Source organism: Opisthocomus hoazin, chromosome 1 (assembly GCF_030867145.1).
Source record: "Opisthocomus hoazin isolate bOpiHoa1 chromosome 1, bOpiHoa1.hap1, whole genome shotgun sequence".
In the NCBI taxonomy this organism is placed as follows: domain Eukaryota; kingdom Metazoa; phylum Chordata; class Aves; order Opisthocomiformes; family Opisthocomidae; genus Opisthocomus; species Opisthocomus hoazin.
In genome coordinates, this window is record NC_134414.1 from 30,798,272 (window position 1) to 30,859,219 (window position 60,948).

Here is a 60,948-nt window from a genome sequence, read left to right on the forward strand (position 1 = left end):
GCTGTATGCACACAGTACAAAGACAGCATGCTTGTCTAGAAAATGTTATTCGTGTTCCTAAACACACAAGTCTTAACATCAGCCTGAGAAAGGGGAGAAGAAATAGCTTCTTAGGCACAGATTCGTTATTTTCTGAGGATCAAGCCATGCTTCAGTCCTGTAGAGTGCTAATGCCTCTCCCTCTCCCCTGCAAAAATGAGTCCCTTCTGATCTCTGATCGTCTGAACCTGATCATGCTGAAGTCCCTGTACATGAACTCCCTTTGTACCTGTATTTGCCAAGCATTTCAAAAGAGAACAGGAATAAGATCTTGAGAAGAATACAACAAATGCATTAAAAAGCCATGAATTTGACTGCTTTTTCCCTGACTTTCTACAAAGATGAAGAGTGGGCTAGCAAAGCATGTAAATGAGGAGCCTACAAATCTTATTTACTGATCGTTCTTAACATGCAATTTCATAAACCAGGGCATGTTGACTTTCCTGTGTCAGGAACATTCTACGCTTCTGCCCTTCCCTTTCTCCAAGAATGGGTGCTCTCTCCCTTGCTCCAGTACAAAAAAGACAAGGGGATTGTGATCATCTTACTTTCTAAAGAATGGTGTCTTAAACAGAAAAAATCAAAACAAAAATCCCCGACTTCATATTGAAAAACAAACCTAGAAAAACCGCTGACTGTGTAGAAGAATTGGCAAAATTACTATTTCAGGGTTTCAACAAAATGATAGAAAAGTGTGCAAAAATAACTCCTGTTCAAGAAACAAATTCGTGTTAATGGGTCAGTGCCACCCTCATCCATGAAGGGGACTCTCCAGCATGAAATACATCTTTCAGAAAAACTAGACACTTTTGATAACACTTATATGTGAGAAATGTGTGGCATTAAGTCAAAACCAGAAAATATCAATTTTGCTGTCCAGATAACAGAAGTAAATCTTCCAACTTTAGCTTGAAATGACATGAAAAACCTACTTACGGGAACTACACGGGAAATATGTCACTGCTTGATTAAAGTGAGAAAAGACTACTCAGAACACAACCTGTGTAAGTAACTCTACAGTAGGAGTAACCCCAAGGCATGACTCCTTTGGATCACGAAAGAATGTCAACACTAAGGTCAAAAAACGCACACAGCTTTACCAAATGTTGTAAGAAAGAAAGGAAAAGATGCTGATGTTCAGATGCAGGTATGTGTTGCTTGCATTTGGCAGTCACAGATGTTAGCAACGGACCGAGCAGCTCATCTAACACATTTCCCTGCCAACAGAGGATTGCTTCCCTTACCTAGAGCTTTGCTTCCATCTAGTTTTAACTTTCTTAATAAGAGAGACTCTCCCTATTTCTACTGGATGAGAATATTTCATAGTCTAAAACTGAGATCATTACATTTTCTTTTTTTATTATTTTTGTAAATTTATCCCATTATTTATTTTTATTGCTTCATTAAGCAGAGTGACTACACCTACTTTTGCTACAGTAGGCAATTTTCCTCTCTCTTATTCACGCTTTCTTGGCTATAAAGAGAGAGATCTTCTGGCATGTTATTTTAAAGTAGGCTTGAATCGAATGATTTAGATTGAGAAGGAATCAATCTGTGAAACAGTAATAACTAGAATTAGCAGCTACTGACCTCTGCCAAGGTGATAAGTGTTCCATACCACAAAGGTTTATTTCATGACTCACACAGAACAGGAGAGATCTCAGGACAAATTCAAGGATGCCGGCTCTGCACGGGGGGAGAACACTCAGAATGACACCGATCCTGCTCAGGTGCTGAAAGCTATGACCACCCATCCATTCACTGTGCATGGAAACCACCTAGACTAATAAGGTGGGCTCCAGATAAGGTGCACTTCAGCAACTGAAAAGAGCATCAAAGAAACACTGTTCTGAGATTTAGAAGTGTCCTAGTAATAAAAGCTGTTGAGATCACAGGGGCTAATAAATGTCCAATGTGAGGTTCAAGGCATATTCTAACTCCTGTCCTGCACACTTCTATTCAGCTCTATTTTTGATTGGTTTTATTATATCGTGGATGCTATTTTTATTTATAAGCCAGTTAATTTATGTCTAATTAAATGTAAGTAAATGAAAGGGGAGACTTACTTTCAGCAGACTTATTTATCTGTTGTCATGGGACAAAGGTAACCATGGAAAATGAGAAGGACCTGGGAAATAAACCATTTCTGATGGCCATTTCATCTCATACATAAAAAGCAGAACACATCTCTACAATGCAAACCAAATTTCTGTTTATTTAGAGTATTTTATTTCCATGATTTGCAAAAATAAATTTGTCTGTAATTCATAAAGTCCTTCCTACTATTGTTGGGAATCAGAAACACTTGAATAGTGTAAAAAGGGATGTTTATAAGATTTGATAAACTAGGCATCAAACTTTTGTACACTTATCTGAAAACCAAGTTTTCACGAACTGACTACAGTAGCTTACAGACATTTGCTTTGCTATGCACGGTAAGACTTCAGCACTTCTTGTCACCTGGAAATTCGTATGAGTGAGCATAGTGATCACTCTGCACTTTGCCTTCCTCTGAGGGGAGACCTGTTCTGAGGCTGCTGAGATTTTGAACCTTTCCATGACTGTATCACTGTGTAATTTGACTTGAGCCCCAAGAGCAGGCAGGAGGAATAAATGGGGAGATTGCTAAGCAGTAAGAGGTACAATAAAGTAGAAAAATCTCTCTTCACTATATATTTGCATTTTGATTCCCTCATCAAATAATGTGTTTCTAAAGAGATGTGCTTTAAAAATTATTAGTTCTCAGCTTCCTCCAGCAGTCTCCATTCCCTTGTAATTTTCAGGTAAATTTCACAGCTGTTTTAAAAACCCAGATGCTCTCTTTGACTCCATCTTTTTGTTTTATAACAGAGCAAGAAGGTTACAAGATAATTTGCATTTAGATTATGTTTTCTTTGTAGGGATATAACAACACTGGATGTATGAATTTCATAATCCTGCTTCTCACAGAAGTTCTTAGTATGGCCTGTGCTCTTAAAACACATGATAAAGGCAAATGCACTTCCACGTAAAAGATAGGTGGGTAGGTAGGTAGGCAGATAGATAGAGAGAGAGAGCGAGAGAGAGAGAGAGAGAGAGAGAGAGAGAGATTGATAGATATTGAGTGGACAGAATTCATACCATCACTCATAGGCAAATGCTGAAATAACTTTCACAATTTAAAAATATTACTGCAGCTATAATTAGTACTGTCTTGGTCTGTAAGTAGGACAGATCAGCCTCTCCAACAATGATTACCTTCCTGAATCTTATCCTGTATCTGTTTTTTTAACACATGTAATTTCCCAAGACAATTAAGAACTGGATATTAAGAACTGGCACAGAAATCTAGAATATTAAAATGAACTATTTCACAAACACAAATGAAAGCAGAAAATTACAGAATCTATTTAAACAACCAGCTGTCAGCCTAAGAACAAATGAACTTATTAGATTTCAATAATCACATCTGGCATCTCCTCTTAATTACACCTGGGAGGGCAAAACATGATGCAGCTGCTCCTGGCTGGATGGCAAAGATGTACAGACTAGTGACAAAATTTTCCAAACATGACATTCCTTCCCCAAGAGCTGGATTGCTAGAAGTGCAGCCCAAGGAAACTAGTACTTCACTTGATTTCTTTTCCACCACAACATTTCTCTTTTCTGAGCAAACCAGGCAGGAAAAAAATAAAGCATCGATGGCAGCTATTTAAGAAGGGCTTAATTTGTTAGCTGCCACTAATTTAATTCCTGTTTATGTTTCTATGCCCTCAAGCAAGCAGATGATCACAGAATCACAGAATCACAGAATTGTAGGGGTTGGAAGGGACCTCTGTGGATCATCTAGTCCAACCCCCGAAGATGATAATGTCCTGGGGTAAAAAGAATTGGTCAATACTTCACATTGCAGTCTACTAACAGGCTCATTAAATATCAAATCAATTTGCTAATTAATTAACCCTGTCAATATCTTTGTAAGGTATTGATAGTTCTCTGGGGTTTTTTGTTGTTCTTTTTTCCTCAGATGAGGAAAATGAGAACTAAGGAGCTGCAGTATGCTTCCAGACACCCTCTCCAATGAGATCACAGAATAGATCTCATGTGTTACGGTGGCAGAGGTAGAATCCAACTGATTCAAAGAGAGTGGGAGTTTTCAGCAGAGCATTTGATTGGAAAACTTCACTCCAGAAATAATTTTCTCGTTTTGCCCTGAAGGGCTTCAATGTACTGGTGTGACTGGCCCATGCCAAACCTGGCTGTCTCAGTGGGACTTCAGAGGCTGGGGAAGGGCACAAGCAACTCTTCTTCCTGAGATTTAAAGGGTATCAGATTCCCAATTCTTATTTGCATTTTAATTAGTTATAGTGTGGATATGTGCAGGGAGCGTGGCTGGAGAAAAATCCCGTTGTTTTTGATTCATCATTACTTTTGATTTTATTTCCGTTAATGCCAGGGACACTTAGAATTTTAAGTAGGCATTCTTTCCAGATGCATTTAAAGCAAAAGAAATAAACTAAAATAATTTCAATGGAACTACAATGTGAAAAAAATGCAAACATTTACTGACAACCTCTGCCTCAAGGATCTCACATCTAAAGAGCTAAGCGGCAGGAGGACAACGAAGCTAGATGTAATTTTTAGACGTTTCCCTACTGGCACAGATCCAGGCCTGAGTCCTGAAGAGAGGGTCCTGTGAGTCGTCCCCCCATGGCTGTAGCAGAGACGAAAAGGTTCTGAGGCAGGTGTGGGGAAAGTAAGTCTCCACTGACAGAAAAGAAATAGCCTGGAATTCCAGTTTAAACAGTGGAGCTGGGAGTCATCTCTCCCATGTTAGGGGTAACTGGTGGGTCAAAGGTGATGAGGACGCAGCTACTCAGTTCACTGTGATTTGTCTAGGACTCTACCATGTCACCAGCTGTTTTGACAAGTGGGGGAGAACTGTATGACATGGTCAAGGGTGAAACCGAACGGCTACAACCGTAAACAGCATAATTGCTTACCTTAACAGCAGGAAAAGGGAACTGCGGTGACTGTCAGGGAACAAATGGGGTCGGCACTGTTTCTTCAATATGGGATGAATCGACGTGTGCAATGAGAAAGGCAAGAACCCACAGAGGGTAAAGAGGTAAGAAAAATGAAGGGGGGCAAACAGCAGGTGATCAAGGAGATGGAGGTCAGTGGGACTTCTCTGAAGGAGAGAGCAAAATTCAGAGCCTGTGACACAGGAGGAGGAAGTAGAAGCAAAACCGAAGGAAGGCGTGACAGTTTCATTGATTCTTGGAATAAAATGTAAGACCTTTGCAAAAGAAAAAAGGACTACAGCAAAAAAATGGCTAACATTACAGGCACAGCATTCATTTACATTGCAGAATAAAGATGTTTACTTAGGAATAATCTATTTGTAATGGCACATATGGGGTGAAGATGGTCTTAGCTGCCCAGATGAACCTTCTAATAGCGAAAAAGCATCCAAAGAGCCATGTAGAAGTAAGCCAACGAGAGAATTGATACCCAAATGAAGGAAAGAAAGGGCAAGGAGCAGCAAGCTGAAAGCAGCGGGCTGCAGGCCATAAAAAGGCAAAGTGGGAGAAGAAGCCAAACTGCACTCCTGTGTCCCCACTCTCCAGCTGGCAGTGGCAGAGGACAGAAGCACAGCCCAGGGGTGGTGCTTGTGAAGATCAGTGGCTGGACAGGTTGGATTCAGACAGCCATCATGATACCTTGGTGACGTACACTCAGACATATTTTAATAAGGCAAACTAATAGTTAAGAATAAGGTTACAATTCAAGGAGAGTTACTAACTCATGAAAAAGTATTTGAATGGCAGCCTGTGTTCCAGATAAGGAACATCTCCTGGTTACAGACTTCCTCAACCAAACCAAGGACATGCATCCACTGCCAGACTGTGAAACAAGGAGCTGGCAAGAAAAATAAGGACTCTGGTGTCCTCTGACGACACACGACAACAAAAAGGACCAAATGAGTAGGGGTCTTCCTCCCCCAAGTGACCACCAGAGACCCTCTGGGACCCCTGCGCGGGCATAGATGATTTTGCTGGCTCATCACAATCCCCGCGCAAGCGCAGACGACCCTACTTGTGCAACACAATGAATATGCATTAGATAGGTGGAATAATTGTATTAGTTAGGTGGAGCTTTTTGCAACTTTTGTGTATAACTATCCGATGATGAATGCCAGTAGGTTTTCTTGATTTATATGGCCATCAGGAGTAGGGAGGTGATCGTGCCCCTGTACTCGGCACTGGTGAGGCCGCACCTGGAGTACTGTGTTCAGTTTTTGTCCCCTCACCACAAGAAGGACATTGAGGTGCTGGAGTGTGTCCAGAGCAGGGTAACGAGGCTGCTGAGGGGTCTAGAAAACAAGTCTTATGAGGAGCGGCTGAGGGAGCTGGGGCTGTTTGGTCTGGAGAAGAGGAGGCTGAAAGGCGACCTCACTGCTCTCTACAACTGCCTGAAAGGAGGTTGTAGTGAGGCAGGTGTTGGTCTCTTCTCCCAGGTAATAGGCAATAGGACAAGGAGAAACGGCCTCAAGTTGCACCACGGGAGGTTTAGATTGGATATTGGGAAAAATCTCTTTACTCGGAAGAGTGGTCAGCCATTGGAACAGGCTGCCCAGGGAAGTGGTGGAGTCACCATCCCTGGAGGTGTTCAAAAACCGTGTAGATGTGGCGTTTTGGGACATGGTTTAGCAGGCATGGTGGTGTTGGGGTGATGGTTGGACTCGATGATCTTAGGGGTCTTTTCTAACCTTAATGATTCAATGATTGCACAAACTCTTCCACCTCACACCCCGTGCAGAATGAAAGCAACGTCTCCTCTCTAACCACACTTGGTGTGTTTGGGGAGTTATTTTCAACTCCAGGTAACAATCACGGGGCCGCAGGAGGCCGGGAGGCTGAACAGGCTGACAGGGCCAAACCACCCCGGCGGCTGTGGCACGGCCACACGGGGCTTCTCTGCACTCGGAGGACACGAATGCTCCCCGCCACTCGAGCTGGCATCGCCGCAAGGCAAAACCCCACCAAGCCGCCTAGCAGGCCGCGCCGCGATCGCACGGCCCCGCACCCTCCCCTTCCTCTCAGCGCCACCGCCCCGCCACCAGCGGGACCAGGGCGCGTGCGCGGCCCAACGGCACATGCGCGGTGGGCGGGGCGCGGCGGCGCCGGCGCGCCTGTAGGCGGGGGGGGTGGGAATCGGCGGGCTGAGGCGGCGGGGCCGTGGCGGGCTCGGGTACCGGCGCACTGCGGGCCAGCCCCGCCGCCGCTGCCTCCTCCTCGCCGCCGCCGCAGCTGGCGCTGCTCGTGATGCAGCCGTGCGGCGGCGAGGAGGCGGCGGCGGCGGCAGGGGTGGCGGGGGGGGTGCTGCCGCTCCCGGGTGCCGACCAGCCGCTGGCGCCCGCCGGGAGCGGCGGCCTCATGTTGTTCTACGAGCTGGGGGGCCCCGGCGACGGCGAGGCCGAGGCGGGGGAGGAGGCGGCGGGCGGCGAGAGCACGGCCAGCCCGGAGGAGCTGGAGGAGGAGGAGGCGGCGGCAGCGGCGGCGGCTCCGAGCGGCGAAGCGGCGGCGGGCGGCGGCTGCAAGAGCTGCACCTACCAGGGCTGCAGCGAGACCACCACGCAGGTGGTGAAGCAGCGCAAGCCCTGGATGTGCAAGCGCCACCGCAACAAGATCTACAAGGACAAGTACAAGCGCAAGAAGAGCGACCAGGCCCAGGGGGGCGGCGGGGCGGCCGCGGCGGGGGGCGGCCCGCGGGCCGAGGTGAGCGGCCGGAAGGGGGGGAGGGGGGGTGTCGGTGGGCGGCCCGGCGCTGCCCTGGGGGCAGGGGCTTCCCGTGGGCGGGCGGGCTGTGTCGGGCCGGGTGGGACGCGTCCGTGCGCGGAGGAGAGGGGGGAGAGCTCCGGTGTCGGCGGCGAAGGGCAGTCCGACAGCTCGCGCTGCTGCAAGAGCGAACCCCCCCCCTTTTTTTTTTCTTTTCTGATATAAACTGCAGCAACTTACAGCTGTGCCAGAAGATTCCGGGAAGAAAATTCCTGCTAAGAGATAGCTTCGCTGCGCGGCGCGTGTTTTATTTCACAGGAGGAAAGAGGAAGGCGTAGATCTAAGACAGATGTCAGTCTTGCCCAGTTGGTACTGAAATGTGGGGTTTTAAAGTAACAGAGACCATTGGGCATCAGATCATATTGTATATTATATATACTATATATATAGTGTATATATATCATATAGTGTATATCAATATGTAGTGTATATATATCAGTATATAGTGTATATCTTGATACATATTAAAATCAATTGTGTAGGTTCTTCAAGATGCTCATTGATTTTTTTGTATTAAATGGCAGTGAAATATGTAGACCACTAATAGTTCATACTTACTTTCATAAATTTATGTGTATTGATGGGGAAATAGTGGGAGAACTGATGCTAACATTCAACTTAGGGTTGTTTTTTTTTTTCGCTACAGTTTGTTGACTCAGCCAGGATAACATAGTTTCTGGTGGTTGCTTTTACCAAGTTAGCATTGAAGACCTTGCGTTTAGAGGAGCTAGAAAGAGGGAAGTGGTTTTACTTTTGAAGGTGCTGCCTAGTTTGGGCTTGAAGGGACAAGTATAAAATAGTGGTTGCCAGAAGGAAAAAAAAAAAATCTTACCTGGCACTCCTGCTAAAAGCAACCCTTTTTTGTCAGCACAGCTGTCTCTGAAGTTGTGTGACTGGGAACTGATCTAACTGCAAACTAGTCATCCAGAAACTTTCATTTTTATGGTTTTATTTATATAAAATATAGTAGTAACCATACTGAGTGTCACACCAAATAGTCTTTATTTGTTTAGCTGTAAGAGCTGTCATGAAGCAGGTACATAAGAAAAAAGTAAGTGTATGTGATGCTGCTAGGGAATATTCTCCCAGCTTCTTTCTCTTTCAGCTCGGAGGACTTTCTGAGAGACATGTGGGTTTTCTCACTCTTAGGTGATGTCTGGTCCATGTATTTTGGGGATATTTGTTGAACCCTTGTAACTCTCAGGATCCATTATATACTGATAGTTTCTTCAGGTCTGCTACCTGGTTTGAATGATCTCCTCCTTGTTTTTGAACCTGGCTGCTGTTAGCTTAATTTATCAGTTAGTGTTTACATTAGAAGATGTAGCAAATGACTGATTCCTGTTCTGTTTGTGATGCTTACTTGGTAGGCTTGCCTCTAAGTTGTTCCCTTCCCACAGTCAAAAGGCGTAGCGTGCTTGCTTCTGAGTAAAAAGTTGTGTACTGTTACCATCCTTGTTGCCATTCTGTGAACCTTCTGTAGTTCTAGTAGCTGCTTCTCTTTCACATGAGAGAACAGAAACTGCACACGGTATTCAAGATGTGGGTGAATTCTAGATTTATATACTGGCGGGATTTCATCTGTTCTCTCTGCCTTTCCTAGTAATTCATCCTGCTCAGTTCATGATGTGTCTACACAAATACTTGTGCTAGTTCAGAAAAGGGGACAGTAGGGGAGAAGGGTACAATTGCTGCATTTCATGTAGTGATGGGTTAAGACTTTTTGATCTGTAACATGAAATAGTGACTACAGTGTGCTGGAAGAGAGCGGGCTTGCTTCCAGTTTCTGCAAGTGCAGGTTGGTTTGAATGTTAATGAAGTTAAGGCCTGAACTTGCAGAAGAAAGCAGGATATTTAGTGCTAAACTTAATATGCTTTTTTTGCAGTGGTGTCTGTTCATGCCCCACAAAATACAGTGAGGTCAGAGTTAGATTCCTAATACAAGTTTCATTTTTCACTTATGTGGACAGGATTGAAGTGAAAGGTACTGGGATACTTTGCTGTTGTTCTTGCTTGAAGCCTTCCAGGTAAATGTCAGTAAGTTATGACTTCAGTACCCATAGGATTCAACACTGGTTGAAATTTTCCAAACTATGAGTGTTTTCTCTGCAGCAGATTGTAGAAGCCACGTTCTGTAGAAGGAAGTCTAATTCATACGACTGGTGATTGTACAAGGAACAGAATAAACTTACAAAGGAAAAACCGTGTGGATTTTACTGTCTCTTGCCTGTGGTTTTGACGAGTTCATAATAGTATTCTGAAGTATGTTTTATTCTGCTATTAGAAGTATTATTGTCATTCCTACCCAATTGCAAATGTTAAATATGGTTCACTTCCACAAGCTGGAGGTTGAGCTGTTGTGAATGACTTCATTTTTAAGAATGCAATCAAATAAATTCAAGCCATTCACTAGCCATAGTAACTTGGTTAATTTTGCAGTTTTATTACAAGACTAACTCAGCTGCATTACTTCACTGTCACTGGTGAAATAGTGACAATAATGTGGAAAGAAGAGAACAGTTCTTGAGCAGATCTGTTTCCATTCTGGTGCTGTTATTTTCCTGTGCAGATTGAGGCAAGCATTCTTTAGTCTTGGGACTTTCCTGTGGTGAAAAGTAAATGTGTCATTATTTCACGGTTTAGAGTCTCACTTTTTTTTTTTTTTTTTCTTTCTTTCTTTAATGTGCAGGATGGTGTTGAAGGTTCAGTTTCTGTTACAAAACAGAGAACAGGATCCATTGGAGATCGTCCAGCAAGACCTACTCTTCTAGAACAAGTATTGAACAAGAAGAGGCTGGTAAGTTTTGTTTTCTCAGAGGATTTGAACTCAAATAAATAAAGACAGTGTAACGATGTTTAGCTGTCACCCTTGTGAAAGACGAAAATCAGTTCAATGATCCTACACTTCATGTGCATATTTTCAAATTTGAAATACGGTGCAGAGCAAATGTGTGCCTTAGCTTCTGTGTGAATAATACTAAGATGACTAAATGTAATGATCACTGCCATGCTCACTGAAATTGAGTATTTGGTAGTACTAAATCAACGTGGTCATTTCTTTAGGGTAAATAGCGCTTACAGTATAACTGAGATGTTTTTAACTTGTTGAATTAACTTTTCTGTAAGGCTTTAGATTGGACAATGCATGGAGTTTTGGTCTGCTGTATGCTTTAATTACTGTAGTGTTTTAAAAGTTGTAGACCTATCATATCACACTTAAAATTGAGTATGTATTTGTTGATAAAGCAAACAGTGCAAGCAAACACAACGATATGCAATATTTGTAGACTGCATGAATGCCTTGTAAGTTTTGAAACACTTTTGTTGCTCCTGTAAGTATATTTAAAGAATTAAGGCAAATGAAGAGAAATAAGTCAGTACTTGCTCTTCCTTGGACTTCTTCATTACTTTCTACATTATTGTTTTTACAGCCTCCTTTCTCCAAAATTTAATAGGACTGTTTGCCTGTTCTCCGTTAGCTATGCAAAGAAATTTAAGAGTCATAAATGTCGTAAAACAGCAGCAGATAAAGAACTACTTACTGCAGAACGACCCTGTGCAGTGAAGTGGCTCGATAAAGCTAATGTAGAGTAAGGAAAAGGTGGTTGCACATCTGTGCAGCGAGCCTGTTTGTTATCCGTAGCTGCTTTCAGTGGCTGATTCACCTTACCTTACCTGTTCAGTGCTGCTGTAGGTGTGAGTTGTATGCAGACTGTTTGTTTTCAGTTATGATCTCTGCAGAATTGCCCCTAATAGCATAAAGTTGTAGACCCTGCCCTGGAAGTTGCTGGTCCTTTTGAACGTAAGTCTGGATTACAGAGTTGTACCTCTTTGGCTGCATCAGCGGAGTGACCATGCATAACGAGCAAGTAGTCTAGGGAATTAATTCAGCTGAAAAATACCCTTTTTCCTGTGTTAATTTTCGGAAGGTTCCATTCCCAGCCTGATTTGCCATTTGACCTTACACACTGTTTTGCTGCCACCATGCAGGGATGAGAGTGATCAGCTGGAGCTGGATCACAGACTGCAGCTGTTCAGGCCAGGAGCCAGGTGCAAATAGCGTTAGATACTTGTGTCTTTTGACAGAAGGCAGAGGGGTTTTTAACTCATCCCTTGTGGCTGTACTGCTGTTGGGGAATTGAACACTCGGGGAACATGGAATCATAAGAGTATTTTGAGTTGGAAGGGACCCATAAGAATCATTAAGTCCAACTCCCTGCTTCTCACAAGACTTACCTAAAACTAAACTGTGTGACTAAAGAGCATCATCCGGACGCGTGAATTCTGACAGGCATGTGAGCTTTGCTGTAGAATTACAGTATGTTTGAGCTGTCTGCAGGGGGAGATGCAGAAATTGGCTCAAAACTGAAGCACAATTGAAAAGTGTTTTCAGTATGTCAGTAGATTACTCCTGTTTGCTTGCTGTTTTTTGCGATATTGTATACTCTTTGTGTTCTGAATCTGCTTTCAGGATGTGTGTTAATGCTGCTTCTGGTTAGCTGCTGATGTCCTGAAACAGTTTCTAGATGGTTTTTGTGAGCATGTTTTGTTAATTGTTCAGTATTTAATTCAACTCTTGTTCTGTATGTATGTTCTCAGTTTTTTAACTGAGATAGTTAATTTTCTTCATAGTAGCTTGTATGGGACTATGTTTTGGGTTTGTGATGAAAATAGTTTTGGTAACAGAGTGATGTTTTGGTTATTGCTGAACAGTGCTTCGTCCCACTGCAGGGGGCAATGACCAAGAGGCTGTGATGCTCAGTTACCTTCTGGGGTTAAACCACAGCAATGGGTAATGTGCAAATTGATTTAATGGAAAAATATTGTAATAATAATCAGTATGGTAGTTAGTTAATGTGAGTTCTTTGAAGTAAAGTCTACTTTCTCTTTCTTGCAGTCCCTACTCAGAAGTCCAGAAGTAGTGCAGTTTCTGCAGAAACAGCAGCAACTGTTAAGTCAGCAGGCTTTGGAACAAAGGCAGCAACAGTTTCAAGGAGCACCTGGGTAATCGGAACAGATCAATGACATGCTGATTAGTCTGGTGCTGAAGGAGGAAGAGGATGTCTATTTTATATAAATACAAAGAACCTCAATGTTTAAAGGAGACTAAAATTGCTGCTGTTCTGTATTTGTTTCTTGTTTGCACTTTGAGGTTTTGAGCTGCTTGGGTGTCTGCAAAGTTGTGAGAAAATCTGGAGGAGTCTATTTTTTGATTCTTTTTAAAACTTCGTTTCAATGTTTAGTTTTTTAATAGAAATTTGTTTATATTAGTAATGTTTAGCTGTACACCCTTTTCCTACCAAAGTCTTCCACTAAATTAACATTTTTTTATATAAGGATTTACTGTTAAACAAGTCACTCTTTGATGACAATCATTGAAGGAAATCAGTTACTTTCTATGGAAGTTGTGAAATAGAAGTCCTGAATTTGAGCCAGGCCAGTGGCATGACCTAACAGCAATTGCTCAGGGGTTTGAGAGACTTGCGTCCAGTAGAATCTTGTGCTAAATGCAAAGACAACATGCCGTCAAGAAGTCGATCCAGTGGCTCAGAGAAGCGCAAATCAGGTGATTCTCCTGCTATATATTCATTATCTGCAAGTTGTGCGGGTTTGAAATGCTTCATTGTTTGTACAAAGCATGTAAAAGAATTTGTGTTTTAAAAGTTCCAAAAGAGATAAATGGCAGAATGCTTTAGAGAAGAATTAGGTGGAATGCAACTGAGAGTTGGACCTTGTTTTGTGGAGTTACTTGTAGGGATCAACCTCTTATACATGAAATACAACTTAATTGCAGATGAGAATGTCACTCATTTTTGAGTGACTAAATTAAATTTTGAAGTTTTTAACTCATAATAGCAAATGCATCCAAAAACTAAAATGTGATCGTGCATTTTTTTTCCTTTATGTAGTCTTTTTCTTCTAAAAAAAAAAAAACAACGTATAGTTAAAATTCTTCTGTTAAGACCACTGATACCTAAATCAGCTCTAGTGCTGGACTTCTCAGGTTTTCAGCCAAAGCAGATGAACTTGCAATTGATTGGGTTAAGAATCCAAATATTATGTAAGTGTTGAATCCCACGTTTTGTTTTTAAAAACAAAATTAACAAAGTTGTATGAAAACGCGTGTCCGAACAGAGGTTATCTGAATGGTGTAGGTGCTTGTTGAAGTACTACTTTAATCTTGCAGCAGTTTGATCCGCTGAATAATGTCTCTTCAGGAGTATTTGTTAGTCTTTTGAATTTTTACGAGCTATACTTTGTGTATGTATAGAGCTTGTTCAGTATAGATTTATTGTGTTTAGTGTTGTGAAATTTATTCTTTAAAAAAGAAATTGAAAAACTTTGTATCAACAGTTCTGGACCAATAAGTGAGTAAAATCTCTGTTTTTCTTTAGAAAACAAAACCAAAGCCTGTTCTTTGTTGTTCTGTTAAATTTGTATGGGTTTTTTTTCCTGTACTGAAATGGCTAGCTCTGACTAGGTGGCATTAAAATTTGTATTCCCAGGCTATTTTACAGAAAGTTGTTAAAGTGCTTTAAGTAAAATCAGATTACTCTTTTTAGTGTGTCAGAACATAGGTGAAAATGTAATGGGCTGAAATTGTAGAATAAAGTATTTGCTTTTGTTTTAAATGGTCATCTTAGGTGAACAGATCCGATTAAACTTTTGAAAACAAATGAACCCACACGGCAGAAAAGGGGCACAGGCAGTGTTTGCTAAGACAGTGCCGAACGAGTTGGTTACCTCAAAGGAAACTGGCTGGGGCTGTGCAGAGATGTTCAGCGCAGCCCAGCCCAGCTGTCCCGTGTTTCTGACGGGCTGTGGTGTCGGTGCCCACGGGCCGGTGCAGAGCGTTGGAGATGCGCTGGCCACAGGGCTGTCCTGTTCGGGCAGTGTCGGGTGGGATTCCCAAGCCGGGTGTGAGCCCAGCAGAGTCCGCGTGGCTCCAAGGCCATTATGTCTTCTACTCCCTTGCTTCTGTTGTTGCAGAAAAAAAATCTGAATTTTAGGAAGATTAAAATCTGACTTCTGTAACAGTGCACTCGTACTATTTCTCTGGTTTAACTTGAGACCCGCACAGCTGGAAGTCTGTCTGTTCACTAATGTCAGTCTGGTCCACAGCTGGGGCTTCTGTCCTCGGGCAGCATCACTGCTCAGCAGGGTCTGGGCTGCCTCCTTCAAAAGTAAGCTGAACCATCCTCTTGAATCTTCAGATCCACCACAGGACAGTGAGGGATGCATCTACTTTATAACATGCAGATTTAGTGCCATACTGGTTTTCAATCCATTATATAGTGTCTAGCGTCCCGTTCTGCTGGAAGTGTGGCCTCATCCCATTCCTCAGTCAGTGGAATCGTGGATTCCTCTTGCCTAAGCCTGACTTGTATGAATAAAGCCCTTCCACATGCTCTGCTTCCCAAATGTGCTGGTGATCAGACTGGGACCTACAGCTTTCCAAGGCCAGTCTCTTTCAAAGAGAAAAATGGGAGACAACAAGGGAAAGAGCTCTTAAATCAGAAATATCTTTATTAACAGTAAAACACAAGACGTGAATAATCCCTTTTACAATAGAGTAATTCCAGCCAAAGAAAATGGAGTGTGTTAAAAAGTGTATTGTTCAAACATCAGACTAAATATGTCGACTTCAGAATGCCTCAAATCAAATGCAGCAGGAGGAATGCTTGTGAAAATGTCCACTCGATTAGAAGCCGTTACATCTTTCTTGGTGTGACAGGGCATGGGATAGAGTCCTCTGGGGCTGATCAGAGGACTCTCAGCTGCACTCATCTCAGGCTCCTGAGACCAAGTATGTCTGAGATTTTTCATTCTCGAGAGGCAAGAGTCCAAGGAGTGTTCTTTATACAGTGCTCTACACTGTTTTACAGAATATCACTAAGTGTGAATAATACTTTTTTCTGCATGGTGCAGATGTTTTGCCTTGATTCTCACAGAAAAGAGGGCAGAATTGTTCAGACAGAAGTGGCACATTCAATCTATGTACGAGTCATGGTTCTTTTCTGCACCAGACTGTGGTAGCTCTACTTCACACAAAAACGCCACACCTTGCTCGAATCCACCGTTTTGGCCCCTTGACTGCATAGAACTTTGCAACCTTACGGCTTCACTGACCCACACAAAAAGGCCTGCTTCTTCACTTTCTTGTCGTACATCATAGAGGCAATACTGAAATGAAGGCTTAAATTGCTAACACTGAATTATCTGCAGAAATCATGCTGTGGTACATTTGACTTGTACTTTAAAAGTATAAATAATTAAAAACTCCAATTGCTTGAGTAAGCAAATAAAATTTATCTGTGCGTTATCTCTGCTCATCATTATGTTTGTTCCCTCGCTCTCTTGTTTGCAAAGCTTCTCACGGACATGACTGAATTAAGTTTTAACACACACGTTAGCATTAAAAAAACACTTTGAAACATGATGTGCTCACTACTGTGAAAGTGCAAGGGGTCAGACTTTACCAAGTTTTTTCTAGCTTTTCTTTGCTGATGAGGTCTGTATTTAAAATTATTAACTGGTTGGTCTATTTCTTCCTATGCTATTCATATGCAGTATTATTTGAATACTAACACAGAATATAAAATAGCAGCATCCATGGATAATAAAAACACTATGACTGAAGATCTAAAAACTGTTCACGATTAGCTGCAAATGTTCACATTGGCTATAACAGGAGAGTAGCTGACTCTGGAAGATGTAGTGGTTATGTCTACCTTGCAGAAGAGACATGGCCTGCAAGTTAGGTCCATTATCTGTACAGGCACCAAGTTTGCAAGCCTGGCCCAGGTGCAAGTGGAGGTGTCCTCCTGACAGGACTCCACAGGCCTCACCTCCCTGGCAGGAAAGTGCAGCATCACCATGGCAATACAACATAAGGCACGCCCTTGCAAGCGGTTTGGGAGGCCCCGGGGGTGAGCAGGTAGCAGGACCCTGGCTGCTCCTGGCCACTCTGGAGCTTCCTACAAGTAGATGGCCGGTACGCACTACAGGCTGCGTTTTGTGCTGGTGCACAACATGCAGAGGTGTCTGTCTGCGCTCAGCGACACAAAGCGCTTTCTCTCTGCTGAACAAAGACTAAATGCCCACTCAGACCTGTACCTTGCAGAAAGGTGCTTCCAGAGCTGCCATTAGGAAGAAGCCATTTCAGGGACTGCAATGAAGCCTCCACGTTGAGAAGCTTTTTGTTCACATATCTAAAGTCTCATATAAGCTCTCCTCCTGCGGCGAGATGGGACCGACTTGTCACGCTGTTTTTTTGATGGTGACCCAACCTCTTAGTTGCTCTTGGGGAAGGCCACTCGTCCATTCTTAGTTCCTGTTATAAATGTGATTTCATAGTCAGGAGTCCCTGTGAAGGCTCCTGCTGATTCCATCTTCCACTGGGCACTGCAATTTCCCACCTCTGCATGAAGTGAGTTGCTTTATTGCAACTCCCAGGTAGACGCTCTACCTAATCCCTGTCTTCCAGCCATGCAGTTTTTGTTCAGACTGCAGTTTTCTTTGGGGAGCACACACTGGATGTGCTTTGGGTCCTTGAACGGTTACCCCAAAGCCAAACCCCTCATTAGTCCACCAGTGAAGCAGCAGGCAATGTTGCAAGTGCCGGTCCCAGATGCAGCCAGAGCCTACTCCCTGGATCACACAGGACGCCATTTGCCCCAACACACCCAGCGGCTCAGCCAGGAGGCTGGCACACTCAGCCAGGCTGTGTCTACAGGAAGCACCCCATCAAGCACTCTGGTACTCCAGGCTGCTCCCAGAACAGGTCTTGACAATTAGTTTAGATGTGAAAATGTAAAAAGCTCTAGCGAACATAATAGCTGCCCAAGCACATACTGCCTTGCTACCTCCAGTGATGACCACTGAGTGTATCTGGTCACATGCTCCCTCCTCACCAGTCCCTTCATCCTGTCAGTGCATCTCTGGCTACTCAAACCAACCACGAACTAGAAGTCCTCTATAAATATCTTCTCAGTCCCTTCAGCGGGATTTCCACTCACCCAGAAGGTTCAGATGTTGAAGTAACAGCCTGCTCTCCAGGCTCCTCCAGAGCAAGGAGCTCTTGCCTTTGGCTTGGAGAGCACATGGGGCATGCTACATTTGGCACATTTCTGACGATATAAATATCCTGGGCAGCACTTCTCAACTTCAAAAAATGGTATTTAATTACCCTATGACTCGCTAATCTTTCTTTATTGTGTTTGGTTTTGGTTTTACTAAGTTAGGTTATGGGGAGCCGGGGGAGAGGTGATGAGTAGAGGATGTAATGTTTTTTTCCCGTGCTGAGCACCATGTAGTGCTCAAACATTCCTGAAAGCTACAGCTGCACCAGGGAAGTATCTAATGAGCCAACAAAATTGGCCTTATGCTTGAGACCCCTTCAAAGTTACTAAATGTGATCAAGATTCTTTGTAAGTCGTTTCATCCATCCAAGAAGCAGTCTCTGCCTGAGCCGCCTCTGTAAATCCAGCCGTTTGTGCAACTCCTCAGTCACTGGTCAGACTTTCTGATTTGTAGAGCTTATAGGCGAGGGCGAGTGTTGTAAGCCAGGAAGAAGGAAGGCAGATTAGATAACGTCACAAATGCCTGATTTTCTCCATTTTAAGATTGTGGAGATGATGATGTTTATGGTGAGAGATGTTAGCAGTGCTGATTATATACTGAGGAAATATTAATACCTTGTAACTCTCTCCTGAACTCACACAGAAATAGCTCAGGATAAACACGCTTCTGTCTCTACTAACAGAGAGCTCCTGCCTGTGGCAACCAGTTATCACCGTATCTCTGCATAGATGCACAGAATAATGTAAACTGGAAGGGATCTTTGCACAGCACCAAGTGTGACACCCTGCTCAAGGCAGGGACCGCTCGGAGAAGGCTGCTCAGCGCAGTGGAAGTCCTGACATGGTACCTGCTGGAGACACAGAAGGAATTTCCTGGACTCCAGTTGATGTTACCCGGGGCCACAATTCCCCTTCACGTTGCTGATCTATTATCCTTCAGACTGAGCACGGTGAAATAAGAAACACTGATGACGAACACTACAGCCATGGCTACACCGTACCTGGTCAGCTGCCACAGGGCAGGGGCATGGGACCCAGCCGTCAGAGCAGCAGTGCCACTGAATGGCTCCACGCAGTCAGCGTGCCTGATTCGCTTCTGTCACCCCTGGATGCAAATGGCACATTAATACTGGTGCTGCCAAAGCACTGGCAGCAATTAAGCAGTAGTCTTCTCTCAAAAACTTAATAGGAAAACAAGTGGTCTAACGTACCATGATGAATGTGCTTTGTGCCACTGCCTGATCAAAGTCCCACCACTGCCTGCTGATGCACGGTACTTCTCCAGAGAAACTTTCAAGAGTGTTTGAATTGTTGATGGCTCGGAAAGACATTTAAAAAAATCTGCCTTCGACTAAGTAGTCTCGCTGTAAGTGGTTTTAAATCTCTCAGGAAGCCTATCTCCAAAGCCTAAGTATTAATAAGTGCATTTAAAGGCTTTAAATTGACTACAGGTTGATAGGTTCATGAAGACCTTTCAGCAGAAAATATCTCCTTCCAAAGTGGGGACACATTAAAGTGAGATACAAATGTACACTGCCGTAAATTATGAGAAACCTGAATTTTCAACTGATCTGAAATCACACAGCAGACAAGCCTGTAAGACAGACCTTGTTCAAAAAGAAAGGGAAATAAATGGTTTATTTGCCTTACTTTTTATCACTGTATCTGGGCAGGGATGATCTTCCTATTTACGTGCTTGCCTTGCCCTCTGTTACCACTCCTCCCTCATGATGTGAGCTCTCCCCTTCTCTTGGGAAGCAGCTGTCAGCTGCTGTGTGTTTTCGCAGCATCTCACACAGTGGACTAAGCCCCTAGAGGCCATCAAAAGAGGAAAGAGTTCACACAGTGAAACCAGCCATCCCAAATGACAACAATCCTGAGATGGCTGTTGGTTCCGATTGCCCAGAATCAGGTGCTTTGATCCAACTTTCAGCAAATCAGTTAAATTTGCTGAAACTCAAGCCATCCTAATGCAGACATTTTAAATAGTTCAGAAGAATCATGCTCCAGAAATGCCTCTCTACTTACTAGTTCTGGGCTCCCCCAGCTCAAGAAAGATGAAGAGCTACTGGAGAGAGTCCAGCGGAGGGCTACAAGGATGGTGAGGGGACTGGAGCATCTCTCCTACGAGGAGAGGCTGAGGGAACTGGGCTTGTTCAGCCTGAAGAAGAGAAGACTGCGAGGGGACCTAATAAATGCTTATAAATATCTGAAGGGTGGGTGTCAGGAGGATGGGGCCAAGCTCTTTTCAGTGGTGCCCAGCGACAGGACAAGGGGCAATGGGCACAAACTGAGGCACAGGAAGTTCCGTCTGAACATGAGGAAGAACTTCTTCCCTCTGAGGGTGACGGAGCACTGGAACAGGCTGCCCAGGGAGGTTGTGGAGTCTCCTTCTCTGATTCAAGACCCGTCTGGACAAGGTCCTGTGCAGCCTGCTGTAGGTGACCCTGCTTCGGCAGGAGGGTTGGACTAGATGACCCCCAGAGGTCCCTTCCAACCCCTACTATTCTGTGATTCTGTGATTCTGTAATATTAAGGTGACTACCTTTAATGAGATGCATGTGTGGACTGCACTGAAGCCAAATCCTGTTTGTATGAGGATTACTGTAAAAGTACACATACAGGAAAGGAAAAACTGCTCTGAATTTACCAACTTCCATTTAAACAACCCAGACACTTACCGAGCAAGTATCACTACTAGGCTGGGAAAGCCACCACATGATCTCCAAGGCCCACCTCACCTACTTTTGAATATATCCAATGTAGCACTCCACATTTGAGCTAGTGACCCTGAGTTTCCTTTACACTCAATAGAAGAACGCTCAGAGTGCAGTGTATTATTTCACCTATTTGAAATACCTGCCTTGTGATGAAACGAATGATGCCCCAGAAGAACCTGCTTCTCTTCACTGGCCATCCAATTTGCCACTGCAGCATCAGCAAGAAACTGAGTTCTAGAGCTGCCCAAGCGCAGATGCGCCTCCGAACGTCCCCCTTTGCTCTCTGCATGGAAGATGACAATGCTGGAAATGTCTAAAAGCAACCCCTAGGCTTCTCTCTACATTAGGAGGAAGGAGATTTCAGCCTAAAAGGCAAGGAATAATTTAGTGAAGTACAGAGCTAGATCCTGGACAGGGGAGGTGATTTTCTCTATCCTCAGCTGCTAAGAAAGCAAAGGGCTGAGCAACATGAAAAGCACAGAGAAACTAAAAGACAAAGGGTGCAATAAACATGCTAAAAGCCGTGTAAGCAGTACCTCTGTACAGTGACACTGACGACAGAGTGAGCTGAGGAAAATGTCTTTTTCCAAGCTGACCTCTCTCTGGTCTGCTAAACAGTAAATGGCATACCTGGAATTTCTGCGTAACGTTATTACTGGATTTCATTGCTGCAGGAGACTGTAAAGCTTTTCCCATTCCACAGTGACCTTGTTGACACCAAATGGTGACAGAACAGGGTTCTTCACGTATACAACTTTCCTACACGTCTTGCTATTACTGCTCAAATTTAACCACCATTTATCCTTCTGTGCCCTACAAATCCTACAGGCAGCTGAAGGTGCATTCAAAGGAAGCAACCCTGATAGTTTACTGGTTCCTCTGCTCTGTTCATAATTACCACCCTGTAACAGGTATCTAAAAGACACGACAAGTCTGTCAATGAATGTTATTTCCTTTGTGTATGTGATGCAGCTGAAGATTTCAGGCATCCTCTTTTAATTACGCAGTAAAATGTGTGGCACCAGGTATTGCATGAGAAGAAAAGAAACATTCTGTAACACATATTTTTTGTCTCAGGATACTTCTGGTGTGTTCCAAGGAGGAGTGAGACTGGAGAAGTTACCACTCTTTTTGACCCTTAAAGCAAGACAATTTTCAGTGGGTTGTTATGCCTGGAAAGACAGAATCCTCTACCCTTTCAGCAAGGTAATGGGGGCCATCAAAATGTAGTAAGAGTTTCACCTGCCTCCTCAGAGAAGGTTACCAAGTGAACAGCATTTTGTAGGGCTGGCTCTGTGGATCAGAGCATGGGCCACAGGTTTCCCTGCTTAGAGAAGGACCACAGACAAGGAGCTTTTAAGAAAAGTTTTTGCACATAGATTCACTCTTTTGTGGCTTACACTGCCTCACCATCTTCTGCAGGCGAGGCAAAAGCACCGCAAATGACAAAGCCTGTACGAAAGACGAGAAACCGTCCCTGGGGATGTATGGCAGGGAAGCCCTGTCTGTCAAATCCCCCAGTCCGACCCCAGCACAGGGGATGGAGGGGCTGACTCCCACCTCCTTCCCACTGCATCCTGTGAGCGCGGGGCTTCTTGTTCCCAGCACAGAGACTATCCCAAGCTGAGTGACAGAAGGAACTATTTGTTTCATCAATGCACACTTCATTTCCCCTTTCTGAATCACAGTTCAAGTCCCTTTTAGACGTACCCTTGATATCAGCACAGTAGTCTAACTACAGACAGTCCTAACTTTAAAACAAACTACATCAATACTGTATAATGGATAGGATTCAGTTTACATGCCAGATACATATGCAAGTATGTATGCACTTTGCAAAAAAAGCACTGGAAGTTAATTAGTTTTTAAACTTATAGGCATATATTTCAAATTTTCTTTCTTTTTTTTTTTCTTAGGAGCTTGTTGCTTTTCAGTGCAGCAGTACCATACGCTACTGTGTTAACAGTATCAGACTACTTGGATGTGTCCAGAATGCTCTGATAAGGCTCCAGTGTTGAACGCGTCCTGAGGGCTCCCTCCTCCTGCCAAATCCTAGGGGAGACAGGGGTGCCTCAGCTCCTCAGAGGATCTGTTGTCCTATCGTGCTTTGCAGTAGGGAGACAGACTGGAATTGCAGGTTAGTCCTTCAGTTCACTCGATAAAAGTCATCTCTATGCATAAGTCCTGTGCACCACCTAAGGTCCTCTTTTAGACCTGAAATTAGGATGTAAAACGGATATAAATGGTGCAGAGATCTGACTTTGGTTGCCTGCAGAAGGGTGAATTTCACCTACTAGGAACAGCTACAGCCAGGTTTCTGAATCTGCATGAAAGTGCTGAGAATTCGCACCGTTTACTGGCTTGGCTGGGGAATGAAGATGCTTAGAGGAAATGTTTGACATTTTTGCAGGAATTTGGCTTATTTTGTACTAGAGAACAGATACGCTACACCTGAATTCCTAAACTTATTATACTGGCATCAGAGTAACTAGAAACCACAAAATGTAGCATGGAAAAAAAAAGGGGAACATAGACTATGTATAGATATATTTACATCTACATACATCTACATACAGAAGCTTCTGTTCACTGGAAATCCTATAAGCCACTGCCTGCAATAGTATCCATCCTAAGGGAATTCTAGAGATGATTCTTAAGAGACTGAGGAGATGGGGTTGTGAGGTGAGCCCATCTGTGTCAGCACCTTATCCAGCCATTGCAATGGTCCGTGCAGGTGGATCTCAATCCAGCAGGGCGTGCTTGTAACATCCTGGCGATGATACTCTGCTCCCCAGCCCTATAAAAGCATCAAAGGACCGAAAAGTGAGGGTTTTTAAAAAAACAGAAACAACATTAAATCACAACTCCAGCGCTGACAGTCTAACACAGCTACAGGGAGTCCATCACCCAAGCTCCCAAGATTTAACGCTCTGTCCTAGGGGTAATTTTCTCTAGAAACCTTGCTCCTTTTTAACATCATTGCTATCATAGTTATCGGGGACTCTATACTACTAAATTAAAACTGCTCAGTCGCACTTCCAGGCGCTGAGACCAACTGGCATGGAAAGCCCTGTTTTTGAGCTTGGCTGCCTGCAAACAGCCCACAGGGAATGGTCCCCGCTGTTGGCACCCCAGAGACGTGCCCAGGAAAGCCTGCCAGGCTCCTGTCTGGTGCAGACGAAAAGCAGGCCAGGCCCTGTCATAACACTTTAACAGGAACTAGGAATGATCCTGGGCACGGCCTCATTTGTCGGTAGAGATGCATCTTACGAGTCTGAGACTCTAGAAGTTCTAGGTATTTACCTGAACTCTGAAAACTTCCAATAAGGTTCCTTGGTACCATACCTAACCTATGTATAGCTATTTTCCATAGGTTTTCTATCACTGAACACGTCCTCTCTTCTCAGGGGAGTTCCTGGCTGTCTGCTGGGGGAAGTCCTGCAGTAATTTCTCCAGCTCTTTTGGGGAGGTAAGGGATTTGGAGCATCTGACAGAAGATGGGGATGCAGTGCTGGCAGGGAGGAAAGAGAATCAGAAGTCCCCGTGGCTGAAGTGGGCACAGTGTCTGCTTGTCAGGCGGGCAGCCTGATTTCACAGCAACACAAGACACCCCAGTCACAGCCCAAAGTCTCGCAGTTCACCGTCTGTCTCACCGCCAGAACTGCACTTGGCTTTCCACAGGGCAATGTGCAAAACGCGGTCCCGCTGTAGGATGAGGCTCTTCATCTGTGGGCCGCTACTCAGAGAAGCTGAGCCTTACCTATCGTTATGCTAGTCAGGAGGGGTGATATTCTTGTCGTGAGAAAAGGATGTGGAGGTATATTAAGATTGACGCCTGCCAAAGGTACCTAAGTTGCAGAGTGCTGAACAGCTCAGACAACTGAGGCTGCCAGAACCCACTTCTCTAGACGATCAGCTGCAAAACTAGGATCAACACCAAAACCAGACGCCATAATAAGTGGTCTGGATAAAATCCATTTCTACTTAATGAAGGGGAAGAAAGCAGAATAGTAAGACATGGACCCACCAAAGCCCAAAGAATACTTTAATGAGGCAGCATTTTTCTGACGTGCAGAGCATTTATCAGGCTAGGAAGGGCCTGTGTTCACAGGCACCTCAGATTTACGTTCTGGGAACATTTGCATAAAATGCCACTCTCTAAATCAGTACAGTCAGGCTTCTGAGTTCGTGAGGCCTTAAGCACTCAGTCGCAGTGAAGATACATGGCCAGAAGGCCAAGTGTCAGAGGAGTGGGTGCACCTTTGCTGACTGGCAGGAGGCAGAATCCAGAGGAGCAGGAATTGCGGGTTACTCTGTCCAGTTCTGGGCTCCCCCAGCTCAAGAAAGATGAAGAGCTGCTGGAGAGTGTCCAGCGGAGGGCTACGAGGATGGTGAGGGGACTGGAGCATCTCTCCTACGAGGAGAGGCTGAGGGAGCTGGGCTTGTTCAGCCTGGAGAAAAGAAGGCTGCGAGGGGACCTTATAAATGCCTACAAATATCTCAAGGGTGGGTGTCAGGAGGATGGGGCCAAGCTCTTTTCAGTGGTGTCCAGTGACCAGACAAGGGGCAATGGGCACAAACTGAGGCAGAGGAAGTTCCATCTGAACATGAGGAAGAACTTCTTCACTCTGAGGGTGACGGAGCACTGGAACAGGCTGCCCAGGGAGGCTGTGGAGTCTCCTTCTCTGGAGATATTCAAGACCCGCCTGGACGCGGTCCTGTGCAGCCTGCTGTAGGTGACCCTGCTTCGGCAGGGGGGTTGGACTAGATGACCCCCAGAGGTCCCTTCCAACCCCTACCATTCTGTGATTCTGTGATTCTGTTGATGAGGGGGGTCTGGCAGCAGGTGCTGGCGACCGGCCATCCCCCTCTACGGCCAGCTCCCAGGCACTCACAGCACCGTCGGCTCCAGCTCTGGCCGATCTCCCAGTGGGGTCACGCCAGGAGGGCAGGGCCCCTCGGCCTCCCGCACATTGCCCTGGGGTCACAGGTAGCCTCCTTCATCCCCAGGGATGCAATGAACCCGCAGGCGGGGCTCTCTTAACGAGGGAACAAAACGAGAAGAACTCGCACAGCTGTGGTGGCACTGTGCGCAGATGGTGGGAAGAAGATACCAATGCCACCACGGGGAGACCAGAAACGCGCCTTCTGGCACAGGGGAGATCGGCCGAGGGGTCCTGCTGCTCCTGCCAGCCCTTCCCAACTCCTGCAGGCAAAAGCTCTCTCCAGCCCAGGCTCCAGCCACGTCCCAGGGCGCTGAGCTGCCTCGTGCTGGGGAGCAGGGCCAAGTCTGCTGAGTCGTCCCTTGAGCCCCAAGACCCGGGGAAATGTGGGAGGGAGGACACTGGGTTCAGACCTCGGCTTGGAGAAACTCTTTGTCCCTCCTCTTTGTGCTTCAGCTGCCTCACGTGTGGAGAGGCGACAACAGCCATCCTGCTTTGGTTATCAGCAGTGCTAAGCAGATGGAAACTGCTGTCTGCTCTCGCTGACAATACACTCGCGTCTGCCTGAGGGCTGAGCTCCTCCCAGCTGCTCATGGGTACATGAAGCGATTCAGAGGGGACAGGACCTTCACCTCCCTCTGTGCCGTGTCCTGCCTCCAGAGGACGATACAGTCCTGGCAAGGTTCTCATGTCTTGTTTCCTACCCATCCCTGCCTCCCAGGTGGCAGCTCAAGCATTGGTGGGGAAGGAGGCAGGGTCTCCAGCCCTTTGGCTCTGCTTGCCCTGTGGGCTGTAGGCGACCAGCAGCATCCGGTCATAAATCAGGGGAGAAACCACAGGACTGCCCTGCACCTGGGGACTCTTGGTGTGTGGCTCTGACAGACAACATGCTCTTCTGTGCACAGACAACATGCTCTTCTGTGCACTGCAAACCCAACACCCAGGGGCATTCCTGTCCCCAGACAACACACCAGGGCTCACACCTTGGGAGAGAAAGAATGTGCGAAGACTGAGTACAGGAAAGGATTTTCACAGGCCAGGAAGGAAGAACCTAGATGAGATTTGCATAGCTATTTTCCAAAGGTCATGGGAAAGGGTTCAGAATAACTCCTTGCACTGGTCTTCTGGTGCCTGATGCACTATAGTGGCTGCTATTGTTTCAGCAAAGCAAGGCGATAATATGGCAGCAGCGCTATTTAGTGCATCAACACCACCATTTCTGCTGCCGTGCTGGGCATGGAGGCAGATAACACATCAAAGAGACTGCCCCTGAGTTGCTGAGATAATGAAAATATTGCGTAACTGGCCAAACTGCCTTTATAAACAACATGCCCATTCATGTCTGCCATTAAAGAAAATGCTGTTTGTTGGGTTTCTTGCTTTCTTTTTTTCCCCTAATGCTTGCGTGTGAACAAGATGTCAGTTCCTTCCCAAGAAGAAAGCAACAGTATGGTCATGGGCAGAGAGATTTTGGCTTGGACTCTTGGGAAAAGTTATGGGACACTCTTAATGCTCTCAGAGAGTTAAGGATATGGGTCCCCAAGGATGGCTGGGAAGAGTCAGAACCAGAAAGTTGCATGGGCCTGACTCCTCTGCTTTGCAGAACACAGGGGAACTGGACTCGAGCCTCAAGCAGTTTTGTAGTATCTTAGATATGAATTAAATCAGCTTGATTCAGTCACTTGTACAGAACTAAATCTGCAAGACAAAGAGACATACTCAAGCCACTCCTGCTGGTACCTAGCAGGACCAACTTGCTTCTAAATGTGCAACATCTCTAGTTTGCAGGCTGAACATTGCTGCCAGCTCTCCCCAGCAGCACCGTAGGAAGTCAGTCTAGAGCATCTGTACACAGTCTTGAAACACTCACCATTCTCTGGGGTTTAGATGCTAGATAGGCACCTAAGTAAATCCTAAGCGCCAGAAGGAGTCAAGAGATCTCATTCTGTGAGAAGGCCATTCAGAAGATTTAAAAAACTCCTACAAAGACTGACACCATCACACGCAGAGCAGTCAGACTGCGAAGTTCAGATATGAAAGACATGGAAACAGTAGTGGCTTTGGCAGTCCCCTGTCTCCTCCAAGTAACAGGGGTAAGGTCAGATGTTCTTTTGGGTTTTGTATTCTGCTTGTAAGAAGCCCTCCTGGTAGTGCGGCTGGCCAAAGTGAATGCCATCAGAAATTAAGACAATCTCTTGACAGGGATCAGACAGGTGGCAAAAAACAATTCTCAGCAAGCTCAGTGGGGGCTGAAGGAGGACCCAACGTTTCTTGACTGAGACCAGTCTACAGTAATGGTGAGACTGTAAATTAGTCTAGAGACATAAGGACATTTTTTTCAGATCTATGGCTCTACCAAGGTCCCAGTAACAACAGGAGAGATCACAACTGCCTAAGATATGTGCTACAACATTTACATGTTGCTAAGCCCCTCGAAACTGAGCTCTTCATGCAATCCATGGGAGAACACCACTATTCAATCTCTGATTATTTTCCACAAAAAGCCTATGGAATACCTAATTTTTGGAATCTAAGAAATTTCCAGGTTGACCGCAAGAACTACAGATTTTAAGCACCTAGAAGTTTAAGGCAATACTGGAAAATACACAATCATCTCAATCACTGTTTGCAAGTTCGATGTCTAAATCCCCACTTGGGCAGGATTTGATGGGGTCTAGTTCTGCACCAAAGCTAGCAATCGATGGGATTTGCCTTTCCAGAAAAGCAAGAGAAACAGAATCCTTACTTTAACAAAGCTCATTCGAATCGTACACATCTTGGTCAGCTCATACACCACTTCGAAACCATGATTGACTGACTGGGCGAGCAGCTGGGCGAAGAGCTGATTGTTGAAGATCTTGAGGCTGCAGCCACTGGGGATCTTGCAGACAGTGGCTGGGTGGAAACCATGCTGATAGTTACAGTTGCGGCTTTGCACAAAAATACTGCTGTCACTGACACATTCAGCATACACTTCCCCACCAACGTAGTAAAGATGAACACCTTGAAAAAGAAAAAATGACGGCTATCATTTCTCCGTTGTTCACAACACACTTTTTATCGGTAATTCTTTAACTATTTAACTTGTGTGGGCATACAAGCCCAGGATCATTCCAGGCACTCAGTGCCTATACACTGCCTTTTAAAAGACAGCAAACTTTGTGTAGATCTGTACAATGGACCCACCAACATTACGAGGAAATTGTCATAAACGCTATTTACAGGTACCTGGCTAGGAGAAAAAAGTCTTGGCATGTGATGTTCTGCCTTGTTTCTCAGTGAAGGTTGGTTTACTTATTTAACCCAACAGCATAGTACTTAATGATACACACACGCACACACACATGAATGTCAAACATATGTCAACCCTTTACAAAGCATGGATCAAAACCACCAAAGAACTGACAAATCTGTTACGCATTACACATCTAAATCAATTTTCACTGTTGAGCACATGCACGCTGACCGAGACCCACTTCACTGCACGCTATTTTTTTACTACAGGATCCCATCTCATGCAGTTCAAACACAGCATGGTGTGTACTTAAACTAGCTTTTCTGTATTTTTCTTTATCCACCACATCAGAACCATGTATTTGCATTTACATGACGTGACTTACTCATCAGATCCTGTTCAGAGTGACCTTTAGCAAGAAAATGACTGATTTCCTTCTGGACTTTTCAGTGCCTGAGTGACTTACCAACACTAACTCTCCAATTTTTACCACGCCTTGGGGAAATGAAGATGGAAGCACGTCTATCCATTCAAACGCTGTGGTGGCCCCAGGATGTCTGCTTGCATGAAAATATACCTACATTGGTGGGAGAATTTATCTTAGCCCAATCCAGCAGCCCTAAAGTTAGGGATCTTGTGTAAGCTAATGGTGTAGATGCCTTCCCTAGTTGAGAGATGATGAGAGGCACCGTGACCAGACGATTCATTCACTCCATCCGCTACAGAGTGCAGGCTCACAGCCAGCTTAAGCTGATGGAAGTCTGTGCAGGTGCTGAAAAGGCTCCTTTGCTCCCTGCCTCTGCTGCTTCTTCCCACACCTCCTTTCATGCCAGCAGCAACGGCTGGGGACTGAGCAGCCATCCAGACTGGGGAACTGAATCAGCTAATAAACTTCAAACCAAACCAAAGAATATTTATTTGCAGTGAGACCATCAGTGCAAGCGTCGCGATGGGGACCCAGACTGCTTAAACGTGAGCATGAAACCACACCCTGAAGGGGGATGAAGCATTCTGTGAACATGCTTAGACATTCACCTTTCCCATGGCTAGATTAGGTGAGATGAACCCCTCCCATGGCCAAGAGAGGTGGAAGAACTCAGTTCTTTGTTCTCATAAAAACTACTTCCAAATAAAAATAAAATCCTCCTCTCTATTCCCAGGTATGGCATTCAAAAACCTGCACATAAATGCATGTGTTCACAGAGTCTCAGTGGACTGCCTGCAAAGCTAGTGATAACTATGCTTTAATAATCCAGTTGTAATTAGTTTTATTCCTGTTGTCTTTCATACAAAAAAGACTGGTTACATATTCCCAGTCTGCTCATCATTCTGTGGTCACCACAGCAAGGGGCAGCAGCACATCCTTGGACAAAAACAGCCTCTAAACAGAAGTGGGAAAGGCTTGGGGAAAAGCAGGTTGAGTGGGAAAGAAATCTGGGAAAAATACGCTCTCCCATAGACTTCCAGAGTGACTCAGACGGAACCTTGAAGTCTGTCTTCAAGCCATCACTTGACTTTTACTTCTATGCACCCACGAGCTCTCCAATTAAATGTGAGTGGCAGGGGCGTGTGGCTCAGAGCACACGCTAGTTTTTCGCTGGGAACACAAGCAAGATGACAGCTCCGTAAGAGCAGTCGTTAGCTCCAGTCCAACCGCACCAGACATTATGGGGTGTTGTGTGTTGTGACTGCTATTACTTGACCTATGTCTCCTTCCCCTTCCCTGGAAGATGGATAAAAGGGAAGGACTGAAAACACAAAGGTCCTAGCTGACCTTGATGGAGTCCATGTAACCTTCCGAAATAAACAGAGTGAGAACACAGGGTAGGGAAAGAAGAATAAGGACATAAATGTCCATCACATTGCAAATCTTCAGGTGTGGCTACTGATTTAGGGTGACCACACTTCTGCATGCTAAGGTGAAAAATTTTAAAGGCTGGATTTTCAGAGCATATTGAGCAACGCAACTTCTGAAAAAAATGCACTGCTCAAACTGCGTACTACAGTACCAAAACCACCAAAGTCACTTCCGAAAGCAAAGCCTACAATTTGCTTTGTCCTTGTGGATTTATTAAAAGCAACAAATACAGCAGTAGTGAAATGTCAGTGTGTATTTCCATTCTCCTGGTATTCATTTACCAGAGACAAGCACCCGCAAGGAAGACAAGCAGCTGGATACACATTTGTTGAAGACCAAATCAAGGGTCCATATGTTTTAGCGGGACTTCATTGCTCTCTGCAGAAACTGGAAATTCAGCAGTCTCCAAGCATCCACATCTTTTCGACACTCTGATCAGAAGTCTCCTTTTTGTCCTTGAAGTCTGACTGCTGAAACAGGTCCAATTGCTAGTAGATGTTACATTGTGTTCTGGATTGTTTTTAGCTTTGATGTGGTATTTCCAGGAAACCGTTTCACGCTGATACACTACATGACAATTCAATCACATATCCTTATCCTACTGAGCTAATCTTGTTTACTCACTCTTTTTTCTCCCCTGTTAATATGTGACAATTGTATCCATTTCAGTAGCTTTCATCTGTTCAGCATGCCTTTGAACTACACACTTTTGGAGCTGCTCTGTGCTCTTCTGCAGGCCTGTACTGGTGCCACTTCTATTCCATTTGAACATGTATTTTTCAGATTTGCATAAACAGGTAAGAGCAGTAAAATTAAGGATCTCTGATATACTAAGCGCCTCTCTAGGCAACCTGCTCCCTTCCCTTGGGCAGATTCCTAGTGTAACACTTAAAAGGACTTTTAATCAATGAAGACAGATCTTCAGATTTGAATGGATGAGGACCATTAGCATTTACCTCATTTTCTTTCTGTTCTGTCTCTTCCTCATTTTGGGCAGAAAGTCACAGCATGTAACATCCTCAGATGACAGATTTGACTGGGATCTTTTGTTGTTCTTCTTTTAGAGCTAGGCTCAGCTTTGATCTACACCCCTGACAGCTTATGCTGATAGAGAAGATTTGCTTTATTTTCGGAGTGAGTTAGAACTAGATGTACAACTCATTTCCACCCCTCACAACAAACTACCATGACAGACACTTGCAGCAACACACTGGCTTCACACAGCACACCTGCAACACAAGTGCCTTCCCTTCCGGAGAAAAGTGCAAGAGCTAAGTACAACCTCTCCTGCGCTAGCCTTCAGATCCACCGTTGTTTGTCAAAACTATGTCACAGTTGTCTCAGAGCTTCCTCGTGTTCAGTCATTCAACACCAGACTATCAAGAGCCAATTAGAATACTGCTCTAGGCCTGGGAAATGAGGTGAGGTTGACAAGATAATAGGAGTGGAACAATTAGAGTTAATTAGCCCAGTGGGAAATCCATTCCCAGGCAGCTACTGGTGAGAGGCTGGGTTGGCAAGATAATGAGTCTAGACTGGATATACCAGAACAGGCAAACCTTCATCTGTAGAGAGAAATGGCCAGTACAGGGCTTCTGACTCACCACCACAAACAACAGTAAGTTCTGGGAGAATACCAGGCCCTACACAGAGCTAGTGAGCTGGGATGGAGTGTGTGCGGCCACGCATGTCCAGGCGCGGTCTCCTCATACTCATCACCAGGAGCGTATGACCCCATGTGCACAGGGTACGTGTAAAACAGAAGCGGAGAACACAAGGAGAGCTGCTGGAGGGAGAATCCAAGACTGAGTTTTACTGGTGAGAAGTTGACAAGACAGGGAATGAGAATGACAGGCAGGTGAAAGCTACAAAGGCAACTCTGGTAGAGTTCTTCAGCTAAATAACTCAACTGCTAAGTGTTTCATCCATCTCCCTTTGTTATTTGGTAGCAGGAGAACCAGCCCTGAGGCACCAGCAATTATCCTTTTAGTGGCATTTCAATGGCAATATTCCCAGTTGCCAGAAGCTCTAATAAATAAAATGAAAATACATACTGCTAAATTAGAACACACAACTATAAACAACATTCTTCTCTTTGCTGGCCAAGTAAATAGCTTTTGTAAGGAGCTGCTCTGCTGATTGTTACCCAGTCTGAAAAGAATCAGCTGCTTTTCTTCTATTTCAGCAGTAATCTCTGAGCTGTGGTTTTAAGACAAGCACGTCTGACAAATCAGCTGGGTTTGTTAATGCAATGCACAGTTCTTTCAAGCTCTGAATATTCCCAACGAGAAGAGATTTCCTCTTACCTTTTCCTATGTGTCTCCTGGTGTTTTCTATAGTAGAGTTGCGGTTTACATTTGAGAGCAGTCCCAGGCAGAACCTGTTTTTGTTATTTGAGGGATCTGTAAATCCATCTATAAGGATACTTCGAGAGGAAGCCTGGAAAGTCTCCCCGACCCGGTTGTTGAGTTCATAGTAGGCAACTGAGCACCAGTGCTGGGGTTCCTCATAGCAAACAGGCCGAAAGTCTGTAGGAAATAAAATTAATCAGCTGCTTGGGTCTCTGTAATAGTTTTTAAACAACCATTCTCTGTTTTCTTTCCTCCCTCCCACTCCCACTAGCTCTTCATCTAAACAGTCATTTATGTCACGCTTCAGCTCAACAGCAGCTTCTGTTTCTTCTTAATTTTATGACTGAAGCCCCAAACTTGCAAAGGGCTGGTACACCAGCTTCACTCTAAGCCGCTGAGGAGTCTCACTTGTTCTTAAAAATGGTAACTCCACTGCATTAGATTAGGCATATGCTGTCATTCCTTGCTGAACCAGGGCCCAACCTCTACACTGAAAATAGTAAGGGATACATCTGCTCTGCACACCAGCAGGAGTTAGGGATGACAGATGGGCTCAGAGCAAGTCAAAACTGAGCCAAGCCTTCAGCCTAATACCAAACTCTGAAGTTCAGAAGTAATCAATCCCTCCCGCTAATGTTTTGTGTGCTTTGGGACTTTCCACTTCCACGTGGGACCATAGGCAGAAATGTCAGCAAGGTCATTTCCACTGGATCTACCCCTGCCCATGTTTTCTAACTCTGAGACAGAGAAAGACTCAAAAATGTAACAAAACCTCTGAGCCTCATTTGTCGTACAGGAATTAGTGGGAAACTTTATCCTGCCTGCCCACCACAGGCATGTGAGTCCCCCTGCCCTCAGAGCACCTCTGTGCATAACCTCTAATAAATGTCCAACTAATATTCACTTGGGCAGTGATCAGGAATGGTAAACTGTGGTAAAGAGATTAAAGTATCTCGACAATTTATTTGAAAGTATTGGTGTCTGATAACTAGTTGTTATCTGGCCATTCTGTGTACCCATCTGCAATGAGCACTATCACCTTCATCTTCCTTCTGCTCCAGTTCTGTTTAGGACTACAATATGCTGGACTAGAAGAACAATGGTGATTTCTTTGCAAGAGCAGGAAGCCAAAGGAAAACCCAGCAGAGGAACTCCATTTCCCCTTGCTGCTCTGCAGCAGTCAGCTTTGAATGATGGAGGCATCACCTGCCACTACTAGTCTGGAGGTAGTGGAGACCATGCTGGAGAGGTCATGAAGTTGCTCTGAGGGGAGCAAGGAAGATCCCAGAGCCTTCTACACCGACCATCCATGCCTTGTCCCACCAAATCATTCTTATACGAGGACAAAGAGTATGGTCTTCTGTAAAAATTTCCTGTACTTCACTAAAACATGTCCTATTCTTTTCTAGCCAGCCAGTAATGTAGCATGAATACAAAGATGGCAGTAAGAAAGGTCTCAACCACAAGGCTTTAAAGTACTCGAAACACAGAACTGAAGGTGATAAAGAAATCAGTTCTGATATTGCTAGTGCTCTTGTGTGTTATATTGCCTCACCTTCCTTGATTTGATATCTTCGTCTTTATAACGCAGATAACAGTGTTTGCTTTCATTAACAGCTTTCTAACTGTAATAGTCCATAGATGCAAACCAGGTCTAAAATCTGTAACGTCATACTTAATTCACCAAATTCTTACATCAACCTATTCTGCTGGCTAATGGATGGGCCTAGTACACAGCCTTACTGCAAAACTGTCTGAAACCTGTTATTACAGGTGACTGAACCTTCTTGTTCAAATAACAATTTTTTTGCTTAACAGTTTTTCTTTGAAGAATAGAACAAATGATTATTTACTTTCAGCTTCTCCATCGGCAGATTTACCTCCATTGGACAAAGACAGCACTAGCTGACTTTCAGCTATTGCATCCATTGACCGCCCATTGTGGGTTCCTGGAGGTTCTCTTGCATGGTAAGGTGGGGGTGGCGTTTCCACTATTAGAAAGAAGGAAAGAAAGAAAAGAAAGAAAAGACAACTAAATCAGTATGTTGATAAATTCTCCCTGGCGTTTCCTGGTGAAAACACTTCTTCAGCATTGTTTAGCTAGAGAAGGGCTGGAAACAGAGCACAAATCTGAACCCGACCTCCCTTCAGTCTCCAGGTTAAGATCATCACAAGTTCAGTGAGCACAGGAAGGAAGGGCTGTCATGTTGGACATGCTGCGCTTGAAAGAGAGATGGACAGTCACAGCAGTGCCTCAGGCCTAGACCGGTGTCCAGTCAAGCTCTCTGCTAGCACCAGTTGTTACCCTAAGAAAGCAGCACAGTTTGATCGTTGTTCCAGACTTCGCTTACAAATTTAAAAACTCAAGAGGATGATTTAAGAGTATCCTAAAGAAGCTAACTTTAATTGATCCTCTGGGAGAAAGCTCTGTTTCTTCACAGGCTATAAAAAAATCCTATGGAAAGCCTTTACGCTCTAAAATCATACTTGGCAAAACTCCGTCCAGGTTTGTCCTTTTTACCTCTGTCCTACAAGGGAAGGCTGGCCCTCTTCCAGTTTGCTCAGTCTCCCAACAACGAGCAATGGATGTGATGCAAAAATATGGAGAAAAAGTATCAACTTACAACCTGTCCAGCTCCTGAGTTGTTCCATTTCTGGCACAGAAAGTTAGAAAACAGAAGGTGACTCTATAGTGGGGATTCTCAAGACAGACAGGAGGCTTTAGAAAGCCAAAGAAAAAGGGACATGATTTTCATATTAGAAAATGCTGACATTCGCTGCATAAGCACTAAAAGCTGTAGTTGTATTCATTTGAACAGAAACTCAGTGGGCTTATGTGTGAATCAGAGCCATATAAAAGTTTGCAGGACCACAGTCCCCTTCAAGAAGACCAGGGTTTAACTTGGTTCCAGGCTGAAATTTCCTCTTGTCTGGGGTCTGTTGGCTGGCCCTCAAAACAGAGCAACTTCACCCAGAGTGGATAAATGCGGCCTGTCTCATAAGACAACCATTGAATCTTCCAAGTAAGTATTGCACAGGAATGTTATTCTATTTAAGCATTGTTCAGAATTTAGGAATTTCATACACTATATGATATTTCTCCCATACAGATGACATAACCCTCCAACAGAAAATGCAACAAGTTAGAATATTAAAACAAAATCAAGACAGAATGGAACAGAATGCAAGTCACAGAAAGGAATATAATGTGGTTATACAAGTATTTTTGATGTCTACACCTAAGCTAGTCACCATAAGCTCTCCATATATCCACTAAAGAAAAACAGGCACCTGCAGACACGGTGCACCTCAACCACTTTAGACACATACCTTAGGATGCAATGAATCTTGTTCTAAAAGTGCCTGTTTTCCTCCACTGATTAGAGAGAGTATAGACAACTGCACGAGATGCAGAAATTTGCATTGCTGACATCTGTATTTGGTCACACCAAACCCACTGAGGGTTCTTGGTGTAACTCTGGTTTGCTTTAGATAGTCTTCCATCCCTGACTGTTACACAGGCAAATTATGCTTATCAGCATGTCGTGTGACACGGAAGCTCAGGCTGAGCCACTTCCATTTTTAAGTAGCTTTGCAAGGTCCCAGGTTCAGTTAAATGCACGAGTCAGAGCCATTACATAGTTGGAATGGGTCTGATTTACCTGTCAGGACCAGCTCTACTGAATCTAGTTTGGTTACACAGAGGTGAAAGAAAAAAGACGGGAGAAGACAAACAAGTCCTACTACTTGCTGAAATGTTTTGATGTTGCTAAATGTGATTTAATCTGAAGTATAGATTTAGAGAAGAAATGAATGAAGGTCCATTCAATGAATGGAGAGCGAAGGAAAAACATCACACTGGAAAGTGTCCAGCTCAAAAAGAAGTTCAAATACTACAAATACCTTGTAAACATAAACACCTTTCTTGCACTTAAAATCAAAATATGGTGTATCATTAAGAACATGAATTTAAATGCTTTGTAATTGAGACATTAAAACATTAAGCTACAAGATTCTGATCTGAATTCATCTTATGAAAAAGTTGAGATCACTGAAACTATCTGAGAGTTACAACAAAGTGCAGAAGTGAATCTGAACCATACTTCGATATTAAAGCTATCTGCCAGCTGTGCTGCATGACAACTCCTTGGTATACTTAATTCTCAGGTAGTCAGAGCAGTACTAAGGAGTTAACAACGCAAACAATCTGAGCGACACAACCCTGCTGATCCCAGAACTGTGGAGCTGATTAAACACGTTCCAAAGTCATAGGAATTTGCCTGGTGGCTTCACCAAGTGTTGGGCCAGATTGTTAAACACCTTAATTTCCTGAAATTTATACAGTCAATGGGATAACCATACATAAAAAACATTTCTGGGTACCAATTTCCCCATTTTATCCTGTCTCTCTTGATGGAGTTTCTAAAGGTCCCTACCCTGACCATCCCTATTACAGGTGCCTAACTTAGGTGCTGCAAGTGCTCTTTTCCGTGGATTGTATCAGAAGCATGGATGGGCAGCTTTAGGCAGAAGGTGGCCTGGCACACCCGCTCCTCTCCTCAACTTTCCCCTTACACTAATCATGTAAGGAACTTCCAGGAGTGGCACAACTGCAACTCTTAGTCCCATGAGCATCCATCAGAAGGACTGGGAGACAATACTATGAGATAGTCACAAGAAATCAGTTTCCATATCCATCCAACATTTCAATCTGTAGCTACAGTCTGGGGGAAGCACACAGAACTGGCACCTGACCCCAGGCTCTGGCAAGTCCCTTGACCACCTCAGTCGGGATGTCTGAAAGCTCATTCGTACCAGTGAGCTGATAGGGACTTCCCGGTCCAGAAGAGCTTCCTGGTGAGTTGGGGTAGCTGATGCTGTTAGGCGACTGCGAGAACATGTGGCTGGGTGATGATGGAAAAGGGGTGCACGGAGGATGCTGGAAAGAATCAGGATAGGTGGCGTTGTGCGGCATCAGCGGCTCGCTGTGCAGAGAAGTGTTTCGAAACTTGGCGAGGAGGCTGAGGTGAGGGTTAAACTCGCTGTGTCTTGGAACGAGTACAGGAGGTAGGACTGAAAATAAAAACAAGAACAGAAAAAATCTGGTTAAAACTGCACTCTCGAACGTGTATCTCTTTTTAAGTTAAAAAGAGGTATATCCCATGCTACCAAAATATTGCTGTCTAAATACAAGTCACTAAAGGGCAACAAACCTCATCAAAAACCAGAATCAAAAGCTGATTCTTGGAATTTTTCTTTCCAGATTTGCAGCCAGGTGCAGCAATTCCATATGCAAAACACGGACTCATTCCTAACTTGAGCAAGGTACCATAAAACTCACAGGTATGGCATGCGCACACAGCCCCCTTACAGAAGTGCAAGTGGCACACTTCTCCCTGTCAAAATTACCTGTTCCTTCCTTCCTGAAAGAGTGAACGTGTCAGGAGATTGCTAAACATTATCACCAGGATTTGCCAAAACCACAGTCAACTTTAATAACAATTAATAGTGCTCCACAATGCACTGCATATTTTACCACCAGTGTTTTACAGATGGGCAAAAGGAAGCAGACCTGAAGCTAGACACCAGATTTAAAAGGCTTTCAGGTACTTGAAAATGCTGCCAGACAGACAGTGGGATCTTTAAAGGGAAATATAAATGGCAATTCAAATATTGCAGCAATATTAATTTAGCTCTTGCAATATAGTTAGAAAAGATCTAGCATGAAGAGGCAAATGTCAATGGTTGGTAGTTAAGACCTGAAAAAGACAGGTCGGAAAACTGAAATCCAAATTCATCCATGTAAAAAATTGTCTAACAGAAGGTATCACCTCTCTTCACTAACTCTGTTCACTTACATCTCTTACTGTCAGTGCTCTTAACAGCATTGCTCCATTGAGAAACCTGAAGTTGACCCAAATTATTTTGGATCCAGAGTGGGAGCGAGAGCAGAATCAGAATCAAAGCACTTTAGAAAACCCACCTGGTGACTTACCTATGAAGATGCAGCCCCTAGGCTGGAACACAAACAGGCTTGCTAAATGGTTCTGCATATGGGATTTCAACGTGAGGCTTTAACCGGGTCTCCCATCATTGCTGCGGGGAGAACAGCACCTACAACGGGCGACTCGTGCACCCCAAGATGTCTCTATTAGTTGCTAGCTCACATAGTGCCTAATTATCTTAGTGAAGGCCTTAAACACAGGCAGGGAGAATCCCCAGTTGCTAGTGTGCAGATCTGAAAGCCACCAGAGAAGATAAAGAGGCAATCTGAGTTATTGTGACAAGGATGAATTGTCCCAACACAGGGAACAATTCAGCAGGCTTGTATCGATTGACCTAGTGCCCAGAGCTCCTCTGGCCTAAAACCCAGCAGCACGTAATCTTTCAGTCCATACTCACTAGCTTACGGAAACAAATAGCAGTGTGCGCTCTTGGTTACAAATGCTGCCAGGAATATATGGTTTGAACGTGTTTTAACATATTGTTTGAGCCCAAAAGCTCTGTCTAGGTACGGCAAATTATTTTTAGGTAGGTTGGCTAACACCTTTTAATTACGGTGAATTCTCATTTATCCAGCATAATGAAAGACTAGAACAATTGCTATAAAGCAAATAATAAAGATAATGCAAAACATATGCATGAGAAGAGGCTGCAGAAACACCCTCCTTGGCGTGCACCCTCAGTGCACATCGATTGCTCAGAGAGCTGGGGCAGCCTGAGCAGGAGGAGGAGGACCAGTGCCTGGTACCGATGGCAGGTTTACAGCTTCTTGCTTGATACAGCACTACACCGCACCCAGGGCAGGGTTAAACCACGCTCCTGCCCACCCACTGGCATACAGCATTTGGGAATTTGCCAGTCACCCATGAGCTGAAAAACGGAGCCCTAAAAACATAGAAAAGATTGGACCGATGACAGGGGGTTCACTGCAGGAGTTCTTCTTACCTGCCTGGAAACACAGGCTCTGGGATACCTGTTGAGAGACCATATGTCGACCCTTCTCCGCTCCACTGCATGTCTAATTAGCTTCTGGCCAGCTCAAGGATGGTGCTCTGGAGACTACTTTCTTACCTTCTGCCTCTGCTATGCCCCTACCTGTGGGATGAAGATTTTTGCTGCCACCCTCTTTAAGACCTTTGGCAGAGAAAGGTATTTCTGCTTCTTTACCGCTTCTTTAGCTTTTTGGATTTCCTAGACTCCCCAGATAGGACTCATACAGGCAATACAGGTATTCACATCTGAGTTGTATTGCCCAGAACCCCATGGAACTCTTCGTAGCCAGTGGAGAGAAAAAAGACTCTTTTAGTGCTGAGTTCATCTGCTTTATACTGGGACAAGGCCAGTACCACCACTGCAGATGTGGTTTTGCTGAGCTGGACCCCTCCCATCCCATGCTCCTGCGAACAGCTCCAGGCTGCTGCTGCTTCTGGAGTTTTCCTCTGCTGCTCCATGAAACTGGTATGATGCTTGCCAGGTCTGCCGCTGCTCAGCCAGCTCTGACCAGCAGCCCTAGGGAACGGGGAACCGGTGATCCCTTTGTACCTAGCAGAGGTGCAGAGCAAGGGACAGCTGCACTACAGCAATGCCGTGCAGCGCTGGGAGCCTGGCACCTTGCTGCAGCTACCACCGCTGAGCAAGTGGCTTTCTTCAGCCCTGTGAGAACCCAGCGCAACCCCTTCTCTAAATGAGAGCTGAGAATCTGGATGTGTGAACAGAGAGCACTTGCCAGGGAAAGCCTTTGACTCGCCCTGAGTGAGTCAGCAAGAGGAATTTTCAAGCCTTGAACTTCTTCCCAGCTCTGACCAGGGCACTTTTAATTTCTGCTCTGCTGTGCAGTTTTTGCCAGCTCACTCAATCTTTCCAGTGACTGCTTTGTGGCTGCCTAGAGGGCTAAAGCCTCTGTGGTGGTGAGGAACTCAAGAGATTTTCTTGTTTGTGGCTAAAAATATTCCCCAGAGGGCCTTGTTCTCCTTGTTCTTTTGGTAACAGATGTCACTATCCAGGGCTGAACCACTCTGAAGGAAGTGTGACCAGAGGCACAAAACTGTGTGACTGAGTCCATTGGGACCTGCCTGTCCTCAAAATTCACCTGTGTTGTCTATGCTCAACGCGGTCCTCTTCTACCCGTTATTCTCCACCGAGAGCCAGGGGTGGATCCTTCCTTATATGCATGGCCAAGTGTTGATGATCTTTGTTCAACTGGAGACAAATACAGTCATGTCCCGAGTCCTGCCACTGCCTTTCCTGCACTAGGCTTTCTCCTGTTCCCTTTAGCTGCAACAGTTCTTCCTAGAAACCTGGCTGTGCCCAGAGCCTGGGACTTCAGGTGCTGGTTAAGAAAACTATCCGTCTCACAGTTTAATTCCAAGTACAACATCCACACTGCAATTTCTCACACATCAGCCCACCTTTGCAGACTTTACTACCTTTGGAGACCTACCCTCTAGTGAGATCCATCTGTTCCCTATGCCCCTGACCATTCACAAACACCAAACACATGGCCAGCAGTGAGATCATCAGGTGGTCTTCCAACTGGGAGGCTACCACACCTTAGTCCCACTTGGGCTTGACAAAAGCAATCAGTTAGTCTAAGTCAAAAGTTCATATAGGCTCCTACTGTCTACAGCAACAGTTCACACTACAATTTTCAGTATCTATACATTACATAAAAGAGCAACAGGTAAATGTTTAGGCGGCTTTTATGTTTTTCTGAAACTGCAGCTTCTCCTGACAACAAACCGTTCAGACTTCTGACCAGCAAAACAATGAACGGAGCAGCAGAGCCTAACCACCATACCCATCTCCTTTCGGTTAGGTGGCTTAACACCCCTCTGTAGTCGGATGCTGCACAAACAGAAGAAGTACTCGCTGCTTTTTTATAAATGGCAACTGCTGCTCAGCAGACACGAGAATAAATCTGCTGGGGACACCGGTAGCAGCAACAAAAGCTATGCATAACCTGTGCAATCTTGGTCAGCATAGACTAGAATGCGGCTGGGCAACCTGAGGACACAGCAGAGGCAATGAAACCCCTGAATCTCAGATCAGAGCCTAAAGCTGCTCGCTATTAACAAGAGGTCTAGGCATCTGCCAGGCCATTAAAGCGAGGGTGAGGCCCTCCCATCTTTGACTCAACTCATTCATTCTGAATAGAAGTTAACAGATCTGGTCACAGAGTGCTTGATTCAGTAAGACAGACTGCAGTGATGGAAAGCGAGCCCCAAGAGGATGGACATTTGTATGAAAATAATGCTGGCTTGTGGATTACACAGAAATGCACTGCTGACTAATTTCATGGATGGATTCTTTAGCTCCAAAAGATGAGACTCAGAGAATCCCACTTAAGCCTAAAATCACCAACAGCCAAGATGCAGAAGATTTCCTGTAGTAAAATGACAACTGCTGCTGAAACAGACCGGCACCTAGACCAATCATTCCCAGGCTTTTCTGTGGTGATCTCACTGCTACCGCTTTCTCCTCAAGCTCATTTCTTCTCTTACCTCACCACCCCCTCCATGCGGCACTGCCTTCTAACTGCTGCTGGCCTGGAGCTGCATTATTGCCACTTGCAGCAGCGTAAGTCACCCCTCCTGCTGCTGCCCCAGCACATCTGAGTAGCTCTACACCTTGCTACACCTCATTTTCAGCAGGGGAGCGACTCACTTATGAGCTTCAGCTTCGAAGCTGTTCCCGTAAGAAGAGCAGTAGGGGTGAACAGAACAGCCCAAAAACAACTAAACAATTCCAGGTCCTGTGGAGAACTGACACAGCACAGCTTGTGTCCTCGCAGCTGCGCTCTCTTTCACCTCCAAAACAAGGTGGTCATGTCCAAAGTGCCCAAAGTCCCTCCTGCAGGCTAACCCCTGCACCCTGAGAACTGCCAGCCCATGCGAGTTCACGTGGGTCAAAGCCATCCCCAGGAGCACGCTACCAGTTCAGCAATGCTCAGACCAGCACCTCGGCCCCGTCTCCTGTACTGGCAGGGATGCAGCCAGCCTGCTGCACAGACAAATGACAGAGACATGTTCACAGCTGAAACCTTCTGAGGGTTCCTTCAGGGTCAGCACAACAGGCCTTGGCAGCCATTTGGCAGCATCTGTAAGCTGGCACTGAACAGATCAGAAGACCGGGGCTGAAAGCGGCACTGTGCAATGCTGTCAGCTGCTGCACTGAGGAGGAGACTCCATGAACTACACTGGAGCTACACCAGAAGAAATGAGAAGACACTGAAGACTGCAACCTTCAAAGAGAAAGATACACAAAATGGGGTATTTTATGAGCATCTTCTCTTAGATTCTTGAAGAGTTTATTTCAGCAAGGCAGGATATCCGCTCTTTCCACTGAAAACTGTCGACAGCATACACCAATCACTGCAGCTGTAAAATTTTAGTTGTGACAATGTTTACAGCAGTTCAGATACAACTTCAAAATGACAGCTCTGCTGCAGTGGACGGACTATCAGAAAAGCGAGCAGGCCCTTTTGTTTAACAAATGTTAACAAATGTCTTTCCCTTATTTCATCTGTGTGAAAAGAAACATCCCACAGTTCACTTATCTGATCCTAATGTCACCTCAGAGTAAAGTTCATGCCAGACAAAGAGTAATCACAGAATAATAAGTATACACTTACCAACCATATCCATTAGTAAATTAAATTACTGTGATTTTTGGCAGCAAGGGAGAGCTAGGTTAGACATTAGAAATCATTTTGAACTGTAAGGATAGGAAAGCAATAGATTCACTTGCCTGGGGAGGTTGCGGAGCCTCTGTCACATGGGATTTTTAGAGTTCATTAGAAAAATATCTGTCAGGAATGTACCTGGTAATTTGTTTTGGTTTGGGAGTGGGAGCAGAGGAGAAGAGGATGACTGCTCAAGATCTCTGCCAGCCCTGCTTTCTAAGATCCCTGCAGAAGTCAACACTGAACACTTAAGATTTTTTAACAGATGTTTCATTGACACAAAGCCCAGTTGAACAGCCCTCCAGCAAGGTCATAAGTTTTCAGGGCTGACCAAGTCCAGTCTAAAGAGGACCATCAGTGGAAAAATTCAAAGTTTTATGGGAATTCGGGGGATTTATTTCACATAAACTATCCATTCAGGTAAGTAAATCCCACTGAAGGCAGACTGCCAGGCATTTTAGTAAGCATCAGCTGACCTGGTTTCCTATCCACAGCAAAATACGCCATCTTACTGCAACTCTAAAGGGAGAGCCAGTGATACACTGTTCCTGTGGATTACTGAGTCGATCGACGATTTTCAGACAATGAGGCATCAATCTAGCCAGGGTGGTCAGCCTGGGACGGTGCCCAGACTTCAGGCAGACGGACACCGGTCTGCGGGGGGGGGGTGGGGTTCAGGGGGCAGCCCTCACCCACGCCCACGGAGAGGAGCTCGCTTTCAGCACCTTGGACAAGATCCGGGCACCCGCGGGGCTCCGGGGGGACGCCGAGCCCATGAGGGGGGACCCTCCTCACTCCCTCCTCACTCTCCCCTTACTCCCTGCTGGCTGCCAGCGTCGCGATGCCACTGGGCAGGGGAAGACCCAGGATCCTTCCACCAGGACAGGCTGGATCAATGGGCTGGGGTCAATCGTACGAGTTTCAACCAGGCGAAGTGTCGGGTCCTGCACGTGGGTCACAACCCCATGCAGTGCTACAGGCTTGGGGAGGAGTAGCTGGAAAGCTGCCCAGTGGAAAAGGACCTGGGGGTGCTGGTCAACAGCCAGCTGAACATGAGCCAGCAGTGTGCCCAGGTGGCCAAGAAGGCCAGCGGCATCCTGGCTTGTATCAGGAATAGAGTGGCCAGCAGGAGAAGGGAGGTGATCGTGCCCCTGTACTCAGCACTGGTGAGGCCGCACCTGGAGTACTGTGTTCAGTTTTGGGCCCCTCACTATAAGGACACTGAGTTGCTGGAGTGTGTCCAGAGAAGAGCAACAAGGCAGGTAAAGGGGACTAGAGAACGAGTCTTATGAGGAGCGGCTGAGGGGACCGGGATCATTTAGTCTGGAGAAGAGGAGGCTGAGGGGAGACCTTATCGCTCTCTACAGCTACCTGAAAGGAGGTTGTAGTGAGGCGGGTGTTGGTCTCTTCTCCCAGGTAACTAGCGATAGGACGAGAGGCAATGGCCTTAAGTTGCACCAGGGGAGGTTCAGATTAGATATTAGGAAAAATTTCTTTACTGAAAGAGTGGTCAGGCATTGGAACAGGCTGCCCAGGGAAGCGGTGGAGTCCCCATCCCTGGAGGTGTTCAAAAAACATGTACATATGGCACTTCAGGAGATGGTTTAGCAGGCATGGTGGTGTTGGGTTGATGGTTGGACTTCATGATCTTAGAGGTCTTTTCCAACCTTAATGATTCTATGATCAAATGGAGCCTGGCTTTTCAAATTTCAGCAGAAGCTGGTAGGATGCACCAAGACTAGACCTGTCAGTGCAAGAGCTAATAGAGACGTGAATCATTTTACAGATGATATAATTACCTGGGGTTTCCACCCGCCGGTAATGGTAGGGGTTAATGCACACTTCTTTCTGTTTTGAGCCGAATGGGAACTCACAACATTCCATTGGTTTCAACTCATGGTGAGACTGCAAATCAGGCCAGCGCCACACTCTGCAGTAGATGACGTGGGGAAGCCCTTTGCGGTGAGACACCTGCAGCCGCCCATCCAAGGAACGTGGAATCGTGACACATTTACTGGGCTGACCCGGGCAGCTCAGAGCCCTCTCCAGTTCTTCCATGGCACCTTTTTTTTTCTTTAACTTCTTCACCAAGGAATCAACAGCTTTTTCTGCCCACTTTTCCTCTTCATCTCCTTGTTTCCAGCCCAGCAGTCTTTTCACTGCAGGGCTGGTGAAGGAGAACAAGGAACTGATAGGGGTGCTGGAGTGCATAAGAAGCAGAGATTACACACGAGCGTCAACGGAAGCACAAATCGCTCTCCTGCCTTGCAAGGCTTGCACGGAGTTTGCACAATCTTGAGATGGATGCTTCCTTCAAGGAAATGTTCTTCCAGACATACGTTTTTGTAGTCTTACGCACTGGTTACAAGTAGTCCAACTGGGTGGGTCTCAGAACTTTCCAAACATCAAGAAACTGCTGATGAAGCCTGGAATAACAAGACAATACATCATTAGGCTTCACACACTCCTTTCGTTGTTCCTTCAATAAAATCTTATGAAAGAGAAATTATTCAAAATGTGTATTTAATTTTCAATGGTTTTCTGTTTGGGTTTTTTCTGTTTATTTTGGGTCCAAGCCTCTCCTGCTCACTACCCTCCACAATAATTTTAGAGTTGGAGCCCAGAAAGCATTAAGTGTCCAGTCACTTCAATTTGTGTTTAGAGTTTAATGCACTAAGCAGATTGTGGCAGGGCTGGGGTTATATTTACTACAAAAGAAAATGTACCTTTTTTTTTTTTTAATGCCAGTAGCTGTAGGCTCAGCTCAAGCATCTTCTACAAAATTAAATCTGTAATATCAAATTTTATGGAAGTAAGGAGGAGAATATTTTTCTGATTTCAACTCCCTGCCCCTCCAATCTCACTGGACTGTCAAGAGTTGTAAAATATTAACTGCAAAATTAATTTAAAATTCAACTACTCACAGATTTCATCCAGTGCCTCTGAAGATCTATCACTATTCTGTAAGCTTATTTACATTGTCTCATATGCAAGAGAAAACTTTGTTTGCTTAGCCAGTCTGTTTCACTCGCGCCAACAATTCAAAGATTTTTGGATGAAAATCACAGACTTTTGGACACGGTTTGTGCTGGATGGATCCTGATTTATTTCTGCTAGGAGCTGCTACATCTGACAAAGTCCAACAGAAAGAGTATAGTTCTTGAGGGTTTTTCGTGGGTTTTTTTTTCTTTTCTTTTTTTGTCTTTTTTTTAAATGTAGCTGGAACCAGTATAATTTTAGTGGAAAATGACATATTTCCACTAACTGGAACTCTGAGGAAAAATGTCCTTGAATGTGAAGCTATTTACTGCTTTAAATACACTTCATGGACATCCTGTGCATACCAAGTCCAAAGGCCCGAACTACACAGAGGGCACTTAAAGCAGGAGGTGCGTGCAGCTTCTAAATGGATGCCTCCAGAGAAGCAGCTCCATGGCTGCCCTACTCCACCCTTGTGGAGGACTTGGGTCCTTCTTGCCCCCCACCAGTAAAGGCCTGGACATAGTCCTTGGCACTACTTATATGCAGCCACTGAAGAGACAGAGAGATACTGCCCAGTGCTGCGAGCAGCAGAGCTTCACAAACTGTATTATTCTGCAGTTTCCTTAAATGCACAGCTCCTGTAAGAGTTCAAAGGGCACCTGGGGACACCGGGTGCAGGCACAGGTAAAACACATTGAGACAGGAGGCCAAACCCAAAGACTGGTTCCTCGGCACAGGTATGTTCAGCACTTGCACAGCTCTGGAGCATGCCGCAGGGTAAGCATGCATGGCCCAGGGCAGTAGAACCACTTAGAAAACGTGCAATGGTTGCTGAGGACCAATGACCACCTAGAGCTGTTCTCCTCCTAGCTCTTCTGTTTCGTTCTCATGCCCGTTCCTCTGTCCCACTGCATTACTCTTGAAGACATCCAGCACCCTGAGATGTGCAGATACATCCATACATAATGAGCTTTTTCCCTTCTTCCACAAGAGCAGTGAGGAGGGCAGAGGCTCAAATTCCCAAAAGCCTTCTTCCACAGAGCTAGGGAGATGGAAGCACTTGGCCCCACAGAAGGGATGGCATAAAAGTGACTCTCTGGCATGTCACAAGCCCCAGCAGCAGCTGCTGTTCCCCCAGGAGATTCATATTCCAAGCACCGGTGGACAGAAGGCTCCATGAAAATATGAACAGAGGGACTACAAAATTGGAATGAAGAGTAGGCACACCTTGCTTCACACACCCACCACAGCATTGATCTCTGGCTTATGCTATTTCTACATTATCAATCTACGTGTATGTCCAGTTGTCCTCAACTCTCAAGAGAGGCTCTTGAGAGAGCACGGCAGAAATCCCTTCACTCGCGCCATTCAGTGATCAATGATCGGTTCTACAGAATTGCTCAAACTTGTCTCACCACGCAAAGAGAAACGTCAGATTCCAGATATTTTCCCCTCTCTGTACTAGCAAAAATCCAATGACCTGGAGCACTTAGCTGGATAGTTACTAATGCCTCTTAGTCAAAACCGAAGTCTATTCCAAACACTTACAGGGTACATGTGAGAATGAAGTAAGTTCAGAATGATTTATCACAGGAAAAAAACACTCCAGCTGCTTGTAAAACATAACGTGCATAAAATTTAGGCAAGCAGCCTCCAGACTTTGCAGGAGCAGGCTCAGGCTACAGAGCCCAGCGTGACCCCATCCAAGCATTCCGTGCAGTGGAGGTGTCTGTCCCTTGCTGCCCTGGTGAGAACCTGAGGAGGATCAACCAAACGCCACCGCACCGCTGTCACTGCTCGGCGGCACCAAACCCCATCCTCACACGAGAAAATGAAACAATGCTGGGCTCTCTGCGGATCAGCCCTGAAAGCAGCAACGGGAAGTGAGGAGAACCTGAGATGAAAGCCCACAGGACCAGCAGCGATGTAGAAGTCTCTGCTCCAGGCTGAGAGGGAAAATGGCTCACACTTCTTATCGGAGGGGGTCTCCCGGCCATTAGCGTGTGTAAACAACTGCCCCTGATAAGTTAATGCAACATTACAATCATCAGATATGAAAACATACACATTCACGTAAAAGTATTGTCCTGAGATTTTCTTTTCCATTTTGACCAAGGTTTTAAATAAACACATTAATCTCGTTTGGTCAAATTAAATAACTCAACAGTGACATCAGTATGAGTCTGAGCACTATTGTTGCTAGTGGGAGAGTCGCCAAGACTATGTGTATAAAAGCAAAAGCCGTGCTTTGCAGACCATGTGATGTGGTCTCAGATAAGTACATTGCACAATTTCCTACACGCGCTCCCCCCCCCATTTTCTTCTAAAATTTTTTTTCCCCTTGAATTCAACTGACATACAAAATATAAATGGTCTTAAAGAAACTAAACAGCTTTCAAATAATATTATTATCAGAACATTCTAGTTTAATGTTATTAAATTACATAATGCTGCAGATTATTCAGCAGCTTAAGCCATGTGTTGCTAGGCTTAGATACTCCATTATGAAATACCTAGGCAGACGCTCTGCTCCAGGGCTGTAATGACAGAGATGTCAATTCACAATTTAATTTTAACAGTCTTTCAGGACAGTAGTTGCTTAAGCTGTATACCTTTTGTAACAGGCAACTTGCCTACTCAACTAGAAACTTCCAGCACCAAAAACATTTCAAAACCACGTTTGATGCATTTTCTGTGCTGATGACCCATCGTGTTTCTGAACGCTCATCGCTTTAGCTTGGCGGAGGGGAGGGAAGTGTTACAGTTTTGATCCATAAGACCACCAGACGTACCAAGCCCTGGGCCACACCATGATGGAAGTTCTGGCCTGGTTGCCTCTGCCTCTCTCAGTGACAATATGAGGTACTATCAGCAGTGCGAGTCAGGCATCGTTCAGGGTACATCCCTAACACGATTCCCTCCTCTGGGACTACAAGGAAGGCCTTGTCTGTCTGTCAGGTAAGTAACTGGTCAAGACCAAACTCGGTAATCCTCTATGCTGTAAATCTTTATTCCATTGCCGAGTTTAGCCTAAGACCTGAAGCTTGCTTTCGGGGAGAGACAGAAGACACGTGGCGTGTGAGCATGGACCCACCTGTTCGTTTCTGTGGTCTGCAGGAGCAGGAGACAGTGGGACTAGTTCACTTGGTCCATTCTCCCTAAACATAACTCTTGTGCATGGTTCAGCAGTTAGCAGGGACCAGGGGTCACTCCTCGTAAAAAGTCTGCATAGAGCCATACTGTTTTGGAGGGCGAGACAGCCGTTGCGTGGAAGCAAGCCTCTCCACCCCAGTTGGCCTCAAGGCTAAGAGCATCAGGCATGTTGCATTTATCAGTATGGAAACAGCCTTTCAGTAGAATTTACTCAGTCACATAAACACATTCAAATTGTTGACACTCATATCTGACCTAGTCACCCTGAAGACCTTAAATATGTACTTGACAAAAACATGCGTGTACTTGGCATGGATCATTCCACCCAAAAGTAAACACCTAAAAAAGATCAGCAAAACCAGGCACCGCATACAACTAATGCTGGGTGAGATGAGTCTCACCTCAAGTCTCGGTGATTGCCAGGCTAAGACCCAGCAACATGGACACAGAGTGAAGGGGACTGGGATACGTTTGCATACTCCTAAGCCCATTTTTACTCCCCCCAGTTTAGAATAAGGCTGCAGGTCCTCCAGTTAGGAGGAGAAACATGGTTCTCCAGGAACTCCACTACAGCAACTTCCACTGTTCTACTAAAGAGCCTGACACACCAAGAACAGAGAAAGCAGATGAAACACCATCATCATGGGCTTGCTGACTCCCAGCCTGAGCTAGGTCCTACTGCAGTCAGTCAGAGGGGTTCCAGAGCTCATGGAAATTAAACGTGACCTCCTCTGTGTCTCACGTGGCAGCTTGCTGACACCTCCACGATGAAAATATTTTTGGGAAATTTAGATTTTGCTTAATGTACAAAGGATCCACTGTAGTGGGCAAGATTCGCATCACCCCTCAGCAGAACATCTCTGTGCAGTGCAACACGCTGATGAAGTTTCCCTCCGGTTCCCATGGGTGTAGCAGGGGAATTGTACCAGTCCTCACTACATTTCACTCTAAGCCTAACACAGAAGTCAAAAAAGGAAAACCACACAGATGCTAGCGAAAACAGGCTTAAAACACAACTGCGTCAAAGCACAGTGCCTAACCTCCTTCAAAAGCGTATCTGTGCACGTGTGTGTAAGTGCATGTGTACGCAGATGTGCGTGCATGTCTGGTCTTGGAATAGAGCTCCAAGACGCTGCCTCCGCTCAGAGCACCTGCCTCTGCTAACCGAGCCTTGAGAGGCACGGTATCAGCCTCGAAAATGGCTGACATCATCAGTCTCGGTGTCACTGCAGCAGCTAAGTCAGGCCACAGAGGGAGATTTCTCAGAGGGTCGTCTAGACATAAGCTGTGCAGTTCGTGGAGATGCACGCGGCTGGAAAATGGAGTAGTGAGACAATTACAGCTGGAAGCCTGCCGCTCGGTGACTAAATCACAACAGAACTGGAAGGGAGAAAATTATGTCAGTCAAACAACGTAAAGAGGCATGCTGTGAACATGCACTTGGTTATTTTTACCTAGCACTGACTCAGTTACTTCTACCTCCTATGAAAGAGAGAAGCCTGCAACTTTTCTCAGTGTAATGGAGTTTGATTTGGTTTCAAATGCAGCAGCCAGCACACATCCAGGGCTGCCCAAGAACTTCCCAGGTCACCTCATCACTGCCACTCGCTATGGGAATCTTCCAGACCTTAGCAGGTAAAAGGGTTTTAAAATATATAAATACTTTTTTTAAAAAGTGTGTTCACAAATCCTTAGGCCCCAAACGAGCGAGGAACCCCAGCAACCTTGCCCTGGGCCTGAAGCACCAATCCTGGCACCAGGGTTTTGCCGGCACAGCAGATCAGAGCTGGGCAGGAGAGGTTTCACACGCACGTTAGCTCCCGAAGACCAGCGTGGAAGTGCCTGAGCTCCACAGCCACCGCTGCTGCCACTCCAGTAACCAGCTCATGGCTTGGGAACGGTGGCCACGTGTTCTTCTTGTCACGTGTAAATCACTTGAAAAGCCTCATGTTCCACTCGTGGCGCCCACGACACCATGTGGGATCCCTCAGGGCTGCTTCTTGTGCTTGGGACCAGCCAAACAAGGGTGCTGTTATGAACCTATCTGAAACCACTGTCTTTTGCACCCAACAAAATACAGTGAATGAATTATTCATTACAACATAACCAAGTTCTTCCATAACCACAGAACCTGACACCCAGGGTTTTAATTAAATGGGATGTAAAGAAGGTTGTTCTTTTTTTTTAATTAAGAAACTAAATTTCTTCCTGGTTTGGCCCTGGACTGCTGCAATTGAGAACAGCTGCAATGATAGGAGGTAAAGTACTTGAGATTGAAATTTGTCTGTGTTTCACACAGCCCTGCCAACATCTCATTGTTTATTCCTACAAGCTTAAATGAATAATGCAGACCTGATTTTCTCTTTTTTTTTCAAGTTTGTTCTGAAAGCCCTTCTACTCTGAACTTTATCTCAAGTCACCAATATCAAAGGGCAAATCTCACAGTGCTTCATGTCCCTCCGACCACCAGGTCCACACTGTGGAGTCTTCACTGAACTCACTGCCTCCCAGATAAAATAAGAACAAAAATTGATGCCAGTGCCTACAAATCTCTGACATCCAAGTAATTTCTCTGAGCTTGTGGAATCACTCAAATATTACCTCATGTACTCCGCATCATCCAGCTTCTCTTGACAGGAATAACACATTCTCATTTGATAGAAACAAGGAGAGATTCAGGCATATAAGCTGCACACCTTAGCACAGCTACATAAATTCCCACAGACTAAACACTTCTGGATGTGTTTAAGAGGTATAAATTCCATCACAAAAGAAAATTAAGCACTCCACTCGCTTTCGGTTGGGAAGGGACGTACCAGCTCGTGTGGTGGGACCGCTCTAGGTGAGCACATCAACAGATGCTTCAACAAAGCTTCGTTAGTGTGCCGTAAGGTGGGGAGAAGAGAGGGGCACGGACATGGTGACAGCACGCCAGTGTGCAAAAGGCTGTTGCAAGCAGGATAGGGGCAATCTGTCTTTCCTGTCCATGAGAAGAAACAGGCAGAAGGTGTGAACAGGATAGCTATATGCTGGGATAGTTACCGCTGCTGGAGGTCTGCGAGTGCAGATTACACAGCTTTCCTCGAGAATAACTGCGCTGGCCTTGGGGAGGAAGAAGGGACTGGAAAAGCCCTTGTGACCAAGCAGAAGAGCCACTCTCTTCAGGTGCAGCACTAGGCTAACGTGGCTACGCTGGCTTTGGCCCATGGGCTACCTGCATCCTGCTGCTCGAGATAAACCCAAACCAGAGGGCTGGACGTTCTCACCGATTTCTGTCTTTGAAAAGCTCCCACAATATTTGAAGGTACCCCACAAAAATACCACAGCCGCGGTCTGTGCAAAACCATGAAACTGCATCAATTTATCACTACCATCTCTCTTTGATTGCACTTCCTTCCTCGGTATGAATTTTTAAAGGAAGCCAGCGACTGCGATGTTTACACGCAGCAAACCACGCTGTGTTCCCTGGCTGGACCACACCGGAGTTTTTGATATGCAACCCCACAGGGACACATCCTCCCCCCTGCCTCACGCCCTGCTCCCTGCAGGCAGGAGGAAGCCCCGCTCACCCTGTCCATACCCCCTGCCTTGTCCCTTCCTGCGGTTGCCTTGCTCGGGCTCAGACCAGCGGCGCGGAGGAAGAGCCCCTCTCTCAGCTGCTTTCCTCCCGCTACAGAGCGCACGTGCCACGGGCAGCTCCGAGGATGCTTTTGCGGGAGAAGGCAGGAGGCAGTGGGATATGATGGGGACGTGCACCAACCTGCTCTGGGGAGCCAGAATGTCTTCTCGTGGGTCTGGTTATCCCCATTTTATAGACAGTCGGTCCTGCATTCCTCACATACCCACCATTCCCAGAGAAACTGTAGCAAAGTCCATCAGTGTTTCTAAAAATGGAACGCTTGGAAATACGCAAAAAATAGAGTTCCTGCTTTTAAAATAAACGCTGACTCGTCTCCAATACAAAGCATGCAGCCAAGTGCCTCCAGAACAAACACTTCACAAAGGAAGAACGGGACTACAAAAGAATTTCGGCTTCATTGCTGGCCCAGAGTTTATATCCACACTAATCGGATCCTGTAATCCTCGTTATCAATCACTGGCATTCTTGGAGCCATTCCCAAATACCCATTTTAGGAAAAGGATTTACTCAGAGTTAGACATTAAGAATGCTGTGAATAAGGATACATCTAAAGAACAATCACTTCACCAAGGATGTGGCGCTCAAACCTGATGGGAGCCTATCCCGAAAGTTTAGTGTCTTAGGTTGTCAGAAAGGAACACACTTTTGGAGCTCTGGCTGTACATTTACAGTGCACACAGGGGAAAATGGTAACGCAGATGCTCTCCTCGTCTGGTCCAGCAGTACATCCCATCTACCTAACAGGAGACCTGAGGGCCAGCTGGGTGAGGTTCAGCACGGTGCCAAGCACCTTCATTCCTTGGGGGAATACACAGAGCTGACGGGAGGCTGGCTCCTGCTGGCAGATCTGCGAGGTCTGATCCTGGCAACGGAAACTCTGGCGCCTGGTTCTCCCCATGCAAGGACTGCACCTCACGCGTTGGAGATCTGCTGCCGAGTTGCGCCAGGTATCTAATGCCACAAAGCCAGAGATAACCTGTGGCACTGGGGGTCAGCTGGGGAGCCAGTCGCCTCTCAGCACCCCACCTTGACGGGGCACCCTTGCCCACAGTCCCAGCTGTAGCCTGGCACAGCGGCTCCCTGCCTAACACCCAAGGTCCCAGAGAAAGGGAGATGTCTGGGAGGTCTGCTGAAGGGTTGCTTGCTCAGTCACGGTGTTAACACAGCACACAGCTTTTGCAGAAGATCTGGCATCGCACTGCTTGGCAAGTGAAATATGGATCAATAGATCACACAGATCATCACTAAAATACTCAAAAGAAAGAACTTCCAGAAGTGCTTCCCCTCCAACTGACAGGAGCCCGAGAGAGGGAGCAGCAGTACCCCCAGCCACCTCTCCTTCCTCCCAGGTGAGACGCCTGGACAACTGCACACGGGGGAGACGCGTTCCACACACAAAAGGCTTTCCATACACATTACGCCAGCACTTTTCCGTGGAATCACATTAGCATTTCATGGTGTTCAAACCATAGCACATTCAAACCTGTTTTACCTAAAAGGCTTTCATTGTGCATCGCTGTGGGAAACAGCTAATGCAGTAAGGCTGACATATAGGTTCTCCTGCATGAGCATCTGCAGTAATCTGCACTAATTGAGCCCTCAGTGGTTTGTGAAACCCTGCGGGAGGGGTGACAGGGGAGGGGGAAGGGTAGAGCCTTCACAGGGCCTACGTCTTGGAGAACTGCAATAAACAAGAGCGTGGAGTACAGGTAAGCACTAATGTCAGTGTGTTATATCCATGTAAAGATCTGATTCAGTGGCAGGGATTCCCTTGGACAAAGGGGCAACGCTCCCAAGCTATACCACTGAGGCATTCTCCATGACAAGTATCTGGATACGCTTGCACTCTCTATGGAAGTTATTTCACAACAACAGGATTAAGAATAAAAGGACCAAGAACTTGCCTATCTAGTTCCCTCCTGTGATGGGAAAGGAAGAGATGGCTGGACATTCCCAGTGACTTCAGCTGAAGATGTGGGTGCTCGGCTTCTCTGCAAACCAGAACACGTGTTTATGAGATTAAACAGGCTTCACCTGCCTACATTTGAGCCTGGCAGTACAAAACGAAGGCTGGACTCTCTTTAGCACGTAAGATGACATACCATGCTAATAACCAGCTTCAGAAAACAGAGAATACTGAGCAAAAGGCAGAAATAGGGTCCTGAGTCTTTAAAAGAAACGTACCTCTCTTCTGCAAACCCATCCCAGGAGTCGCGGAACCCCCCATCTCTCCAGGGCTGTTTCTCCCCTTCCCCTCCCCTCCCAGCACTCAGCTCTGCCCCACGCAGCCCCTCCAGCCCAAGAGTCCCACGCAGGTGACAACCGAGGACCACCAGTCCCAGCATTAGTCCTGCAGGACACGTGGCAGGGCAGGCACGGGAGCTGCGGGCTGCTGCCTCACCCGGGAATGAATTTTGGTTTCTCTACTCTAGATGTCCCTGTGGAGTCCTCATGCCCTGTGTGAAGTAATTCACGATCTGTTGATGAGAGAGAGATAATTTAGCTACCTCACATGTGCTGCAGGGCAAGAAACTGTACGTTGGCAGCTGGGCCAGAGTAATTTGACAGAGACAAGCAGGTTTGGATAGGCCAGGCCAGCAAGTAGCCATAAGGGAGTCCTGAAAAGCCGCATGAACTGCTCGTGCCTCCGGTCAGCTCTGCGCCCGCCGGGCAGCGTGTGGGATCACATCCTGCCACACGCCTCTGGGTAAACGGTTTTCCCTCAGATGCCTCCATTTCTGCATCTGCCATACAGGGACCCTGACAGGGACGACTTTGTGAAGCACCGCGAGCTCTGCTGATGGGGAACACTGCACAGGAATGCTTCAAAAAAAAAAAAAAAAAAAAGGATTTTTTGTTAAGGAGGGCACAGCAACAAAACACACACACACCAAAGATTTGAGTATTGTTGAAACGTACTGACCTCAGCATCGGGGTAATTTGTGTTATAAAGGATTCTTCATTACACAGAGCTCTGCTATTCGCACACGTTGCTTTCTGGGAAGGGTACCACCACCACTGCCAGCTCCCTGCCTGCGGTTCTCCACAGCCAGCTGTGACCAAGTACATCACCAGAGCGAGTGAACACAGAATAACCGCTGTCAAGAAATGGCCAGTCTGGCTCCTACTGTAGCCAGGTAATGAGGGTGAAAGGAAGGTTGAAGCAGAACAAACTGTAATGACCCAAGGGTCTGTTAATTCTCTTTCCTCCTCATTTCTCTCTTTCAGTGGGCGGTGAGTTTGAGGCCAATAGTTCTGGGGAACTCTGGAAATGGGGAACGTTTTCAAAGCCTAAACAAAGACCAGGCGTACAGAGAGACTCCAGAACAGGAGCCTGCACGGAGACGTTTCAGAAGGAAAAGCAAAAGACGCAGGATTCTGGCAGGGGTCATGCTGACTGGGAGCAGAACGTAGGTGGGAGAAAAGAGCTTGTTGGGAAACGGGAGGTTGCAGTATCAAGCTGGAAGGTTGCCACAGTGTGGACTAATGCTTTGGCAGCTGCAAACAAAAGGAAGGAGGAATGTAAGAAGTAGCATGACGAAAACTTGTCAAGAGACATCTGGGAGTACCAAGACCTGTGAGGAAACCAAAGAGTCAAAGATAATGCTAAGTTTGGCAGAAGGGAGCATGGTGATGCTACTGGCAAGGAAAAAGAGTGGGAAGAAACAAGTTCTGGAGAGAAGGATGTAGGAAAGATAAGACATTTCTCCTCCCAGTCAGAGACACAACTCAATCTTAATGCTGTCTCAGACAACCAGAGATCAATTATCAGATTTTTTTCTTCTGTTTTGTTTTGTGTTTTTATGTAGGGGCGACTGCGTGAACTGGGAAATCGACTCCACTTCGTGTCCATTTCCGCCATGTCCTTGCTGTGCCCTTGTCCAGAGGAGCTGAACCTCAAAGCAAACTGCTCAACCTTGGATCTGCCTAGGATGTTGCAATGGTTCTTGCAGAAACCTGCAAGTGGTCCTGTAGAACGATCTGTCTAAAAATCACAGGTATCTGCACAAAACTTGGGCAGCTAACGTTTCACCTGCTTCGACTTAAGCGCACACATGCATTAGTCAGGATCTCAGCCTGGGCTCTGATCCCGCAGCCTGTTAAATCCACTCATCTGCAGAAGGACAGCAAGCTTTTCAGCCGCTATAATAAATACCCAGGGCCCTAGACTCTTTAATTTACCTCTTCATCTGTAAAATTCCCACAGCATTAACCATCCAAACATTGTAGACAAAATAGAATATGGGAAATAATTTGGGGTATTTTTGAAAAATTAATTTTATTATACTGTATTCAGAGTCTAATGCTTCCTTACAACAAATGTTCTCAAAGACTGTAATAGGACTGCAATAATTCTCAAATTCTTGTTGTTATTACTGTCTTTTGCTGTTCATTTAGAATAAGACTAATGATTCTTTATACCTGCCTGCAGCAGGAAACTAGGCAGTCTACCATAACAACTTTTCCTATGTATGTTTTTGCTGTACTGTTTTCAGTTAAAATATTTATGATTTTTTCTTCTTTCTTCCCCATCTCTGTATTTATTATTTGTAGGGGGTATACTGCACAGAAAATGGAATCTCTGTATACTTTCACTGTATTTTTTGTGCAGACAAATTACCCAGGGCATATGTATTTTTTCCCTTCTGGCTCCCCTTATTCTGTTAAATTTCTCTGAAATGGGGTGCCTAGTACTGCTGATGCTGGAATTGCTGCTAGCCAGTATCAGCACCAGTGATAAACTCTAGCTAGTGTTTTGCTTAGAGGTCACCTGTAATTAGTAGTCATTGTCCTTTGAATTTAACAATGGAAAAATAAAACTTTATCGAGACAGATTAGCCTGGCCATCAAAATTACAGCACTTTGGCATTCAGGAGAGAGGATTACATGACACACTATCTCCCAGTCTGATAACAGCAGATAGCTAAGGACTCAAATGCGAGATGCAGAAAGCCTGTAAAAGAATAAAAGGAGAGAAAGGAGGATTAACTGTCCAGATGTTATGTGATACGTCATACAGGCACTTCTACTCTCCTGTTTGAGTGAGCTGGGCCTTGTCTTGCACCCACTGAAGACAACACGGGGCACTACTACCGGTTTCCACGAGGGCAGCTTCCAAACCCGAGGTGCTACCCAGTTTCTATACACACATCCCCACCTTCTGCAGGTGTTTGGCACGGGTGTGTGTGCCTCTTAGCCATGGGCAAATGTGTTAATAAAATATTAATACTCAACTTCTTGACAAAGTTGTGCAGTTGACAGCTTAGATCAAACCTTTGTGTGTGTTCGTTTCGGCTGCTGCACCTCAATAAAAGCTTCCACCTCCAGCTCCTATCAATTTACAAATACCGATTATTGAAAAGAATTGTGATAAAATACACTTGACCCTGTCCCATTCATTTTTACAGAATTACTGCTTGTCAGCTTATATGTGAGCTACCAAAGTGACGAAGAAAATGTTTATAGCTCCATCACAAAGGACAGATGAGAATGGGAACTACTGCCACACTCGGTAAACACAACACAAGGTATCCTTCTTGATACAACTCCCTTTAAATGTATTTTTGAGGCATGTTTGTTTTAGCTACTATGTCAAATTAACTCAGTATTAAAAAACAAACAAACAAACAAACAACAAACAAACCACAGACATCCCCAGCCTCTGCTCTAAAATCTAACAGGAAACAAGCAGGAACCAGCCAGACACTGGTACTTATCAAATCTGAAAGAAGGGAGCTGTCTGGCTGGATGAAAACGGATGAGGTTTGCTCCAGCGATGACATTTGTCCGACCATCGCTGAGGGGAAGGATTTTGCAGTGCTTTCTTCAGCTCACACTCCCGAAGAGGAGAAGATCACTCCCACCACACAAACATAGCCACACGCACGTTTCCACACACCGCGAGACACGGAGCACCGAAACTCGCGCTATCTGCCGCGTCCGTCCCAAACCCCTGCGAACTCCAGCGCGCTCCCCAGCCGTGCCCATCGCTTCCCACTTCAGCCAAGGGAGAGCTCATTCACCGACACGCTGACCGCTCCGGGCTGGAGATTTCTTTTCGCTCGTTCGCGACCCGCCAGTGATGCGCGGCGCGCCGGTGCCTGTGTGCGTGCGTGCACGTGCGTGTGCCATCTCCTTTCCTTCCCACCAATGCCCCTTCCAAAGCGGGCCCGGCCGGCATCAAACCAACCCACCCACGAAACCGAAGCGGCAAAGCTGCCGCGCAGCACCCGATGGCGATCGGCGAGCCGAGCTCCGCAGCCGCCCCGCTCAGCGCTGCCCGCGCACGGAGATGAAACCACAGCGACTCCTCATCTGCCCTGTCGAGGGCTACTGTTTTTGGAAACGTTGGTTACTCGCTAACAAGTAAGGTTTTAACTTCAGAGCCAAAAAAAAGAGAGAGAGCGAGCGAGAGTCCCCTTTTGCGGCTGGAAGCTGAAGCCAGCAGCCCCGCTCCGTCCTGCCCGGGAGTGTCTCCAGGAGCGGCATTTCTTCAGCAGAAAACAACCTCCGAAAGGAAAAGTGTTTCCAAACGTGTCATGCGGGGGTTTGCTGGTTGTTTTGGTTTTGCTGTTTGGTGTCTGTCCCCCCCCCCCCCCCCCCCTTCCCTCAAACGAGGAGGGCAGAAATCCCAGCAGACTTGTCAGCCTTCAGCCATCCATAAAAACGTTTTCTCCCCGCGCCTCCTCCTTTCCCTCGCAGTCCTGGCGTCGGCTTGTCTCACCCGGCCGCAGTCCCAGCCCCAGCCCCAGCCCCAGCCCCAGCCCGTCCGCAGGGACCCCGGCCCCGCCGCCCGCACGGAGGAGGGGGGGGGACGACACAAGCTGCGCCCCGCCGCCGCCCCGGGACGCGGAGAAGGATGCGGGGCAGCCCCGGCGGGAAGTTTGGGGCGGCGGCGGCAGCACCGTCCCCCGCTCCGTGTGTGTGTCCCCCTCCCGGGACGCGGCCGGGAACCCCGGTTCCTACCTGCCACCGGGCTAGGGTCTCGGCGCGCCGCGGGCGGGAGCGGGGCTGCAGCTGCGCGGCGGGGCCAGGGCGCAGCGGCAGCACCAGCAGCGGCGGCGGCGGCGGCGGCAGCAGCAGCCCCGGCCGGCGTCAGTCAGGCGGGAGCCGCCAGGCTGTCTTAGTGCGCCGGGCTGGACCGCGGCCAGCAGCGCCGCCGGCCCGCCCCTGCGCCCCCCCCCCGCGCCGCCCCCCGCACACACACACACATACACAGACACGCACACACCCGCGCGCACACACACACCCACGCCGCACACCCCCCGCCGCACACGCACCCCTCGCCCCCCGCCGCACGCGCTCGCCCCCGGCCCGGCGCCCCGCGGGAGCGGAGCCGCCTCAGGCGCCGCCATTTCGCCGCTCCGCCGCTCCCCGCTGAGGGGGCGCCCCGACCCCCGCCCGGCTCGGAGCGGGGCCCAGCGCGGGGGCTGGGCCCGGG

General features: G+C 46.1%; 2 protein-coding genes across 3 annotated transcripts; one reads left to right on the plus strand and one right to left on the minus strand.

Annotated features, from left to right (window-relative positions):
• Positions 1 to 7,302: 7,302 nt before the first annotated feature.
• Positions 7,303 to 14,491, plus strand: RFXAP (regulatory factor X associated protein). The gene is made up of 3 exons (XM_075420583.1): positions 7,303 to 7,799; positions 10,549 to 10,656; positions 12,757 to 14,491. Exons 1-3 carry the CDS (start codon positions 7,347 to 7,349, stop codon positions 12,865 to 12,867), a joined length of 672 nt encoding a protein of 223 aa, XP_075276698.1. The 5' UTR covers positions 7,303 to 7,346; the 3' UTR covers positions 12,868 to 14,491.
• Positions 14,492 to 20,286: 5,795 nt separating this feature from the next.
• SMAD9 (SMAD family member 9) lies at positions 20,287 to 60,549 on the minus strand. Of its 2 annotated transcripts, none has more exons than XM_075420602.1 (7): positions 60,474 to 60,549; positions 45,532 to 46,158; positions 37,864 to 38,121; positions 34,929 to 35,039; positions 33,004 to 33,225; positions 28,351 to 28,607; positions 20,287 to 23,458 (listed from the first exon to the last, which is right to left on the minus strand). In XM_075420602.1, the coding sequence occupies exons 2-7, from the start codon at positions 45,941 to 45,943 to the stop codon at positions 23,315 to 23,317; spliced, it is 1,404 nt and encodes a 467-aa protein (XP_075276717.1). In that variant the 5' UTR covers positions 45,944 to 46,158; positions 60,474 to 60,549; the 3' UTR covers positions 20,287 to 23,314. The 2 variants fall into 2 exon arrangements, with proteins under 2 accessions (XP_075276717.1, XP_075276710.1); XM_075420595.1 differs by having other exon boundaries at positions 34,902 to 35,039.
• Positions 60,550 to 60,948: the final 399 nt, after the last annotated feature.

What these genes read in the sequence shown, in the direction of transcription:
- RFXAP (XM_075420583.1), top strand. Translation starts at nt 7,347, where the DNA reads ATGCAGCCGTGCGGCGGCGAGGAGGCGGCGGCGGCGGCAGGGGTGGCG. An exon ending in GGGGCGGCCCGCGGGCCGAG is followed by an intron (nt 7,800 to 10,548) that starts GTGAGCGGCCGG and finishes TTTAATGTGCAG; the next exon opens with GATGGTGTTGAAGGTTCAGT. An exon ending in TATTGAACAAGAAGAGGCTG is followed by an intron (nt 10,657 to 12,756) that starts GTAAGTTTTGTT and finishes TCTTTCTTGCAG; the next exon opens with TCCCTACTCAGAAGTCCAGA.
- SMAD9 (XM_075420595.1), bottom strand. Translation starts at nt 45,943, where the DNA reads ATGCACTCCAGCACCCCTATCAGTTCCTTGTTCTCCTTCACCAGCCCT. An exon ending in AAGTCCCTATCAGCTCACTG is followed by an intron (nt 35,040 to 37,863) that starts GTACGAATGAGC and finishes TCTTTCTAATAG; the next exon opens with TGGAAACGCCACCCCCACCT. An exon ending in TTCGAATGAGCTTTGTTAAA is followed by an intron (nt 23,459 to 28,350) that starts GTAAGGATTCTG and finishes ATGCTTTTATAG; the next exon opens with GGCTGGGGAGCAGAGTATCA.